The 60,948-nt window shown below is 44.9% G+C and overlaps 4 protein-coding genes across 9 annotated transcripts; 3 read left to right on the top strand and 1 right to left on the bottom strand.

Moving 5' to 3' along the window:
• The first annotated feature begins 6,368 nt into the window (after nucleotides 1–6,368).
• Nucleotides 6,369–11,825, top strand: srsf7a (serine and arginine rich splicing factor 7a). 3 transcript variants are annotated; one of them, XR_013779937.1, is made up of 8 exons: nucleotides 6,369–6,625; nucleotides 6,763–6,948; nucleotides 7,097–7,183; nucleotides 7,523–7,564; nucleotides 8,034–8,078; nucleotides 8,459–8,623; nucleotides 9,545–10,085; nucleotides 10,943–11,825. XR_013779937.1 is itself a non-coding variant. In XM_079353556.1 (7 exons), exons 1-7 carry the CDS (start codon nucleotides 6,396–6,398, stop codon nucleotides 10,992–10,994), a joined length of 807 nt encoding a protein of 268 aa, XP_079209682.1. In that variant the 5' UTR covers nucleotides 6,369–6,395; the 3' UTR covers nucleotides 10,995–11,825. The 3 variants fall into 3 exon arrangements, 2 of the variants coding, with proteins under 2 accessions (XP_079209682.1, XP_079209681.1); XM_079353556.1 differs by lacking the exon at nucleotides 9,545–10,085; XM_079353555.1 differs by having other exon boundaries at nucleotides 9,545–11,825.
• A 1,555-nt stretch (nucleotides 11,826–13,380) lies between these two features.
• Nucleotides 13,381–22,160, top strand: LOC306830511 (heterogeneous nuclear ribonucleoprotein L-like). Of its 3 annotated transcripts, none has more exons than XM_079354066.1 (14): nucleotides 13,381–13,551; nucleotides 14,929–15,044; nucleotides 15,153–15,390; nucleotides 15,819–15,904; nucleotides 16,248–16,344; nucleotides 16,490–16,562; nucleotides 19,536–19,568; nucleotides 20,050–20,121; nucleotides 20,276–20,523; nucleotides 20,614–20,735; nucleotides 20,850–21,051; nucleotides 21,129–21,186; nucleotides 21,269–21,493; nucleotides 21,577–22,160. In XM_079354066.1, the coding sequence occupies exons 1-14, from the start codon at nucleotides 13,474–13,476 to the stop codon at nucleotides 21,633–21,635; spliced, it is 1,707 nt and encodes a 568-aa protein (XP_079210192.1). In that variant the 5' UTR covers nucleotides 13,381–13,473; the 3' UTR covers nucleotides 21,636–22,160. The 3 variants fall into 3 exon arrangements, with proteins under 3 accessions (XP_079210192.1, XP_079210194.1, XP_079210193.1); XM_079354067.1 differs by having other exon boundaries at nucleotides 13,384–13,551; nucleotides 21,269–21,379; XM_079354068.1 differs by lacking the exon at nucleotides 19,536–19,568 and having other exon boundaries at nucleotides 13,383–13,551; nucleotides 21,269–21,379.
• A 4,660-nt stretch (nucleotides 22,161–26,820) lies between these two features.
• LOC306830708 (mRNA decay activator protein ZFP36L1) lies at nucleotides 26,821–30,919 on the bottom strand. The gene is made up of 2 exons (XM_079354330.1): nucleotides 30,365–30,919; nucleotides 26,821–29,900 (listed from the first exon to the last, which is right to left on the bottom strand). The coding sequence occupies exons 1-2, from the start codon at nucleotides 30,416–30,418 to the stop codon at nucleotides 28,656–28,658; spliced, it is 1,299 nt and encodes a 432-aa protein (XP_079210456.1). The 5' UTR covers nucleotides 30,419–30,919; the 3' UTR covers nucleotides 26,821–28,655.
• A 16,119-nt stretch (nucleotides 30,920–47,038) lies between these two features.
• LOC306830964 (ras-related protein ORAB-1-like) lies at nucleotides 47,039–49,886 on the top strand. 2 transcript variants are annotated; one of them, XM_079354764.1, is made up of 6 exons: nucleotides 47,039–47,196; nucleotides 47,773–47,845; nucleotides 47,967–48,062; nucleotides 48,171–48,266; nucleotides 48,353–48,484; nucleotides 49,281–49,886. In XM_079354764.1, exons 1-6 carry the CDS (start codon nucleotides 47,183–47,185, stop codon nucleotides 49,512–49,514), a joined length of 645 nt encoding a protein of 214 aa, XP_079210890.1. In that variant the 5' UTR covers nucleotides 47,039–47,182; the 3' UTR covers nucleotides 49,515–49,886. The 2 variants fall into 2 exon arrangements, with proteins under 2 accessions (XP_079210890.1, XP_079210889.1); XM_079354763.1 differs by having other exon boundaries at nucleotides 47,967–48,266.
• The last annotated feature ends 11,062 nt before the right edge of the window (nucleotides 49,887–60,948 follow it).

Genomic DNA, 60,948 nt, shown 5'->3' with positions numbered 1-60,948 from the left:
ATAGTCAAAACCAGTGTACATATATGGAGTGTAGTGTTTTCATCCAGCAGACAGACTCATGCGTACAGTTGGAAAAGTTGGACAGAATGCGTGGCGATATACGTTTCAGCTTCCTCTGTCACAAACGCTGCATTGTTTCAAAAGTTCCTGCTTCTCATTAGACGTGACCAGAACTCGAATGGTGATGCATTCAGCCAATGAAATGCAGACTTTACTGTAAGTCGATGTTTTTAAAGAGCCATAGCTCCCCGGCGTCCTGCGTCTCTGTCACATTTGTCTCTCGACTGAATAATCTCCGTGGAAACTTCCGGACGACGTTTTTGAATTTCAAACATGAAGATGATACTTTGCATGTAAAGTCAGATCAGGATCATCTTCGCATATATACAGTTCAGTGTAAAGGGAGACGCGTGTTTTTTTTTTTTTTGAATGTCTGCTCAGCTGCTCCTTGACGTGAAACCTTTCTCTGTGTGTCAGCTGACAGAACGTAGACTTAAGAGTTTGGGGAACCAGGAAGGATGTTTTTTCTTTCTTGTCAGAAGGACCACACGTGTGCTCTCACGCGCGCTGTGTGGAGGGTGTAATCACAACACGCGTGGCAGACGTGTTGCTCCATCCAGAGAAGTGAATGTGCAGACAGTCATGTCATCACTGTGTCATTGTGGGTAGTGACAGACTAATCCATTACTGTGGCATGTATCCTGACAGACTAATCCTGCACCTTTCTGTAGTGACAGCAGCATGATCGGACAAACATGCACGGATGGTCAAACGAGACTTTAACAGTGTTAGTGAACTGTCAGCAGTGACGCCTCTTACGCCACTTACTTGCAAAGTTTCCAGTCGTCAACTTTCACTCCACAGATTGAACAGAAGCTTAAGATAGCACCCATCCAATGCCTTAAGTCCAACTCTCCAGTAAAAATCTAGTGTTCAAGCTTTCAGCCGGGCTGCACTTTATTGGATGTAACTCAAGCGTAACGTGTTGCGTTCTTCTGTCTGCAACAAGCGATGAGTGTGCAATACACGTGAAAAGAGAGACACATCGATGAACTGTCTGCAATTTTAAAGTAACACAACGTTTTCCGCTTATCTGTGCTGAGAGCACAACATCAGTACCAGACATGCTAAAAAATCACTTCCCGTTTTGAGGGAAAGTCTTTGTACAAAAGAGCTAACAAAGGTCTATCATGTAATGTTCTCTAGACTATGTTTACAGTCTGCAGGTCGGCAGCAGACAGCGCTTGGCTCAAACGTCCGGTTTGGTCAGCTCCATTTTTTTATAATCATAGCATGCATGTTAAATGTGGACACGGGTGAAACAAGGCACGCTGTTTACAGACCTGCTCTGATCATGTCTGCAAACAGTCTGTGCATAAAACGAGGCCGAGCATGGTGCCACACATTAATGATGATTCAGTGGTTAACGAGTAGAGCATACGGAGAGGTCATCATCTGTCTCTGCACAATATCAGCCACGTCACACATCGTTTTACAGGTACTTTACAAACTCTCGCCCACCAACGATAAGTGCTATAAAAGTGGAATTTGTTACAAGTCATCGTCGTCCATGAAAGGAGAGAAAGATTTGATTGGTTTACCGTACACTCACCATACTTTGTAAACTTTCTAAAACCACTTTTCTATCTTTTCCTTGCAGATATAGCCAAGGTAGATTGTTTTGTACTTCTAAACAATGTTTGGAGTCGTGTCAATGTAAACCGCCGGTTGTGTAGATCGTCTTTGAATTTAGTGGATTAGATTTTGATATATTTTCCACAGTGATGAAGCCTCCCCCTCCCTCCCCCCGAACCGCTGAAACAGTGTAGTGTATCATAACTAAACATAATCCCATCTACTGTGCTCACGTAGTCTACTGACTGGTTCGTGTCTGTGTTACTCATGTATATTTCTTCTCATTAGAGGATTTATTTAGATATTTATTTATTTACAAGAAGATTATTTATCTATGGATGAGCTGCGCCGCAGGTTGTCGAGGCGACCAGTTTGGAAATCCTTTCAAGGAGGGTGGTTTTAATGTGCAATACAGGAAACAGTTTGAACACATCTTACTTACTCAGTAGCTCTGACGAGAGGTCAGTACACGTCTTTGTCTGCTTCAGTGTTTGTCGTAACCCTCGGCCAACATCTTCATCACTTCTCTTGCAGGAGAAGCTTTTGAGTGTACCTAACATGTTTACATGAAGAACCAGTGTTGAACATTTTCCAGTATAATTGTCAGTCTCGGGTTGTCATGAGCTGAGGAGGGTTGTTTTGTGGAGATGGCCGCTGTCAGTGGCGTGTGAGGATGTAACAGAAGCCTAGCTGTAGTCTACTTACTAAACGACGAGGTGGGACCAAGACTACGCACACACGCACACACAAACACAAACTTACATGTCAGCTGAACTCTTGTGTAATCTTTGCCTGGGTCAGAATGGATCAGCACCAGCGGGTACAGCGGGGGATCAGCTTGGATTGTGTACCCAGGGTTGTCCCAACAGATGTGACCCAGATGTTCTAACTGCACCGTCTTCAGTGCCGAGACAATGTTCCATGAACTTCTCTACTAACTGTCTGACTTCGGGCCTTTGCTGTCCTGTAGCTAAATGTGATGACCCCCCCCCCCCACCCCAAACCCCCGCCCGCCTGTGTGTGTCCGTGTTCGTTCCTCCTCCGTGTTCCTCTGCAGATGCATGATGAATCCCTGTGTACCTGTGTTAGCAGCATGTTCTATATGATGGACGCCGATCGGCAAATTTTTTATAGTGTGGGGTTTATTCCCCTCAGTTCAAATCCCAGACACCAGACGGGTCTTTGTGAAGCGAAATGAGCGGGTGGCACACACACAGACACATCCAGCTCCATGCAGATACAGAGAAGAGAAACTGTCGACTGCTTGTTTCTTATGTTGAAACCACTACAAGCTGTGAAAAGAGAGCTGCTCTGTTGTGTCAAGGATTTGTTTGCATCTTCCCAGGTCATCTCTTTGTTTGTCTTGTACGATATTTCTATGTCCGTGTAAGTGTCTCCCCTCTTCTTCTTCTTCTTCTGTTCCTCGTCCCCCGTTCACTCGCTCCCAGGTCTTGCTCTTCAATGTGTCCCTCTGTGAAGTTTTTTCCTGTGGTGATGAAAACGTTCTCTCTCTGCCTGAACCTTCGTAGGGAAGTAATGACTGAGTTACTACAATATCTTGTGATAGACATATACATTTATTCAGTACTGTAATAATAAATTATTCTGCTCATGATTATCTAAGTTTTTTTTTAATGAAATGCAGAAAAAAAAATTGTTAGAAAAAAGAAAATTACAGTTTTTTTTGAGAACATGGCATGAGGTGTAATGTGTTACTGAACGAACATGAAGGTCTTAAATCAAGTGATGTCGACCTTATTGGAATATAGTTTATTTATTTTCAAGGCTTCATGTGTCTGTGTCGTTATTGCTATCCTTCTGATCACACAGCAGTCGAGCACACTGAGCATGAAACGTTTGACAGGTTACCCACAACTCTCCCCATTTCCACCAAACCCTGCTCATGGTTGCAGGAAGTGGAGATTCCTTCGACCAGTCGACGGTCTGCCGAGTGTCTAGCTACAACCTTCAGGGTCGGGTAGGTACGATTGGATCCCCAACAGAAGGGAACCAAAATAATAGGACGGTGCGGATCAGTTGTATTAGCTGCCCGTTCACTCAAACCCTCTCTTACTATACACAACAACATATATTCACTACATAACAAATTCTGATGTTTTGAGAATTCATCTCAAACATTTTCTGTAAAATAAATAAACAATGAAAAAGTGAAGCTAAAACATATAACTTACACATTTATGATGTCAGGGGTAGATTTGTGTTATAGCTTTTTTTGCCCTTGTCAGCAGTGAATCCAAAACGCATGCTAGATAGATATATACTTTATTGATCCTGACGGAAATACAAACATGACTATTACTACTTTTTTAATGACAATATATGCATTTATTGAAAGTGTAACTAGTTAGACCTTTCTTTATTTGTTTAACTGAGAAATAAACGTTTATTCATTGTCAAAAATTATATGCTAAACATTAGTTGGTTTTATGTCTTTCACGGGAGACCCACTTATTTATTTTACATTCAACACATGTAAAGAAGTCGACACAAGATAAAATCACAGCAGAAACTCGCCAAAGTATCCACAGAGTCTTCTCTCTGATATCAGCACAGATACAGAGCAGCACTTCATCCCTCCTGCTCTCAGTCTGTCAAACATCAGCTTTTTTTTCTCCTTCCATCTCTTCTCAGATTAACATTTCCCTGAAGCTCGAGGAACAAAGTAATCAGTGAAGGCCGTAACCCTCTACCTGTCTTCAAACAGGGCAAAGCAAACATTGATGCAATAACAGTGATCATATTATGAACTCTTCAGAGCTTTATGATAATGAATGTTCATCCCTAGTGTGTGATTATTCAGATCAGATACAAGCAGCTACCTCTAATTACATTACATTACACCAGGGCTGCAAAGTAACATATAAACTCATTTTGCTGTAACTGAGGAGCTTTTTTGGTTCACCGGAATTTTTTTAAATCAGTAAATTTAAATTTTTTATGTATTTCACTACATTTGAAAGAGCAAACATTACCAAGTTAAAAATATAAAAAAGTAAAAAGGATAGTGTTAGAGGAGGAATCGGGGGCAGAATTTGGTCAGAACAGACCCAGATATACAGCAAAAATAAATACTGTGTACCTGAACAGAGTATTTATACGGATTTTTAAAAAACATTTATTTTTTTAAAGATTTTAAATTCAGAAAGATCAGCGTTAAATAAAATTGAGGGGACCACAGAATACCTGGACCAAACCTGAATCCAGAAAACGTGTATTTATTCCGGTATTTATTTCCGGTTGTACTCGAAGTCTCTTGAGCTGCACTGCGCAGATGCGGAAGTGAAGCACAGAGCTGCGGTTTCGTTGCTGGTGGTCGACCCGGTCAACCTCTCCGTAAGACATGTGGAAGCCTCGTCGATGTTCATGAGAGTGGCTGTTTAATACGAGAATTATACAAAAAAAGAGCGTTAAATATCACTCAAGAGGCACGCTGAGGAGGATTTAAATAAATAAAAACAGAAATCGTCAACGGAAGAAGGTAAGCTAGCCGTCTCGTGCAACCGCCATTGTTTATGAGGAGGCTCGGCGCGAGGCCTTCTACAATTTATGTTTAATAACCACCAAAAATCAAACATACCTAACATATATTAAGTGTGTTTGTTTAATAGTGTTATATGAAACGTCCTGCCTTCGTTATTTTTATATTTTTTTAAAGCTTTAAGCTTTGTAACGGTGATCTTTGTCGGCGACGTTAAGTCATGTGTCGTTTGTGCTCATCTTTTGTGCTCACTAAATAAATAATAATAAATTAAGTATCTACGTGTTATAATGATGGTTAGATTTAGAAAACCTGTGCAGGGAACAGCTGAGACATGAGAACATGCTGGATGTGGTTGTAATGGAAGCACTGGGAGCCATGTTTGGCGCGCTAATCAGCTGACCACTGCAGAGATGATTTCACCTCCTGCCTCTATTATTGTTATTGTTAATATTTATTTGTTTTAACACCCAGCCTTTAATGTATGTTTTTACTAAAGATTACATAGAGCATTACACTTTAGGTAAAAGTCTGTTTCCTGTAATGTATTAGTTCACATCTGAACCTCCTGCAAAGGTTTTTATTATTGTCAGAATAATAATAATATTAAAGAAGTAAGATTTTATTTGTCAGGATAAGGATGAACGTTATTGATCTCCCAAAGGGGGACATTTGGTTGTTATAGCACCTCCAAAAACAGGAAATATAAACCGTATCAGTATCAAAAAAAAAAAAAAGTAAAAAAAACCAAACACCTATGAGCAAGTTTACATTAATTAAATATAGGGAGAAAAAAATACCAAAAATATATATAATAAAGAATTTTTTAGCAAAATGGCAATTCAGCAAAATTTATTCCAAACATGTAAGATAAGACAAAAGTGAACTAAAAAACATAACGTAAAAAAATAAATAATTTCAAACAGGAAAGTATAATGCAGATAAATAATTAAAATGCATTTTGATAATAAGTTTTTATAAGTTAATGTCCTCAAAGGAGTGGGAAGAAGTTCTTTCTATCTATTTAGCATGCTTGTATTATATTTTTTAAAACATTAAGAGGACATTTAAAAAATTATTCAAACTAAACCTAGAAAGACTGAAAACGCTCAAACAGAAGCAAAATTATAGTACAAATTATGTATATTATTATTATTATGATTTTTTTTCAAAATAGATTAATCCTGGGGGGAATTTATGATTTTAACTCGACATTAAAAGATGAGGAATGCATTTATTACTCTTCCCCCTACAGGCAAGGATGTCGTCCTCCTACCATTCATCGTCCCGTAGTTCATCCCGGAACACTGACTGCAAAGTGTACGTGGGGGACCTTGGTAATGGCGCCGCCAAAGGGGAGCTGGAGCGAGCGTTCAGTTACTACGGGCCGCTGAGAAGTGTGTGGGTGGCGAGGAACCCGCCTGGTTTTGCTTTTGTGGAGTTTGAGGATCCAAGAGATGCAGAAGATGCTGTGAAAGGAATGGATGGAAAGTAAGTAGAGCTCCATCTACAAACGCTTTCAGCACTTTAAAGCTGAGTGTTTGACTTTCACACAATGGACCAACAACATATCAAATGAAATCCAGGATGAAGACCTCAATGCAATATTTTCGTCTTTCTCTGCTCAGGGTTCTTTGTGGTTCCCGTGTTCGAGTCGAGCTGTCAACGGGCCTCTCCAGGAAGGGCCGTGGGCGCCCAAGCCGACGCCAGTTTGATCCTAATGATCGGTGTTACCAGTGCGGGGACAGGGGCCACTACGCCTATGACTGCTACCGCTTCAGCAAGAGAGGAGGAGGAGGCCGTCGCAGCAGCAGGTGGGGGAATACAGTCCACGTTTGTTAGCATTTCAGTGCACGTTAGCTAGTGTCAATCATCCAGCTCGACATGAGTCAGCTGCAGACTGCATCCGGTATCCTGCACCGTCGTCAGTCTCCTCTAAACCTGTTTTTCTTTCCATTCCAGGTCTCACTCTCGTTCTAGATCTCGCTCCAGATCCAGGTCCCGTGGGCGTCGCTATCGTTCTCGCTCTAACAGCCGTAGCCACAGTCGGTATGTCAACACGGTATTAAAATGTAACAGGAAATTCTTGTTCGGGGTTTTTGGTCTCTAATGGAGGGATGAGAATTAGGAACTCTGTAACTAAATGTCCTTTAAAAGTTTACCTAATCGCTCTTTACAGCCCGAGTTGGTGCTTTTCTGTCAGAGTAGGATGAATCAGTTTTAGCTCAGAGTCTGTAATGACTGATGTGATGTCAGATCGAATTGAACCAGGTTAACATCTAAATTAATGACTGATATAAACGTACAGTATTTTTGGGCATAGTTGAATAAAGCCAGGTGAACAGGTGGCTCTTTTGTTTATCTGTGGATGTTTTTGTTTTCTCTCAGGAGCCGCCGCAGATCTCCATCCTACTCCAGGCGCAGGAGCAGGTAAGGATACAGCTGTGTGTGCTGTGATCAATACACTTTTTTTTTTTACATGTGATGTTACTAAGCCTTCTGGGTGATCAGCTCACCCGTGGCGTGCCTCAAGAGCAGCATGTCTGCATCTGCAGGACCGGCTTTGATCGGATGGTTTTTAAATGCAAATAAGGAGGAATGATGCTTTGTGTTTATTTGCACGTGAAGAGGGAATATGAAAGCCAATCAGGAGTGGAGGGTCCCGACCAGATGTGAACAGCTGTCGTTTGGCTGTTCACGTGTGATTGGATCAGACATTGCACATCTCTAAAACCAGATCCAAATTGACTGAATTGAATGAATGTCGTCCCTTTAGTGATCCATGAAGTGATGTGTAGGACGTGTAATGGTCTCAGCCTGGCTCCTGTTGTTTACGCCTCGAGTGCTCCTTCTTAGCTTTAATTATGCTTCATCTATTTTCTTTCCTTTCTCTCATTAGGTCTGGCTCCCAAGCCCGTTCAAAGTCCAGGAGTCCTGCGAGAAGGTGGGTTGTAAAAAGATAACGGCAGCTCGCAGCAGTCGTCATAAAAGCCTCTCTGTGCTGGTGACGTGATCGCAGACAGTGTCAGATAGTTTTTATTGTCACATTTTTACATGCTTTGAATGCTTACTTCAACTGTGTCTCTGTGTCGTCTTCTGCTCATAACATTTCTTCATGATCCCTTTTAGCTAAACCTAAAATTATGCTTTGTGTAAACACTGAAGAGGAAAAAAGAGACGAAGAAAAAATAGCTTCAACGGGCGAACTTAGTGTTAATGACAAGTCTGCTTTTAAGGTTTACAGATATTTATACATCTCCGAAGAAGAATACATCAGTGATGAAGAAGTGGATTATCCAAATGTATTTTCTTTCACTTTTTCAGTCGCTCCAGATCTAGGTCTAGGTCTCGATCTCGCTCTGGCTCTGCACCCAGGGGGCGCTCCTCACCACGGGGGCGCTCCTCACCTCGGGGGCGCTCCTCACCACGGGGGCGCTCTGCCTCTCGCTCCCGCTCTCGGACTCCATCAGCCAACCACAAGAGGAACAGGTAAACCCTGAAGTCTACATGTGTCTCATACAAAAGCTCTAGGCTGTTGCATAAATTTTTTGTGCTTAGTCATGCAAGCTGTCAGTGTTTTCAGATATCTTAGGAGTGTGTATCAGCTCAGTTGAACTAAGTTCATGATCTAGAATTTCTAGTTCCAGACTGACCAATTTAGATTTCAGATTTCAGTTTAGACCACATCTATCCTGCGTTTCCAGAGAGGGTCAGTTGTTCTCCATAAGCACAGCTAGCTGCTCCATGCTAGGCAGGGAGACTGTCAGATAGCCCCCCTCTGCCACTCGATGCGTCATGCTGCAGCCGGACGACGGCCACACGCTGCTGAGATGGACGACTGACACTCCTCGACGTCGTGGACACGGAGAGATCTGCAGCTTCTTCCACGTCCCTTGCCTCTGCTGAGGGCCTTTAGTGGAGTGCGAGGGGTAGACAGTGACTTGTTCCTCATGTCTGGTGTCAGGAAGTAGAGAGATTATTATTAGACGTCTTTTTTGTGCTCCCTTTACAGACATTTGAAAGCTCTGAACTATCAGTGCTGCTTATTCATACATAGAGCATGTTAAGCAGTCGCACTTTGTTTTGGAAAGCGAGCACAAGAAAGACCGTCTCCACTGAGCCTAGTGACTGTTCAGAATAATCAGTTTACACCAATTGGAGCATCCAGATAACTCTATTCTTAATGAAGGCTGAGACAAATATTTTCATTTGGTTGACATGTGTTAAGTTAATTTAGTCAGGCTAGTATTTTATCTGTGTTTTTTCTTCTTAATTTTTTACTCTGAATTTGGCTAGCTCAGCAGAAATCTCAGAATAAAATGTAGCAGAGGTCAGGCAAACGACACCGTTGGTGTGACTTAAAGCATCTTTGCAGCACAGTTTTGTTTATTTTTCATATTTTCTTTAAAGCGTGTGGTGGGAGCTGCGCACTGCACTGACACCACAGCTGATCCCAGGCCCAGGGTCTGCCAGCTGGCGGTGTGTACGTCCTGCGGGAGGGTGACATAGCGCTGACCTGAGATCAGCCTCCGTCTGCACCTGGTGTTAGACAGCGAGAAAGAGGTCGACCTACAGACCGAACCCTCCCCACAGTGAAAGGGTGACCGTCTGTTCAACCGACGCACACGCTCAGATGAGATCAGCCCGCGCACACATACAGTTGTTCTACTAGAGTCACCCAGACAGCCTTCAGATCTACCAGAGGGCCGACCCACACAGATCAGAGTTCGACCACTACCTTTTAAAATCCATAATCTACCTACCAGACCCGTATCTACCTACCAGAGTTCTTCAGCCTCTGTCTTAGCTTCTGAAAGTGAGAAAGAGCTGACGAGAGATCAGACTTCAAGAGGCTCCCTGCGCAGTGTCTCTCCAAGTTGTAGTCATCCGTCCTTCAGTCCTTTCATCCTTCGCTTCTCTGTACTTGTTGTTTCTGCCACTGTCTGCAAAGGTAACCAAAACATCCAACCCCCTGAAAAGCTTTTGTTCATGGTGACAGAATATGTTCAGGTTTGAAATAGTCTTGGGGAAAAGCTGGTGACTTTTTAAAGCTAAGGTTGAGACTTTGTGTGTGTGTGTGTGTGTGTGTGTCTGTCTGTCTGTGTGTCTGCTGTGGAGAGTGTGTGGATGAGAAGAACAGCATGAAATCTATAGATGTGTTGGGGGGGTTGGTGAGATTATTTTATTATAATGTGTCACAACATAATTTTAAATCTGTTTTACCATGAAAGTCTTAATGTTAGTGTTTAGTGCTGTTTGAACTAGAGCCCGGCCGATCAATCAGTGTCGGCTAATTTTCTCGCTGATATTACTCTATTAATATACCAGTCTTTAGTTATTCTGTTTATCTTTTCCGTGAGTGATAACTGCATTAGAGGGATGAACATGATTGTTTGTATCTATTTCTGTAGATTAAAATGGATACCGATATCTTTGTTAAAACCATATTAAATCAGATTTTTCTCCTCCCTGATATCGATCTGTCGGGCCCTAGTTCAGGCCTCATTTGAGTGTATATAGCTGTTAAAGGAATAACAATGTGTTCAAGCTAAGTCAGACTGGGTAAAGGACTTTTATTATTGTATGTGAAAGGATTAGATTACATATTTAGTTTTTGACACAGGACAGTTCTTTCTCACAAACTTAGATTAGTGTCTTTAGATTACAAACAGATTGAACTGATTAGTGGGGTTTTGTGTTGCCAATCCATGATAATTACTGAAGTGTTTATGATTTTTATGTATGTTTGTGTGAGTTTTCTTTCGCTCTCCCCTGCGGCACGTTAACTGGTCTCTGTTTCTATTTCAGTCGCTCCCGAACGGCAAGTCCAAACCGGAGCCCTACACCAGCAGACGACTGAGTGAGGAAGATTATAAGTCCCACCTAACGCTCCCCCCTTAACAGACAGACCCTCCCTCGCCCCTGCTTCATGTCTGCTTTAACAACCTAGCAGCAGCAGCAGCTTCTTTTTTCTTTTTTTCTTTTTTTTTACACCTGTCTGTCTCTCCCCACAGTTGAGTTTAAGTTAAGTAAGTTAACTGAGGATTTCTCCAACGGGCTGCGGAGCTATGGCCTCGGATTGCTGAAGATTTAGTCAGTGTGGTGAATAAACATCGGTCTCTATTTGCTTGTTTTAAATGTTATCTTCTTACAAGTCATGTTTGCAGTGTAAGAATCAGCACCTATGTTAAAGTAATACTGAACGTTGAAGACGACTTTTAACAGGGATTTGGATCATTACAGCGGCAGCTCGCCTTGTTTGTAAGGGACGTTGCATCTTTTATTCTCAGAGGTCACATCTGTGAACCTTTCCCCCCTCCCCGCAACATAACAAGGAGACATGGTGGATTTTTTTGTACGCCCTCCCTTTTTTTATATTTTTGGGTTAACTATGATTTCTGAAGACAGTTTACGGTCTGCATGCCTCTGAAGAATGGTCACATTCCTACTGCTGATTGTCTCCGTGCTGACCTGCCCTTTTTACAAACTTAATGAACTTCACTGTTAGCTGGAGGAAAAAAAGGTTTCCGTTTTGTGTCGATCCCTGACTTTTTCTGTGAATTTATGATTTTAACATTTATAGTGCTTCAGTTTTGATTTCTGTAATGGCGGCTTTAACAGTTTTGTTCTGTTTCCGGCTCATATGGTAAGACAGTGGCAGTTTTATTTTTGAATAAACCTCTTCAACAGACCTCTGTGGTGTTTCTTTGTGGTTTCCCATGCAACAATTTGTCTTTTAACTTGAACACTTTGTCTTGACTGATCTCAGATTTTTAACCTTAAAAAGTTGAAACGGGGGTTAAAGGTTTTGTTGGGCAGTAAAATAGATGAAAACAGCCTGCAGAAAATAATAATAAATACAGTAGGTTAGTAAACAGAAGCAGCAGGTAGCCATTTAGAAAGGTAATGTTATCAGGGACAAAGGAGTTTCTCATTCAGCAAATCTTTAGACACAGGATGACATTGATCTCCCAAGACAGACTGAGCCCTCAGTCCTGTGATTCTGCCACGCAAGATTTAATGATGCTCTGAATGTTGTTGTACTTTATGCTGAGTGACCCCCTACCGAAACTAGGTTGGTTAAAGCGCCTCTACTTCACTGCTTTGCTAAGAAATTAGCACAAAGTGATAAACTAAAAACTAGAAATTCTTGTTTTTTTTCACTAGTTATCAAAACATTTGGGATATTCATTCAAACTGTAAGTTCATAAGTGGAGGAAATGTAATGATAATGTATACGAAAAAGCGTGTTCAGCAGTGTAAGCCTATTAAGCTCATCAACGTCATTAAACAGTATAAACAAGCTACCTAAGGTCATCGTGCACTGCCACTAGCATGGTGCGTTCAGGTGAACGAGTTTCCGAGTTGTAAAAGGCACATCAACACCTGCTGAAGTCGTAACAGCAACTCTGTATAGAATTAGGTATCCGACTTGTCGTCTGACTCGTTATCACAAGTTGGGGAAATAGGGCTTTTTTTTTTTGTTAATTGTAACATATTTTTTATCCATTCACGTATTGTGACTGTTTAACGACTGTACTCACACCTCTGGCAATACCTCCAACACCTCTGTACATGCACATGGAACTAGTTTCTAAAGGTCAGCACCTTGTTTCTAAGGCTCTTTAACTGTTTACAGGTCTCTTTTAACCAACACATGTTTTTCTCTCCTCACAGGTTATGCACATTATGCTATATTAGTTTTAAGTCTAACTGCTAATGCTAACTGCACAGGTTTAACATATAATTATGTTTATTCTTAGTCACATAGGGGCTGCTAAATCTGTTTGGGGGATTTGTATACAGAGGGGAGGGGGGACAGCGGGTGTGTATTGTAACTAATGTCTTGTGTCCTGCCTGTCTGTATACTGCTACTGGATGCCTTGAATTTCCCTCGGGATCAATAAAGTATCTATCTATCTATCTATCTATTGAACATCAACGTTTTGCTCAAAAGTTAATCGTAACATTAGGCTACATTTCACAGATCTTCTGTCGAATCAACGCTTTTTATTATTTTACTACTACTTTTAATCTTGTAGCAACATTCCGACTCTGAAATGAAATCAGTTAATCAGACTGAACTCGTAAGGAACGACTTCCCAACTCTGAAATTTGGACCACCCGAGTCGCACGTGAACGCAGCATAAACCCCGACTACATATACTTACCTCTCATTGGCCACGACTCAAATCACAAAATTGATTGACAGCTGTCCGAGCCCATCACAGCCCGCGTTGCCGTGGTACGGGGCGTGGCTATACGAGCCTAGTTTCTCTTGACTTTTCCGTCCATCTCGGCTCGGCGTCACTACCACCATCCTTTTTAACCAGGACAACATGGCTACTGCAACGAGCCGTTACTACAGCGACGACGGCAGGGCAACGAAACGACAAAAAACCGACGGGATGGCCACGGTGAGTAAATTTGGCGTCGAGGATTCGCACCTGAGAAACGTTAACGTCGCCTGGCAACCGAGATTGTCGTGTTCTTTGGTCGAGTTTGATTCATTCTTCGCGCGGAGGGAAAAAAATGTCACGACGCCACAAATAAATCATTAGCTTACATCTATCAAGGGCTACTGAGGGAAACATGTTTTGAATTAGATTTAACCAATAAATGCTGTTTTAAATACTAACCGACTATCTCGGAACATAATCTGTACGTATACTGTGATGTGTGGTTTGAATGGGCTACTCTGAGGGCGGTTTCTCAGGCCAGGCCTAGTTTGAGTTGGTGTTACGTCGAATAATGCTACCCTTCGAAATCTGCTACCATGCTGGTCATTGCTGTAAATAACAAGGAACGTTATCATCTTTAATACTAATTGTATTATATTGTAAAAATGTGCTTTCTTACAGTGTAAATGTAACAAAAATAAGAGTGTTTCTGCACTGGGAGAATTATAGGTGGTGAGATTATTATATATCAAGATACGCCCCCCCCCCCAAATATTAAATAATCATCAACACCTGTGCCACATTGTCAACGCTCATATAGTGAGTAGTAAAGTATTATAATGTATTGTTTTTGTAGCATTGTTTGATGTGAGAGACCGACTCGTTTTGCGCTACGGTATCATTTTTTCGTCGAGGCAGCCAATCTCAACGTAACACCGGGCTTTGTTCTAGTACCGGTAACATTAGCAGCGTGCTAGCATTCAGCTACATCTTCAATGTGATCAAGTCCCCCGTCCCCTAACGGGAGCAGGTATTTTGGGGGGTTGTAGATTAATTGCATGCCAGTCTGATTGAATCTGCACGTGTTTCCATTTGCGGGTCAGATGATTAATTTAAAAAAAAAAAACTTCACCCCAGCAAATGACCTAACCAGCACCAACCCCCCCCCCCCCCCCCCCCCCCCCCCCACAGAGTGGAATCACATGGGTCTTAATTAAATTATTTTCTCAAAATACTCATCACACTTTATCCTTTTTTGTTATCATTATATTGCATTAAGAAGGTACTTAAAAAGAAAATTACTTGTAATAATTTGTGAAGGAAAATCCTGGTTTACTATCACACATGTCCACGACTCTCCAAGTCCCTATAGACTGAGCTACTGCATCCCCGTCAATATGTCCCTGGTTAGATATCTGATCGAGTCCACTCTAAAGAAGCGCTTCACACATCAGAAAGTTCATAAACATGAAATATAAATGCAGTAAAATGCACAGGAGAGACTTTGATGTATTTTAAGCCCCTCAGGTTCTGTAGACGATGTCTGACATCGATGATTAGATTACTTGGAGGTAATGCTGTGCTAATTAATCATTTCTATGTTGTCTTCTAAAGGGATACGAAGATCCTCACAAAACCCTCCCATCTGTAGTGGTGCACGTCAGGGGACTTGTGGACGGCGTTACCGAGGCGGACCTCGTAGAGGCCTTGCAAGAATTCGGGACAATCAGGTAGAAGAACTGAAAATATGATTTAAAATCAAGATGGAGGTCGTCGCTGTACATCTGGTTTCATTCACTGCATTTGCATCTAACCACCTCATTTGTTTGTTTTGTTAGTTATGTTGTGGTAATGCCCAAGAAGCGCCAGGCCCTGGTTGAATACGAGGACATGAACGGCTCATCCACAGCTGTAACTTACGCTGCAGACAACCAGGTTTACATCGCAGGCCACCCGGCGTTCATCAACTACTCCACGAGCCAGAAGATCTCCAGGCCGGGAGACTCGGACGACTCCAGGAGTGTCAACAATGTTCTCCTGCTCACCATCATGAACCCCATCTACCCCATAACCACGGTAAGGTCATTTATTTCAACTTCTCCTTGACTAGTGTGATGGCGTTTTAATATGACCACCTTTTAATTCACGTCGACTCGTAGTGACTCTGTGCTGCTTAGGAGTGAAGAGTCAGTAAGAGAGTCAGGGGATTTGAAAGAATCTGTTTTTGTAGACGGCTCGCTGCGTTTGTCGTGCGTTTGTGCAACATCAGTTGTCAGGAATGAGCCGCAGTGCAAGAAGCTCTTTCCTCATAATCTGTTAATCTGCCACCGTTATAGAGTATAAAATGCTTAAATAGGATTAGAGTGGTTTAGGTGCAGATTAGAAAACAGCTGTCAAAGTTCTTGATGATGAAATTAGAAAGTGCTCCTCTGGTCACTTCCTGTCAGCACCTGTGGCTCTGATCCGCTAAAATCTTTTTTAAACGCTTTTGTTTTTTTTAACAGGATGTTCTCTACACCATCTGCAACAACTGTGGGCCCGTTCAGAGAATCGTCATCTTCAGGAAGAACGGCGTCCAGGCCATGGTTGAATATCCTTTAATGTCAGCGGGACGTGGTTATCTGGCTACACGTGTGTGCCCGTCACATGCACGGCGGCGTTGTGTTACAGTGTGAACACAGCAGTGATTGATGTCGTTTGATTACGGAAACATGTTTGGTATGTCGGCTTTTTAAAACTCCTTCAACCAGAATCAAACAAACTGATTCGACAGTAAAGTCTCTCATCACGCAGGTGGATTTCATCTTGTATAAAAACACACACACACACACACACACACACACACACACACTGCTTGAGCTCACAGTAGAGTCCACTCCTTTTATTTGAAGTAAGCAGGCAGTGCGCCGTGTTCTCCTTAATTCTGTCGTCACGTTTGACTCCGTGCAAAGCGCCCAGCGAGCGAAAGCATCACTCAACGGAGCCGACATCTACTCTGGCTGCTGCACGCTGAAGATCGAGTATGCCAAGGTATGATTACAGAGACGTGATGAATGAACACCTGCACACTCTAAGTACACTCAGGTCATCCACCTACCGTTAGCTAAGCCTCGTTTGAGTTTTTGAGGTCCTCCTGTTTCAGTTTGATGTATTCATATAACGTGTGTTTCTTCAGCCCACTCGCCTGAATGTGTTCAAGAACGACCAGGACACCTGGGACTACACCAACCCCAATCTGGGAGGCCCAGGTAAAACCTCAAACACACACAAAGCCGTTCCCAAAGCTGCAGCCACACACGCTTTGTAGCTGCTAAATCCTGAGACTGTTAAACACGCCGCCTGTTTCACTGTCACCGCGGTTTATCTGAACAAAGGAGACGACACCCTTCTTTCAAAATGCCACAGAAGAAAGCCTTGAAGGAACTTTCCTGAAACAGGTCGTGTGGCATTATGACCGAAGGCTTTCCTCTGACATGATGTAAACAATAATCAGCTAAAAGTAGTTTGTGACAAGCCAACGGTGGAAAAGCTGCGTGTGGTAGGAAGGGCTGGAACACACGAGCAGACCGACGAGGTGACGTGTTCGTAGGATCAACGATTTGTCACGGTGGAAGAGTCTGTTTACACCTCGAGGCTCGCATTCTTTGTCCATCGTGGCATGTCGTCGTTCTAGTTTACATGGAGGTGTGAAGAGACGACGTGCTGCCTCGAACCTGCAGCATCGTGATGAATTAGCCGCTCGGCTACGTGTTGAGCTCAAACAACTCGACTGATTTATTAACTGAACGAAACGGCAAATTCCTGCAGTAATGAAATCCTCAAAAATGTGAGAGAGCTTTCAGATTCTACGGGTCTTTCACACCCTGATGTGAGAGCGCAGCAGGATGTAGTCCAGAGAATTCACCTCCGGCCAATAGGAGGCGGGTGTGGCGTTTATAACCTGTGACTGCTGCACGCGACCTCGACCATCTCTGTGCACCTAATCGTGATCCTTGACCTGTCGCGTCGACTGCTGTTCCCGCCTTCCCGACCACACCGTAGAGAGTTTTTCTGAACTGAGCGATTTAGCTTCCACTTGTATTTCTGTACATGATGAACTTTAAAGACAGTAAGATGTGAAAAAAACAAACTCCTTGCCATGCAACTGATCCTGGTCTCTCCCGATCCTAAAGCATTTCAGACGCTCAGCCTGCTGTAGTCTCACTCAGCGCTGCCACATTGATCTGAGTTTGTCAAAGACCGATTGGTGCACACACATCTGACTCTCATCTTCAGAGTGATGTGTGAAGTGGGCACAGACCAGCATCAGTACAAAGTTGATCTGCACTTTAATTCTCATCTTCTCCTTTATAAATGGGTGATCTCTGCAGAGTCCCCCCCCCCCCCCAAAAAAAAAAAAAACATTCAAAGGTTAAACTAGGAGGGGAAGGCAGATAACAACATGCTGACAACACCTCCACTCAGCAACCACCATCTCAACTATCCACTTCTTCAGAGAGGACACAACCACTTTCATACAGAGGGCCAAATGTCCCCCGACAAACAGAGGGGACAAACTACAAGACACCCACTCCACATCTCCACATGAAGATGTAGGACTGATAATACAGCGCACGCCGTCCAAGCACGAGAGCCACGGAGACAACGCACACTTCTAGAGGGTGGGGAGAATGGGGCACTGAGCTACACTTGGTCCCTCCCACCTTCTTCCTTTAACCCTTTTGAGACACATTGCGGTAGAGCAAAGCGTGCATCTCCAACCAACAACCACTGCCGACACCAAATGGAGACTGATACCCAAGAAGACACAGCATCCACCCAAAAACAGTACACGAGACGACGCACACCCAGGTCACACCTCTTTTTAACCCGCCGTGGCCCCTCCCTGCACCGTTAAAGGGCTGCAATGCTCCTCGTGCAAAAACAAAAACAAGCGGCACACTCGGCCACACTTGCTGACGCCCGTCCCGACTGATCCAATAGACGAGTTACACCGCAGAATCGAGCAGTAGCCAATCACTTTGGAGTCGACACAAGACAACTGATGAAGACGAGACACTGCTGACAACACTTTCAAGCAGCACACTCAGGCCCACGTCTTGGTTTTTTTTATCCCTCTGTTTCCTCCCCACATGGAATCAGCTTTTCTCTCTCGCTCTCTCTCCTCATCTCATCTTCTCCTCCTCCTCCTGATTTTCTTCTTCCTCCATGCATCCCTGTAAAGCTATCCCTTTTTTTTTTTTTTTTTTTATGAGTGTAGTTTTCTCAGTATTTCAGAGTCTCTAGAACCTGTGTAACGCCTTCCATGTGATGCAGGTTTGGCAATATACGGCTAAGAGGAGCCAGCTTCCCAACTGAAATGTGCTCTGGCAGCCTCAAGGTCTACCAGTGGGTGTTAAGCGGACTTTTTCAAAACGGACGGAAACAGCTGCCAAGCCAACCAACTTGATAAACCCAGAAATCGACCCTGACGTGGAGAGTTGTAACCCCTCCCCCCCCCAAAAGAGGAAACCGATAAAGAGTATGCAATGAAATGAGTGGAGAGTGGTGGGACTGCTGCAGCAAATATCTTCCTCCTACTGTTTGTAAGCTTGCAGTAAGTAAATCGAGACCCTCCTCAAGGAACATCACTGCACAGCACCACATAACCTTCAACAAGCCCAACATCCAACAACACAAGACTGACTACCCCATTTTATGTTTCTATCTTTTTTTTTTCTTTCTGGTTGGAGGGTGGTGGTCGTGGTTCAGTCTGAACCTGCCTTTCTAACGTCACTAAAAACTGACTGTGTGTTTGCTCCTCATGTTCTGCTCCCTCAGCCTTCAGGAACCTCCTCCATGTGGTTCCCTGGATGTGTGTGGTTAGTTTCTCTTAGGAGTGCAGCTGTTTTTTGATTTGAAGACGAGGCATGACATTTATTTTATTTTTTTACATTTTAATCATGTAAGTGTTTGTGACTCTTTTCCAACCCGGTTTATAATCTCAAAGAAATCCGTTTATTTTAATCCTGAAGCCACAAACGCTGCTGGAGACGCTGCCTCATGTCTTTAGGACTTGTGCACGAGTCCCCGGGCCGTCCTCGTGTCTTTCACTTAGTCCTGAAATACTTCCTGACGTGTAGCGGAGGTTATTCCACACATGCCGAGGGAGAGCTGAATGTACCTTTCTGATTAACCTGGCTTCCATTCTGATTGTGTATGATTATTGTGTACCTGTACAGATGGTGATGCAGATGGCAATGGGAGCAATTCAGGTGTGTGTGAGCGTACTGACTTTACTTTTAAAAAATCTAGACTTCTGTGATGCTTAACCCCGAGTGAATTCTTTGATAGCATTACTCTGTTCACCTTTTAGATCATCAGAACCCACCCCATGTTTTCCATCCCCCTCCCCCCCCCCCCCCTTTATGCTAAAGGCTAACCAGGATGTGTGTAGATAAAATGACCTGTCAGTCTATCTGCTCTGTGGCGATGTCCCTGCACTAATTGAAATCCTGACTAAACTGGTGTGTTTCATACAGGGAGGATGAATCTCTATGTTGAAATGCATGCGACTGCCACCAGCTCTAATTGATTGACTTTAATTTAAAAAGCCAGTTTAAACCATAACACTGCTCAAAGCTCAGCCATCCCATCGTCATGTGACTGTCAGTCTGCCTTGTTGTCACACTCACGCTCTCTTTTTTTCTTTTTTTTACCTTCCTCCTTTGTCGTCTTCTTCTTTTGCTCTCCTAGACGACGTGAACGCCAACCCGAACAAGCGCCAGAGACAGCCCGCTCTGCTCGGCGACCATCCTCCAGAGTACGGTGAGTGGCGTCTTCTTCTTCACGCGTGCTTGACGTGTAAACGGCTCGTCCGCGTCGTGGGGCGTGTTCGTTGAGACGACCAACGCGTGATCACGTACAGACCAAACGTTTGCTTCATTCGTTTCCCTGCTGTTTTCTGCCCCTTGGTCTTCAGGAGGCGGTTACCATGGCTACGACGAGAGCTACGGCTCCCCGCCCTACGAGGGTCGCCGCATGGGGCCACCAATGAGAGGGCGAGGGGGTAGAAGTTACGGGCCGGGCTACGGGCCTCCCCCTCCTCCTCCTGGCGAGTACGGCGGCCACGCCGAGTCCCCGGTGGTCATGCTGTACGGACTGGACCCGGCGAAGATGAACGCCGACCGTGTCTTCAACATCTTTTGTCTCTATGGAAACGTCGAGCGGGTCAGTATCCGATCATCACACCGTTTTCAGATCTGCAAACAGCGGCGCGTCCTGCCTCCAGATCTGTTCACTCCTGTCCTCTCACTGTAGGTGAAGTTCATGAAGACGAAGCCCGGGGCCGCCATGGTGGAAATGGGCGACTGTTATGCGGTGGACCGCGCCATCAACAACCTGAACAACAACTTTCTCTTCGGACAGAGAATGAACGTGTGGTGAGTAGAACCAGGGCAGAAAAATGGCTGCTATGCTGCGAGTTTAAAAGCATTCTGATTGGTCGAAAAGTCGAAGCTGCAGCCTCCTGAAGTTTCTCTCCTCCCTCCCTGCAGCGTGTCCAAGCAGCAGGCCATCGTGCCCGGGCAGTGCTACGAGCTGGAAGATGGAACCAGCAGCTTCAAGGACTTCCACGGCTCCAGGAACAACCGCTTCACGTCACCGGAGCAGGCCGCCAAAAACCGCATCCAGCACCCCAGCAACGTGCTGCACTTCTTCAACGCCCAGCCAGACGTCACTCCAGAGATTTTCTCTCAGGTCTGCGTGAGGAGGAAATGTTGTTTCCCCTTAATGACTGCTTGTGCATGTCGTCTCTAATTCTTGTTTTATTCCAGATCTGTGAAGAGATTGGAGTCAAGAATCCCGTCAATGTCAAGATGTTCACAGGAAAGAGTAAGCTGCTTTAAATCTGCCTCTCTGTGCAAAGTTAGCATCAAACATGGCTGCTGTTACTAAAGGCCCGTCTGATCCTCAGGTGGTGCTGCGCCCAGTGACCGCAGTGCGTCAGGCCTGCTGGAGTGGGAGTCCATCAATGATGCCATGGAGGCCCTGGCCTTGATGAACCACTACCAGATGAAAAACGCATGTATGTATACCAGCCAGGAATGTACTGCATCTGAAGTGCAGGAAACCCCAACGATAGCTGAGGAGGAAGTCAACCTTGTGACCTCTGAAACAGTGAAAAAAGCTGTGCCTAGATGTAAATATGAGTCATGTGAAAATACACAGTTGGTATGCGTACTTTATAAACGGTCTAACCTTGAGTCTCCTCTGTCTTTGCAGCCGGCCCGTACCCCTACACCCTCAAACTGTGCTTCTCCACCGTTCAGCACGCCAACTGAGCTCGCCAACCCTCAAGCCAGGAAGACGAAGAAGATCGGTCCGTCATTCCCAAGTTCTCGTGTACTTAGACAACGACTGCTTGCAACACACCCGGGGGAGATTAATTTCAAACACGCCTCAAAATATATCAAATGTATCTCCTTTTGTGTTTTGAGTTCTCCACAAACTAAAACAAAGCCGACCAGTCATTGGACTCGTTTGGATATTTATGCCCCAGGTGTGCTTTAAAGTGCGAGTACCTGTGTGTCTCCAACATTCAGATTTTATTTCTTTACTATTATTATGCTTCTACAGTAACCAGACGTGAGAGCCAGTTTGAAAGAGTGGATTTTATGCTCGGGTGGTTCAGTGGCCGCGCACGTCGTGGTTTATAAAAGATTTGTCTTTTTGGAACTTTTAATGGCTCTCATTATTATTTTTGCTGTTGTGTTATTTTTTTAATTGCTTCATTTTAAGTTCTTTGTCTTCGTGTCTGATACGCAGTTGGATCGTTTTGTTCTAAGAAAATAAAGAAATGAATTTCACCTCGGCTTTGTTGTTGTTTTCCAGATGTGTTGTCGTTCGGTCTAACTGAACTCTGGTCAGACCTTAGTCTTGGGGGTGGGGGGGGGGGGGGGGCATTTAATTTAATTTATCTGATAAAATGTATTTAATATAAATGCGTCAGTGATTTTGTGGCAATTATTTAAGTAACTTTCAAACAAAAGTTTAAGCTGGTATCTGATTATTTTGGTTGCATTAAAAATCTTCATGTAATTCTAAATTAAATATTTTTAAAGAATTGTTGCACTGGTAAGAAAACAATATCTTTGAAGATGTATTTTTAAATTTAAAATCAATTTTTGCATAGTTAAAACCCACAATTAAAGTGTATTTAAGTCTTTGTTAAAAAGTTTAAAATATTACTACAAATACAGTCTAAAACATTCTTTCAATCTGCTGTTTATTCTGTATTTTGAAAACCATTCCAAAGGTAAGTTTAGACTTGCATTTTATTTGACCTGTTTCAGTTCAACAGTTTAGATGCCCAGTTGGAAAAGTGTTCACAAACACAAGTGAATACACACTTTTCCAACTGGGCATAATATCTAAACTGAACTGAAACAGGTAAAATAAAATGACTCTATGCATAGGGGTTTTTTTCCCCAAAATGTTCCTCTAAAGTGGAAGTCAGGAGAGCCCGCGCAAAAAAATTTGTATGCATAGAAATATGAATATTTAATTTTTTGCACAAAAACATGTATATATATATTTTTTAAATGTATCAAACAAGCGTCCCTCTTACACATCTGTTTTAGTGTCACAATAGCAGCACAGGACAACGTGTGTATACTTTATTAAGATATTATTCCGCCTCGCATCATCCCTCCTGCTCTCCAGCGTTGGGAGTGGGAGGCAGACGGGCCCCGCGTGGGGTCGTGTAAAAAATGTATGTATACATAACTCTTCCTCTAACATGTCTGCATTAATAACTAGTGGAACAGGAGAATGTGTACAAATACACTATTTAAAGTTTAACTATGTTTTGCCAGATTGCTGTTGGACTTTTATAAAAGCTCATCATCCTTGTCAAAGGGTAGTTAGACCACTTTGACTGTTGTATCTGAACTAACATGTCTGATTGATTTGGTTCAAAGGTTTGACAGAGAAGAAGACAGATGTTATCGTCTCCTGCAGTCAACATGTCTCCATGCTACTGAAGACACTGACTCTGAATGGGACTTCATACAGGTCAGTCTGTTCTGTTTCATTTCTCTCTCCATGTGTTTCGATTGTTTGACTTTGCTACATTAAGTCACAGGAGAATTGGTGTTATTAAAAAGTCTAATGAAGCTCAGCAGTGACGAAAGCTTGAGACGCATTTGGAGTTATTATTTGGACAATAATTGTTCTTGTCCTTGAATGAAGAGAAACCAGTTTGGACCCGACTGGTTTCTAAACCCTGGTGCTGATAAATCTACCGGCTGTCTCGATGTGATCAAATGAGCCTCAGTCACTTTAGTTCAATGGCTTCATGTGTTCTCCCTGATGAATCCACTGATAATACAACCTGTGAGGAAGTGAAAGCATGTGAGACTCACTGTAGGATGGAAACATGCAGCACGTTGAGAGAGGACACATTTAAAACCAGAGGCAGAGAATTTAAGCGTGTTTCATGAAAGTGTCCACTAGATGGCGTCACGTCACTTCATCACCTCTCAGCCGACCGTCGGCCAACGACACTTTGAACACCTTCTTCTGTTGTGATGAGTGGACTGAAAACTCCTGAGCTTCATGTTTAATGAACATTTGTCATTTTGAACACTTGACATCACATTAAACAACAAGCAGGGAAAAGTGGAGATCAACCTTTTCACTAACAGTCCTTCAGGAGCTTTGTGTCATGCATGGATCCACTGTCCTCTTTGATTCACACAGACTCTGCTGGACAATCAGGACCCCTCTAATCTGGGAATCTACGAAGAACCTCTCCCGATGAGTCTTTTAGGTTTGGTGTGTTTTGTGTTGCAGAATGCTTCCTCTGAGAAATGATTTTTTCTGGTTGACACTTGAGTGATAATCAGTGGCAGCAGAAGATACAGGATTCCTTTCTGCATATTTCCAACTTCAGCGTCCAACAGAACCACACGACAGACGTTCATGTTTCTGTTCATGCAGACAAACTTCCTGAAGCACAGCTGAGCAGAACACCACGCCAAGCTCCAACACAAAGACTTAAAGATAAACTGTGATCATCTATGAACTACACGTGGCATTAATATGGCGGCAACAACTGTCACTGTGGGGGGGTCGGGGGAGGGGGGGGGGGTCGGTCTCCCTTTCTGCATCATTCTTTTTACGTCACGTCCTGCCTCCTGAGACGTCCTCCTGCCGACAGCCTCAGTCTCCCACTGTGAGCTGCAGCTCCTCTCATTCTTTTCTCAGGAGTTTCATAGGTCATCCGATCTTCAGAGGGAGCTCTCCACACACACACACACACACACACACACACACACACACACACATACGTGCAGCAAATCGTACCAACCTTTAAACTTCAGCATTCAAACCCCCCACCCCACCTTAATCAATGATTCTTGCTCGCTCTTCTCTCTCTCTCTTTAAGCCTGGCACAAATCCTTTACTGCTGCTGAATTCTCCCAACTCACACCTCATTCAACTCTCCACACACACACACACACACACACACACACACACACACACACACACACACACACACACACACACACACACACACGCAGGGAAGCCGCCCCTCACCCTCTCTCCCAGGATGATTCCAGTCCATTCCCATTGAGCAGCATTAGCATACAGATGTTAGCCTGAAAAGGGAAAACAGGGCGCACAAAGGGCCTGCATGAGCAGGAGGGGAGGGAGGGGTCGAGGGGGGCTGCACGGGGATGGCCCTTGGCCTTTTTAAGGTCTTACACACAAACACACATCCATGCGCACACACTGACACACAACCCCGGGTATTGAATGGTAATGGTAAGTAGCCATGGGGGTTGTGTGGGTCTGCTTCACTCTACTGTTATTCATTCACTAGAGGGAAATCCTCAGCCTGCATGCAGCTGAATGCCAACACACACACACACACACACACACACACACACACACACACACACACACACACTGTCTTTCTTCCTTTGACTCAACTTTTTTAGTCTTTTATGAGAACACAAAGAAGTGAAGATATTTCAGCACATTCACCAATAGATTGCACTTTTAATGCTCCATACTTAAATTAATAATGAGCTCTTTTTTTATCACATTGTATTTTATTTAAGTACCTGTTAAATCTAAATTTTGATTTCTCACAAACAAGACTGATAAATTGTGTATGCTTGTGTTGAATGCCTTTAGTTGATCAGATTCACAGAGAAAAAGAGAGAGAGAGAGTTAAAGGGTTAAACAGACGTCAGGATGAGATTGTTTGTGAGAAAAGAGAAAAGATGTAGCGCTTTGTCTGCAGGATCACTGCTGGTTACTTTACTTATGAGGTCCAAAACAATGTGAATTTAGATGATCTATTCTTAGAGCTGCTACAACACACACACACGCGCACACACACACACACACACACACACACACACACACAGAGGGGAGGACGTCAACTTCTGCTCCACTTTGTGTGAATAGATGGAAATCAGTCACAAGTATCTCTGTGGCCCATTGTTTGCGGGGAAGTCTTTGTTCGAGCATCTGTTGCCCAAACATTCTCCTCAGTGTCACTCACTTTAAATTGGTCCGTTCAGACGAGTCGCAACAAAACTCACTCCCCTTCCCACACAACACACACACACATAAACACATAAACACACATGCAGAGGGGAGGGCGAGGAAGAGAAAGAGTTAATCTTTCTTTCTTTTGTGAGTGGATGAGACAGATGATCGTAAAGAGCCAACAAGCAGAGTTTGAGAGTGATGCTCGTGGGAACACTCAGCTCAACATGAGACCTTTCCTTAGACCCTAAAAACTGACCACCAATCCCTTCATGCTTTCATGTGAGAAGTTGACGTAAACAGAGAAACGTGGATTATCAAATGTGTACGCAGACGTGTTGGTTTGTCTCCTCAGTGAAACTCAGGACTGATTTTGAAACCAGCCAGGGTCAGATTTCAGATCACTTCCTGAGACACAATGAGAGGGGGGGAGGATGTGACCAGGCTGCTGCTTCATCCTGAACACAGGCAGGAGAGCGAGATGATTATGGGTGTGAAAGAAATCGAGTCTTATTTTTTTTATGTTGTAGAAGTGAGAACAGGTGAAGTCATGAGCATGAACAGAGTGTGAAACTTCAATACGACAAAACATATCGACACACACGGCAGTAGAACTCATGGTCATCCAACGTGCGCACATCTCTTGCTTTTATTTACCGACATTTGCAGGACGTGGGGCATGTTGTGAGATCTGCACATTTAACCCACGATGATCCAGTCTGGACTCATAAACGCTGCTCTGTCTTTGTGTAAGACACTTTGAGACAACTTGTACGTCTTTCTGAGAAGCGTGAAAGACTGTCAGTGATGTCAGTAGTTCAGTGTTTGCAGGACTGAGCAGCTTCAGGTTAATGACACAATACAAGGTCAGTTTTTGTTCTTTACTATCGATCTGATATTTGATCATTTGAAGACATTTTGACAACCTTTTGTGCAGCGATGAATCATTTCAATGTATTTCTCACTTCACCTAAATCTTCTGATCTACGACTGATTACGTATCTTAAAGAGAGTCGAGCCATCGGAGGTTTCAATGTTCAGAGACTTTTATTTCAAATCATGATGGACAAATATATTAAGATAAAGAGCTCGGATATCAAGATAACCCCTGGAATGTAAACAATAAATGCACTTAAATTATGTCAAACAAAAAAACACAATATAGGTTTCACTTTGAGAAAAACAAAATAAATAAGACTTTAATTTAACAAAAGTATCAAAAACGGCTCGCTGTCGAGTCAAGCTAACGAGACGCTAAAACAACAGTTTGTGTGGACTCGTCAGGGCCGGCGGAGTCCACCTCGCCGGACTTCTTATGAGCCCACTTTGATTTCTCCTGCCGCTCAGAGAGTAAGCTAGCTGGCTAGCGTGCAACAGAGTGTGGCCTACAAACATCAGGGCAACTCTGATTGGAAAAAAAAAAATCAACTATTTAACAAAAACGGTCACCATGTTTCCAGAAGAGAGCGCACGCTGGATCAAAGATGTAAACATTAACATTCTTTTCTTACATTAAAACTCATCTCGTTTGAATTCATGGTGGAGCGAGTGTTCAGTACACACACCTTGTTCAACCCCTGTGTGGAAGTCATTACAGTGAGAGGCCGAATGAAGAGGAGAGTGGGCTCGCCGCACGCTCACTCCTCGTGGCGTTGAGCGTGCGGCGAGTCCTGATTTCTGCCAGGCCTTTCAGCCAATAAGGCAACTTAAATATAGAATGCCAAAAAAAAAAGTTTTCCTCCCTCCTCGTCTCTCCTCTCCACTCGCCCTTCTTTTAAAGCTACAGAGCAAATCGCAGATGTTACGTAAAGCATAGATGATCTGGTATTATATTAAAAAAAAATGCATAAACACAACCACAAAGCAAACTCAGACATAATCATATTTAACAAAAAAAAGATGCAATAAATAAGTCAAGTAAAGTGTTAAGCTATACCAACATAATGTAACACTGGTTTACCTGGCATGGCTAAAGGCTAGGCTAGGTGTTAGCAGAAAGGTTTCTAGGAGGTTAGGGGAAGTCTAACATCAACTTTGGTAACTAGAGAGCGTCAGTATGTCGCCTACATTTGTGCTATTCTTCTTTTTGTTGCTAAGGCAGGTCAGCTGAGTCGTTGCCAGGCAGTAAAAAAAAAAAAAAAAAAAGGCAGACAAATACAATCAATCGACCAAAGATCAAAAAAATCAATCAGTGACAGCATACAGTTATTTTAAGCCTCTTACTCATGGACAAGAGGCGGAGCGATACAGTCATAGAGTCGTCGATGACTGAAGTGCTGCAGGTCACTCAAACAGTTTGTGTGGAGATCAATAGACTGGATCATACAGCACTTCAAGTCCGGCTTCCATCAGGATTCAGGAAGTTCTCACACAGAACTTCCCACTGAGCAGGAAGAGCACGAGAGCCGAGCCCCAGTGAAGCATCCTCCAAGTAGTCTCTACAAACGGGTATACAACAGTATACAGCAGTAACAATGGCATATAAAAACAATCTTATTTTAAACAAAAAAGAAAAAAGGGAGGAGTCAGCTAAAACTGGACAAACACTGAGCAGCGCTACAACTGCTTGGATGAGAAATGCAATATGCACAAAGTTCGGTATGTTTACACGGCTGCATTCAGGAAGGGACCGAAAACCTAACGTTCAAACTCTCTGTGATTCTTCAAATGTTTCTGCTGTCCATCGACTGTTTCCAGGAGGATTACATGCAGCGTAACATGCAAATCAGTAGTCACGTGGAGTGAAACAATTAGAAAGTCTATCCCTGGTTGAATTCAGCACTCCGGTAAAACTGTCCCTACTCGTCTGACACAGACAGGCGGCTAAAGATGGGCAGGCGGCGGCCCTCGAAGCTGGGTGATTCTGTGCCGCTGGAGGAAGAGCTGAGGGAGCAGGAGGAGGTGTAGCCTTCCTCGGAGAGGGAGTCAGCTGAGGAGCAGCGCTGCAGGCCAGGAGGTGCGTTCAGGACCGCTCGCTGCTGGGGGAGTTGGAAAGGGAGGTTGGGGGTTTTGGAGGTGAAAGTGGAGGCGGGACACCTGGTGCTGACTGAATCAGACACGGCGTAGAAGCGCAGCGCTGAGTCACTGTTGTCTCCTGCCAGGTCTGTGATGCCAGAGAAGGGATACTGGCAATGCTTCAGCGCCCCCGACTCCAGAAAGAGGGGGGAGAGGAGCTCTGGGCTTTCTGTGGAGGACGGGGGAGGAGACACGGAGGCGGCTCTGCTGAAGAGCAGGGATGAATGCTGCAGATCCTCCACGGGTTGGAAAGTCTGCGGCAAGGAGGAGAAGCCCGCGAAGCTGAGGCTGTGACGCAGAACAGGAGGCCTCAGCTTCTGTTTCTGATGAGTCGCCGCCGCGCCGCCATTCTGGATCTCATCGGCGTTGTGGATGAAGTGGCAGCGGGCGCCATATGGGCAGAAGCCTATGGTGTGGAAAGTGCGGCAGGGCTCCGTCTTGTACTTGGGGTGCCTGCTAAGACCTCTCATCTCGTCCATACCGTGGGCGAACTGGCACTTGGCGCCATACTTGCAGGTACCGCTTTCCTCGAAGGTGCGGCAAAGTTCAGTCTTGTAGCGGGTGGAGATGTGAGGAGCCGGGGTCGCCGAGGGTCGAAGGGAAGAGGGCGAAGCAGCAGAGGAGAGAGAGTTGTTGCTGAGGCAGAGCCCGGGCGGAGGGAGCAGCAGCGTCGGGGATCCGTTAGACATTTTGTCCTCTCTCGCTGCGACGCCGCCGACGTTCCCCTCGATCATGCTGACCGAGCGGTCCACTCTGAAGGGGATGTGGCTGAGCGAGCAGCGGGGAAGCTGGCTCTCTCTGCTCCACTGCGAGGCAGGGGACATGTTGAGCCCCCAGCAGGCCGGGTCGCTCACCTCAGAGCCGCTGCCGCCGCCACTGCCGCCGCTGCTGTTGAACTTTGAGTTAGGGAGGGTCACAGGGCAGAGAGAATGACGCCGCTGGAAGCCGAGCACTCTGAGACTGTGCTGCTGCCGTTGCTGCTCCGAGACGGAAGGAGAGCCATCTGTCGCCTCCAGGCCGCGGAAATTCTGTCACACAAAAGGAGAGAGGAGAATAGGAGTGAGCTCTCTGCATTCCTGGAGTGCTGGAGCGAGGCTGGCAGTGTGGAGATCCAGATCCACGAGGTCATGGAGGCCATGGTTCATTTCAGCATTTAAATATTACACTTTACTCAGCAGTCACAGCTTAGGATTGTTCACAACTATTAGTGTCTTTAAATCCAGGAAACACACAAAGAGAGTAAAACATTTCACAGTTCAATTCATCTTTTTGAAACAAACTTCCTGCCAAGGTTTTAAGTTTTTTTTTAATCAATTTTTTTTCCAGACAAAACATATTTTAAAGCTAAAAAAATCCCAACAGGCAAAGATATGAAAAGTCTTATTTTCTCTTTTGTTGTCCTCTAAACCTCTAAGTTTTCATTTTAAATCAGTCAGTGGAGTTTTGCATGCGATGTGAAGTTTCAAAAGTTGTTGTTTGCTTGTTTCCTCACCTTGCAGAATTCCTCATCCAGTTCCAGGAAAGGTGATAGGAAGTCGGATGGCATGATGAGCTCCACCGTCCTCGCCGAGAGAAGGAGCTGGACGTACGATCCAACAGAGCAGGAGGAGGAGGACAGCTAAACGGGGTTCTGGATCCACAGAGAGGAGAAGCGAAGTGAAGTGGAGGAGTAGTCAGGTCCGCTGTGAGGGAGACGGGGAGTTGGGAGAAAGAGCAACGAGACCCTGAGAGGAAAGTTCCCCGACCATCTGTTGGAATCTGCTTAAATAGTTGGGGAAACCCACCCATAACCCCCCCCCCCCCCTGCCTGTGTTCCTCAGGGGGCAGGGCAGAGAGAGTGTGTGTGTGTGTGTGTGTTAATGTGTGTGTTGGGGGAAGGGGTCCTGCATTGTAATGGTGTGCTGGGGGGCAGGGTGGGCACAGAAAGGAGAGGAGGGGATCTGAATGGAGCTACTCTTCCACCCATTCATTACTGAATCCTTAAAGATGCATTCTTCTTCTCTTAACTGGGCGTCTTCTCGCTCGGCGTGATCGATACAGCCGAGGAGACGATGACAAGTGTCGCAAACACATTCAGCACCATCAGTGCTGTTAGAGTGTGTGTGTTCCCATGAAACCAGCCCTCTCACATCTGTGCCGTGTTCAGGTCCTGTTGCACCAGGGGATTTCTTTTAGTGTTCTGGATACTAAGAAAGTTAGTCTCTCTGTTTGGAGGACAAAAAAGACAGGAGGACTCTTTGTGGGTTTGAGTCCTCCAGCACGGTGCAGCATCACCTCCAGGGTTTAAACCAGGTGTTCACCCTCTAACTGCTGTGATATCTGTCTGCATGCATGTGTAGAAGCTCCAGCTTGTTTGTTTGGAGGAAAAGGGAAGCCACATACATTTTTTAAAAGCAGAAGTCAAAGTGTGTGTGTGTGTGTGTGCGTGTCTAATAAATGAAGGACTCTCTACGTCCCATTTCCACCGAGCGGTTTGGTTCTGTTCAGCACAGTTTGATAAACCCTGATCTCGCTTGCGTTTCCACAGCCAACCGTGCGCTCGTTTAGAAAGCTGCGTCAGCGATGTGTAAGTCAGCCCAGCACGGTGTAGCCTGCTGCTAATTCAGCTCAACCAAGAAGAAGAAGAAGTGGACTCGGTAAACTAAGGGTCGGATATGTCCCCTTTGCAACCCAACAGAACAGGAAGCATAAAAGTTCAATATTATAGAGTGAAAACTGTGAATTTAGTCCAGAGGAACAAATAGCCCCCTCCCTATAACTTGACCCCCCCCTCCCTCCTCTTTTGAGTTTAAACTCGAGCTGAAAAGGCCTCAGGTGAAAAAGGAGTGTGAAGTGTCAGACCAGGTGTGCCCCGCCTAGTTTTGAGTTTTTAGAAGCCCTGCAGGCCGAGTGATGTCACAGGTTAGAGTAAACATAATGCAAGGCAGTAACAGAGCTGCTATCTGTTACAGCCTGCTGTCTTTACTGTCACATGACTTTACAGGTTTTATTTACAGAGCTGGACGGGACTGCTCCGACTGCTGGATGAATTCAAGTTGTTGTGTTATCTCGTTGGATTTCATGTAGCCATGAATACACATTCAAGGAGCGATAAGACCAAGCCCTGACATGTGGGTCAGTGTTGATCTGACCACTCCTTCAGCCGTCGTTGGCGTGTTGAAATGCTAATTCACACGAGTGTGCGTCGATCGGAGCGGGCTGTTTGTTTCACACCGTCCGAGAACTGAAAACGTTCCAGACTGAAAACGTTGAATAAACAAGTCACCAAGAAGGACGTTCATGTGTCTCTGTCAAGTACTGAGTGAAGACGACAAACGCTTTACTTTGGATTTTATTGAAGAAAAAAAACAGAAATATGTAATGCATTATTTTCAAACCTTAATTTTTTCAGATGAACTGTTAATGCTGACAGTGAAAGACACGTCTCTGAAGCTGAACTTTAATAAGTCGGGTCAACAAGTTCATATCTTGTTTGCCTTGAAAACAGTCAGGACCCCCCCCCCCCACCCCCCTCTCTTCTTGCTCTTTGTGCGTGTGACGAAGCAGCTTCTCACTGTTCAGTGGATCCGTCTGATTTCACAAAGCAAAGGAAAACATTCACTTCACTCCAACGTCTCAGATATGTTGTCCCTAACACGTGTCTGGAAGTTTTCACACGCGTGTTTGTAAAAGCAGCTTTAGAGTGACGGTGATCAGACTCTGGCTGAAACCTGCCGCCCGCTGTTTGTTTGAACCTGCTGCTGTGTGTTGTACGTCCGACACCGTTTACACAGAGAGAGAGAGAGAGAGAGAGAGCAACCCAAACAACAGTGCTGCTCTGTTTGTTTGGGTTCTTGCTCTGTGTCTGTGTATGGACGCTGCAGGAAGTGTAAACACTAGCATGTTTACTGGGGACAGGACTGAAGTGCTGATACAGAGGGGAAATGATAGGAACGTGTTTGTTTGGGAACAAAAAGCCACTCAAACATAACTCTAAGAAAACACATCAGTGATGTCACACTCGCCTCGTGTCGCCTCAGAGGAAGTGTGCGGACACGCAGACCTTCGATTCGATGCTGTGAACACTGAGTGACAGTTCATGTACTGTAAAACACACAGCAGACGTGTCTTATCGTAAAGCCTCATGGATACGTTAGAGTGTGTGTGTGTGTGTGTGTGTGTGTGTGTGTGAATAACTGTAATCCACTGTGGTTTCCTCCCTGTGGTCGGTTGGTTTAGTAACACAATGACGGTTGTTTATGTCGCTCTTTCATTTCTTCACCAACTCTGCAAGGTTTTTGTGTCAATCCAGTGATTCACTCTTTTACTCTCTCTCTGATGTTAAACAATGATGAAGCTGGGATGTGTGTGTGTGTGTGTGTGTGTGTCATCACTGAGTTTTTGTTTGTTTGTTTTGGTGTGTCAAATCAATTCACGGTTTCTTGATTGGTTCCTGGAAAGGTACGTTTGTTGTGCAGACCGGAGATTCATCGCTCCAGCAGAAGAGACAGAACAGGCGTGGATGGTCCCGTCCCGTCCCGTCCCGTCACGTCACGTCCCGTCCCGTCCCGTCACGTCACGTCTCGTCACGTCCCGTCACGTCTCGTCTCGTCACGTCACGTCCTCACACAGCGTGCTTAAAGTACATCTATCTGTGTTCAGCTCCTGCTGCAGGTATAAAAGTCTTCCTGTGCTCTTTTGTTCTCCCGTCAGGAGGTGCTCGCCGCCTGTGAAGATCTCACAGGTTGGATTGAAACTCACCTGAAAGTTTGAGAAAAGGAACGGTTCAGTGAAAGCTCTATAAATCATCAGAGTGTGAGGGAGTTAACGCCTCACCCTCCTTTCTAAAAGGTCGATTTGGAACCATTGATGGTCATTAATCTCAGACTCACGGTCTGGAGCGTGACAACAGAAAGATTTAAATATGACACATGACCCACTCTTCACGACAGAAGGTTTTTAATCAGATTGTTGGGAGTAATGTTACCATGTCAAATAAAACCTGAAAGTCCCATCCTGGTGTTTCTTTCACTTTCTGTGTCGGTTGGTGGCGGCGGCGGTGGTTTGGGTGGAGACGAGGGAGGAGCCGCTTTAACTCGCCAACACAGAGCAGAGTGCGAGCACGACGAAGTGAAGACAATCAGACCAGCACAGCTCCAATGTTGTGATGTGTCATAATGAGACATCCTTAAACAAACAGCAGACATCTGTCCACTTTTACACGGGGAGACGAGGGCTGTCTCAGAGCCAGGATGTAAACACACGGGTACAAATCAAACAGAAGAGAAGTCCTCGGTGCCCAATCATGTCTTTCTCTCTTTTTTGAAAAAGTCTATTTTGGTCAGAGATCATGGAGAGAGTGGGGACGGAGCTCAAACCCAGGTCGTCCACTATATGAGGTCTCTGCACACGAATACGTTACCGCTGCTCTGAATATCAGCTTCATTCCTTTTTTAGTCAATGACCAAAAACTTTGCAAGCAAATTCCTGCATCACACGTTCAGTGTTATCAGTCATGATCCAGTGTTTGAGCAGCGCTCACTGTGCTTTGTGTTTCCACTGTAAACTTTTATTTTATTTATTTTACAGATCTTCAGTCAAACGTTAAAATGATGGAGATTCAGTTTGTTGTAAAACACAGAATGGAAAAGTATGGAAGTATGAACAACCTTATATGAAGCACACAAACGCTCTTTCTCTCTCTCTCTCTCTCACACACACACACACACACACACACACACACACACACACACTCTCACACGGCCCAGCATGCGGCCCCCTGTCTGAGCCTGTCTTGGCCTCTTTGTTGAGGCCAGCATGACAAGAGCTCCATTGTCCAGAGGCTCCTCCATATGTTCCCATACACAGTCCAGTGAAGCTTACTGGACAAAACCAGCACACAGGATCGGATCCAACTGTCCGCCGAGGATCATCAAAGAGGCCCGCATGGCCGTGATGTGATACGCTGTGATTGGTCAATTATTTTCAAACTACATCCCTCCGCATTAGGACAGTTGATTGACTGTTGATAACTGATGTCCAGCGTTTGACGACCTTCCAGAGACTCCTTGAGATGAAGAAGACGATTTAAGATGGAAAGATTGAGCTCATGACTTCACGATGACGCAGTTTAATCTACGACTAAAATAACAAGCAGATATTTTCTAACATAAAGGTTGAAGACGATTCAGCTCATTAATCATAGACGTTAAAAACGATCAGCCGTTTTCACACATGCACCCCGACAAACTTCCAGCAGGCTAACGTTGAAATCTTCCAGAGTTGGTTTTTCCGCACATTCACATCAGAGCAGGAGGAAGTGTTCCTGTCGGATTGTGTGTGTGTGTGTGTGTGTGTGTGTGTGTGATGAACAACATGGAAATACTTAGCAACGGAGTCTGACGCCGCCACGTTTGAATACAACGTGTAGCTCTCCGTATTCAAGGCCATCAAGAAAAAGAGTGGAGAACAAAGTGGAAAGAAGCAGATTTTATTGGAGGACTCCTGAGCGGCGTGCAGACAGGCGTCTGTAAACATCATCAACCCGTTAAAACCCGCCTCTTCAAATCCAAACAGGATGATCCACAGACACAGCTGCTGTTTGGATCAGATGGTCAACGTGTTAATATACACAACAGTTACAGCTTAAACGCTTCTGTCAGTGTTGGACTCAGAGTGCGCTCCTGATGACGTACCACACGGGTTGTCTCAGGTCAAATGTGAGGCAGCATCAGGTTGATGTTTGACTCTGTGTATCCTCTCACGTGTGGTGGCGCTTCCCCGGCTGCCCATTGTCATGGACGCTGGCTTTTTAAGGTCATTTCCATCTCAGTGTGGATCTAAATGGTCGTTTGCAAAGCCACGGTTTATTGTTGTAACCTGCTGTGATTGTTTGTCACGGCGGTACTTTGCACCCACTCTCCTTCCTCCATTGATGAGAGTCAGAGCCATCAGTTAGTCCTCCGCCCAAACGTGCCATCTGTGCACATCAGGACTCCTCCGAGCTGTTTACAAGGATTTGCACATTCTTGGAGAAATGTTTGTCAAGTTTGTCATGATCAAACGAATCGTTGACTTACAGCTGCAGTCTGCAAAGAAACAAAGAAAAGCATGGCTGCTTTTTTTAAATCATACATGCACCTCTGAAAATGCTGCACACTGTGTTTTTAAACTGATCTGTCTTTCCACAACTCAAAGTTTACATTATGCCTCGTATTTTTTAATTCTATTGTATTTTTCTTCCTTTATTTAATTGATGCAAACTTGCTCATCGCTTATTTTTTTTGTGCTATTGACGCTGTTTATATTTCCTGTTTTTAAGCTGCTGTAACACCCACATTTCCCACATTAGCAGATCAATAATCCATATCCTTATTCATGTATCCCTCATGTTAAATAATAAGAGAAATCAGTGCAGCCTGTGAACACACCTGAACCCATAGGTTTCCTGTAAGTTGAGTTTTGTACGCCGTGAGAGGAGGGACGTGGAGTCCGCTGTGTGGCGGTATTGATGATTATATTTGCCATTAATATGAGTGCTGCGTGTGGTTCAGCAGAATGATGGATTTTTTGGGGATTGGGGGGGTCAGATACTCGAGTGCTGGAAAGAGAAACATTCAGCTTAGTGTTGAAATCTTCAGGATTTGTGAGCAGGTCTGAGACCTTTGGTAGCATCACCCCCCCGAGCTGCAGCAGCTAAATGACAGTTTTCTGCTCTTTTTTTAATCCGGGGGAATAAAACCTTCAGAAGTGTGTTAGTGCTAACAAAGCCCTCAGGACCTCAGCCACTCTTATCTGCTTTAAGCTGGTGATTTATGGCTCTCTTTTCTTTCGGTGCCAGAAAATGTTTCCAGTCCTGATAGGAACGAAAGCGCTCTAAACGTCTGATTAAAGTGAAACGTTATACAGAGATTAATGGCGACTCCAGTTGAGAAACGAACATGTGGTTGGAGCTGAGAGATGAATGGCGTCCCCGGGCTTGTGGCTTGTGACTGTTACACAGAACGGGATAAATCACTGTGTTGAGGACCTGACTCCGGTGAGGCTGCACAAACAAACCGTGTCACGTCAAGCTGCCAAAGAGGGAATATTTCACTTCGTCTTTGACCTCGTGTCACCGCGCCGAGCAGGCTTCCTTCCCGCCAACCCGCCAAAAAAAAAGTCTCCTCATTTGACTTTAAAACATAAAACCTGCTGTCCTGTGTGGTAAACTGAAGTTATTATGACACGATAAGGGTGATGATTAGAAAATATCAAGAATGGGTCAAATGTTTGTTGCATACCTTTTGTTTTTTCGTTCAACTTTTCCATTTCCAGAGATCTGCTCCTTTCAGTGTGTTTCAACATTTCACTTTGAGCAGAAGCCAAATGAGCTGTGAATGCTGCAGCTGGTAATAATGCAGCATTGTCTTTCACATAGTTCTTGTTACCTGTAACTTTCTACAATACAAAGATTTCACGAGTTCGCCTTCTCCAAACAAGTTTCCCTTCTTGCAAACTTCGTAGTTCTGATCAACGCTGAGTTTGTGTTTCAGGGAAAAACATCAAAACAAACCAAAGGAGTCCTCCCTCCTCCTTCACATGTCAACCTGTCCCAGCGACTTCATTCGATTCTGTCTGACTTTTGGACGACCTTCACCAGAAGCAGCATCGAAGGAGGGTTTAGCAGTGAAGCTGCTTTGAGCACAACAAGCTGACAAATAGAAGTCTTTAACTTTAAACGTTGTCAGATGTTTGCTGAAAACAATAAAACGTGGACTTAGGGATAAACGTAGATCATGTTTGGCAAGTTTTTCTAAACTATTTTACATGGTCTTGAGTTTCCTGGTTTTGTGTTTGTGCATGTAAACTTCACGTCATGATAGAAGCCGGGATAAACCCATATCCTGATTTTGACGTGCAGCAAAGAGCTGAGGTCAGATTTGAACCCACGGCTTCTGCCCTGAAGACTACAGCCACACGGGGCGAGCGCCATCGCAGCTACGCTAGCAGCTACGCTAGCAGCGCCCCAAGAGCGTCTTAATTCTTTATTTCTTGAAAATGAGATGGATGCAACTCTTCTGTAACACAATGTGGCCTTTGAAAAGTCTGCACTCAGGTTTCTAAACTTTGTGTTGTAAAAAATAATCATCACAAGAGCCTGCACGAACAGGACACAGTGAACCAGGAGGATTCTGTGTGTGTGTGTGCACGTCGTGTGATGACCGGGATACTGACATCCATGTAAAAACACTGATTAATACTAATGTTGTTTTCTGTCTTCATGCACTCATCATGAGTCCTTTTCTCTCCCCCTCTGATCCTCCGTCCTTTCATCTTTTCAACTGACCAACTGGACTCGACCCCCCCCCCCCCCCCATGCAGACTGGGGTGTTTCTTCCTCCTACTCTCTCTTTTCTCCAACAACAAGGAATCCCTCACTTCCCCTCTTCACTTCACTCTTGAGGAGGGAAACAGCAGCTGGCTCTCCTTCCTGGAGAAACAGCACATCCAAAGAAAGAAAGCGTTTGTGTGTGTGCGTGTGTGTGTGTGTGTGTGTGTGTGTGTGTGTGTGTGTGTGTGTGTGTGTGTGTGTGTGTGTGTGTGTGTGTGTGTGTGTGTGTGTGTGTGTGTGTGTGTGTGTTTGAGAGGACGGGGAGGGTGTGGGGTGAGCAGAGTGTTAAGAGCGTCCACTGGATTACGTTTTGACAAAAGACTGGACCCCCCGCTGCTGTAATTTTCCCGCCAGTCAGTTTCCTGTTTCCTGGAATCTGGCAACGTGTCACACACACACACACACACACACACACACACACACACTGAGGCCATTTATTGCCAGCTGCTCACCATGATGCAACAGCACAGTGACCAGCAGTCCCTCAGGGCATCTGGTTAATAAAGACTTCCTTTCATCTAATCCCTGGGAACATAATCCATACATTATTTCATTACATCCCGGAGAAATCGCCTTAAAAAACGCGGGAAGGGGAATCTGCAGAATCCGATTTATTCCTTGACAATAGATAATTCTCCACATAAAAGATGACTGCGGTGTTTTTGACGCTCAGCATATTGAACAACATGGTTTGTCATGTGGATCAGAGGGTGGGGCTTTAAACACACACGGACACTTCTTTCTTTTAGTTACAATTAACAAAAAGTTATTTTAGGCCTTAAGGTGTAAAATCCAAACTATTTCAGTCAAGTTAAAAACGTGCAAATGCAACGACGAGTTCATGTTGAGCTGCGTGATCTGGGTGAACGGGAGGATTAGAGTGCACAAACTTTCAGTGCGTCTTCAAAGCACAAACGTTTGATTCTGTGCAGAACACGCTGAGGATGCTGAGCAGACAGTCAAATGTTACCCACAAATGTTTGTTGGGTCAAATGTCAACCTTCCACACACACACACACACACACACACACACACACACACACACCAGACACACACACACACACACCAGACACACACCCAATGCCAAACTGTCAACTGCCACAACTGGTGCTTGCAGAGGTGTGTGTGTGTGTGTGTGTGTGTGTGTGTGTGTGTGTGTGTGTGTGTGTGTGTGTGTGTGTGTGTGTGTGTGTGTGTGTGTGTGTGTGTGTGTGTGTGTGTGTGTGTGTGTGTGTGTGTGTGTGTGTGTGTGTGTGTGTGTTAGACAGACTGGACCTTGTTCACTCCAGACAGCCTCAGTCCTCTGATACAGTGGGTGAGGTGACACACACACACACACACACACACACACACACACACACACACACACTTGGTCAGAGAGGTGTTTTAGGGTGCTAAATGAGAGCAGTCTCCACAGCAGCTGCCGCCATGTTGTTTTAACAGGAGCTGTCGTGTGTGTGTGTGTGTGTGTGTGTGTGTGTGGATGTAATTGTGTGTGTGTGTGTGTGTGGATGTAATTGTGTGTGTCTACCTCTTTAGCCTTCAGCTGTTATTTGCTCCCACTCTTTTGTTTTTCAAATGACATCACATAGTCGGGGACAGCCTGACAGCGTGGGGGGGGGGGGTTATCAGATAGGTGAGGTCATCAATAGCACCCAGAGGTTTCTGTGTCTGCAGCACTGACACACTGAGGACTGAAGTCACATGACAGGTGTGTATGTCTTTAAACATTCATTCAGTGATGGCAGTGAACAGAAAGCAGAATAAAGTCCGATCACTCTCAATGACATGTTGTGTTTGTTACCAGACTGTTGGAAGTCCCCAGCGATGTACTTTCCCTCCAGCTCGGGAGAGGACATTTGATTTGATATAATGGGACTTAAACCTAATAAAACGCATTCCATATGTTTTTACACCAGCCGAGAACATGTCGATCATGGAGGTCAAGGAACTGCGCTTTTAATGTCTTTTACAGGAAACCCCTCTGAAGCGGAACGTAACACAAATAGAGTTAAAAAAACCAACACAAGAGTCATTGTCTGTTTGCTCTCAACGTGGCCGATCTTCTTCAAGATGTTCACCAAAACAAAATGAGCCTTGAGTTTTGGATGCCCTTCTGTGATGTGCATTATGCAGAACGTGCACTGGCATTTGAGGAATTTTTGTTCATTGACCGGTATAATATGAGGTCACAGGGGTTAGAAGTCATCATCCCTTTATATTTCTGAACATAGCCTCATTGTCCCTCTCAGGCTCCTATTCAGCCGCTGTGATTTATTCCAAACTGAGAAGATGTGGCTTCAGCGAGTCTGAAGGAACTTTGGGCAGCATCTGTTCTCCGCTCCACGTACATTTGTATAAACTGCTGATGATTCTCATCGGCTCTGACTGAGTCAGTTGCCTTTAGCTCCAGTGTGATTTGACGGCATCATTAGAAGGGTCCTCATCTGATCTCTGTTGTGCACTCATGTGGCCCTGAGCAGGACAAAGTAATAACACTGTCCCTCTACTGCAACGTTTCACACAAAGCACACACGCAGCAGCCACTTCATTCAAATTAAAAAACACACAATGCAACTCTGCCCCTTTGCAGACGAGCAGCAACAGGGGCACAAATATCGATGGCTACATGTCCTGATCGTTGGCCATCGTCCTACTTGATCGTCGCCGTAGTTTCTCCGTCGGCTTCCTCCGGCCTTTTTTAGGTACGTTAAAACAAATCTCTCAGATTAGCTGATCGGAGGTTTTATTAACCCCAGCGTCTGTGCTTTCACCCTTTAATGCTGTTTCTCCGTCTTTTTCCACTAAAAGACTTATTTTACTTTTTATCAGACATTCTTGATTTGTACCTACAACATCTAACACAGTGGTGAAAACGGTAACCACCACCACCTGTTGGCACGCAGGGTTACTTCCTCTCATGCACGTGCAGAACATACGTGGTGGTCGGCTGTCGGCTGTAGTCTCTGCGGTGTGTTCAAGTGCAACTTTTTGGCCAGGACAAAAGGCGACATGAGACAACCTTCCACCTCTATCCATGTTTCTATGTCTCCAAGGGAGGGACAGTAAAAGAGTCAATTTAACCTGAAGAACACAGACTAGGAGCTTTGTTGAGTTTCCTTTTACGCAGCCTGTTTTTACGGAAGGAGCCAATGTCTTTGTTGGAGGCTGTTGAATCATTTAGTTTGTCTCATGTTTTTTTTTTTTTTTTTTTTTACACGTGTCACAAGGAGTGATGTCTAGCTTACTACCGTCATGGCTTTCTTATGAACAGCATCCTCCACACCACGTCTGAGAGACCCGTGTGTTTACGGCCACATCCATCCAGCCATATCTAACAGAGTCATTACCATAACAAACATTAATTCCCTTTGGAATTCCTGCCCTCTTTTCCTCCAATAAACACCAGCAGAGTCCACTGAACTGTTCCCTTCACGCTGCTATTGTTCCCGGGGTTGTTTTCCACGCCGCGCCTCCACGACCCCATTAATCCACAATAAGTACAGTCAGTCACTCTCTGCGCTGTGAGCTTGGTTTGGACCAAGAGGAGACGTCTCAGGTGTCAAAAGAGAAGCGTCATCGATCCAAATCATTTTCTTTGAAGGCTGTGTAGAGTTAACACACACTCACACACACACACACACACACACACACACACACAGCTGTCTTTCTCTTCTACAAACAGGGTAAAAAGAACGAGACACGAACACGGTGCGTTTATGTGTGATACTGTGTTCACGTCAACACGTGTGTTCTGTCAGCAGGTCTGCAGACCAAACACGCACTGACTTCAGGAGGAGAAACAGAGGTGTGTGTGTGTGTGTGTGTGTGTTTGTTTCGGGGGTGGTCTGGTACACTTTTAAACCCTGATGGCAGACATTAAAACAAACACAACGTGGTACACTGTGTCGTTATTCCCAGTGCAAGTGTGTTTTCATGTGTCTACCATTGACATGAACCAGTGTGTGTGTGTGTGTGTGTGTGTGTGTGTGTGTGTGTGTGTGTGTGTGTGTGTGTGTGTGTGTGTGTGTGTGTGTGTGTGTGTGTGTGTGTGTGTGTGTGTGTGTGTGTGTGCGCAGTTTTTATCGTGTTGATAAGCCAGTGAGCCACTTTGACCACATCCATTGCTTCACATTGATAATATGAGCAGTTAACGAGACACAACGGGTGTTACAAGGCTTCCTCTGCATGAGTCGTGTGTGTGTGTGTGTGTGTGTGTGTGTGTGTGTGTGTGTGTGTGTGTGTGTGTGTGTGTGTGTGTGGTTAGCCATGTTGTAATGTGTCAGCGGCGAGGGGTTAACGAACACAGCTGTCGTCAGTTGGTGTGTACAGCCAGAACTGTGGATGTGGTTTACTGTTGACTGTTTCTGTGTGTGTGTGTGTGTGTGTGTGCGTGCATACTGTATGTGAGTGTGTGCATACTGTATGTGAGTGTGTGCATACTGTATGTGAGTGTGTGCATACTGTATGTGAGTGTGTGCATACTGTATGTGAGTGTGTGCATACTGTATGTGAATGTGTGTGTGCGTATTTTGTGTGTGCATCTGCATACCTTGTGTGTGTGTGTGTGTGTGTGTTCCTGCAAGCGTGTGACAGAATCTCCAAATGAGCTTTACAAAGACGTTTCTAAGAAGTTCTGTAACTTGACATAAACGGCGTAAATTGAAATGAAGTATTAGAGTTGTGTAACGTTTCCTCTTATTGTTTCTGCACACAAAACAATGAACATGTTTAATCCAAAAGCCTCATTATTATAATCCTGGTTTATGAGACTGAGCTCCTCAATGAATATTTAAAAATAGCTTTTTCGGGGGGGGGGGGGGGGGGGGGGGGGCTGGTCTTTTACAGAGGACGTGACCAAAGCCTCATGGTCAGCAGCGTGGTCATGGAGGCCTCACAGGACGGAAGGATCTGTGACATGATGAGCAGGAACCTGACGTGGAAGAACAAGACAGAAACGTTTCCCTTAAATATCACTGCTGTGTGTGTGTGTGTGTGTGTGTGTGTGTGTGTGTGTGTGTGTGTGTGTGTGTGTGTGTGTGTGTGTGTGTGTGTGTGTGTGTGTGTGTGTGTGTGTGTGCGTGCGTGTGTGTGTGTGTGTGTGTTTTCCTTCTTTCAGCAGAAGAAGAAAGTCTCTCCCAGTATGAGTGTCTTGCTGCTTCCTGTCTGTGAAGTGAGTTTTTTGTGTTTGTGAGTGTGTGACAGAGAGGCCCTGCCTGCTCTGTAAAACACACACACACACACACACACACACACACACGCTTTTCAAATACCTCGACTTAGCATGGACAGCTGCTCTGTTGGCGGGAAAGCAGAGGCCAGCTGTCACTGTCGAGAAAGAGCGAGAGAGAGAGAGAGAGAGCGCGGGAGAGCGAGGGAGGAGTTACGAACACTGGAAGATGTAAAGTGAGCAAGAACTTAAAAACAAAGGTTCAACACCTGGAGCATAAAGAATATCTACACGTGTGACGAAGGAAGCCTGTCCATGCTGTGTGTGTGTGTGTGTGTGTGTGTGTGTGTGTGTGTGTGTGTGTGTGTGTGTGTGTGTGTGTGTGTGTGTGTGTGTGTGTGTGTGTGTGTGTGTGTGTGTGTGTGTGTGTGTGTGTGGGTGTGTGAGAGTGAGCTCATGCACCTCTTCCATAACGCCAGGCTCAAGGAAGTGCACCTTGCTTGAGCAGGACTCACACTTTAGAGGTGAAGTGAACGTTCGGGGTGAAGCGTGCACGGGGACGGTACAGAGGGTGAAGTGTGAGCACGCGCCCGTAACCACCAATTATTATGGGATGGGATTGGTGTGCAGCTCACGCAGCAGCAGGGAGAGAACATACAAATCACATGTTACAGTTAGACAGGATGAATAGCTGCCTTTGTCCGCCGTGCGATCGTTTCTATTTTAAGTCTAAACATTTTGCAATTAAAAAGATAAGTTAGTTAAAAAGATGGACTCATTATGTTGTTAAAATAAGACTGCATGCCGTTTTTCTTCATATTTATAATGTGCTCATTCGAAGCATGAAATAAATGTCATTTGTTGGCGTGACGACGTGAACACGCTGGATATATTTAGCTGTTTTCCTCGTGTGTGTGTCTCTCTACAATAAGGCCTTCATTCAACCTCCACTTTCAATGAGGTTAATTATCTGTCCCCTGATTGGCCTCAGGGACGTCCTTGGGTTGCCACACACACACACACACACACACACGCACACACGCTCTGGGAAAAGAGCAAAGTGATGAAGTGACTCCACATAAATCTTAAACAGCAACAACAGTCTGCACACACACACACACACACACACAGATTCAAGCTCATACATTCAATTTAAAGACTCATCAACTTAAACATTCATGTCGTGCTGATTTCTGAAAGAAGAAAACTGTAAAAAAATAATTTTATTTCAGCTGTCGAGTAAAAAACAAATCAATAAATCTTTCTGGGAAAATCCACTTGATCACGACTGCTCGTAAACACAGCACAACATGTTTTCAAAGTCACAAAGACACACACATACAGACCCAGACTGACAAACAAACACACACACACACATGCAGGAGCCAGGGAGCGTGGTAAAATAAGGGTGAATAGTGAAAAGCACCTATTTATTCCCGCTCCCTCAGGTCCCCAGGGACACGCCAACAATGACCGGGTTTAACTCCGTCCACTGACCCACACACACACACACACACACACACACACTCTGGTGTTTATGTAGAACCTGACACACACTCTTCAGTCTGAGTCACACACATCTGCTCCTCAGCACACACACACACACACACACACACACACACACACTGTGTAAGTCAGCCATGAACAAACGTTGTGTGTGATGTATACACTCCAGTCTTTATTTGGACCATGGATTGTTGTTCCACATTAATTCACATTGGTGGCCAAGTGGCATCGGACAAGAATAATTCTTGAGCACATTAGTGAGCCGGTTTTTTTTTTCAGCAGGAAGTCAAAGTGAGCTGATGTAAGAACGCAGCAGGATATAATCAGGAGAACTCACCTGGAGACGTTTACCCCCCGTGAGTGTCTGCACACAACTGCTGCGATCTCCGTGCTTTAATGAACCTGCTGGATTGTGTTTCCTCTCCGCTCTTCAGTTCAGATTGTGATTCTGTCCATGTTGATAGAAAGACAAACACATTCTGATTACAGCATGGTACAGCGGACTCTGTTGATGCCACGTCCTGTCTTGTCTTGCAGACGTGAGGTGCGTGTGTGTGAACAAGGTCAGCAGGACGTCAGCGTCAGTCCTCCTGAAAGCCTCTCGACATGTTCAGCAGTGTGCTGTGTGAAAACAGCTCAGGTGACGTTTGCATCTGCTGACGTGGTGTGAAGGATTCGAACACTCAGTCAAATCAAATCAACACACCAACACAGCCTCGACCGTTACCTGGATCTGATTACCTGGAGCCTCGGCTTTCTGCACAGCGTAAACAAAGACTCCACCTAGTGTCCAGTGTTGACATTACACACACAAAAAAGATCTCACACAGGTTTGCTTCTCACTTGAGGTTCCTCCAAACTTCTTAACGATTTGAATCTGAAATCAGATTGAATTCATAAAGACAGTAATTCAAAAACACACAGCAGACTGAGGTGAAGGATTCGATGGAGTCTATAACCTCCGTCCAACCTTAATGGGACAAAACCCTAACCCTGTAGAATCATGCTTTTATTGTGAAAGTCAAAGAACGACAACATTGAGCTCAGCCTTCTTCTGCCATGAATCCTCAGTTCATAAAATCAAGCAGCGGTACTTTCTTCACGCCGCTCCATTCAGGACTCTCAGGTATCTGATTAGTCACCACTTGTGTGCCCTCCTCTCTGTACTTTCAGGGTGAAGCTTCATTTTCCTTTCTTCGTATTCTCGCTCTTTCCTCCCCCTCTCATTTTCCCACCCTTCCCCTTGCTTTTTAACCCCTCGCTCTTTGTTCATTTCTTTCTCTCCTTCGCTCTTTATGTCCTCTCCTTCCCTCGCCGTCCCTTCCCCCAGTTTTCCCACCTCCATGCTCCACCGGGGGCTCCACAAAGACTGCCACTGCCCTGGCAACCACCGCGCCACCGCCTCTGCCCCGGCAACAGGCCGTCGTCAGGGCTTCTGACCCCCTGACCCCATCACAGCTGCTCCGCCATCACGTATCCCACAATCCCCTGCTCTCTCGCTCGCTCCCGTGACCAGGGGGGTCAAACACGGGAATCAGGCAGTGAATAAGACTGCATCACTTTCGCTTTGTGTGGCGTCCATTTCTTTAAAAGGAGACGAGACGAGGAAAGGAAAGGAAAGGAGAGGAGAGGAGGAGGTATGGTAGGAAAGGAAAGACGAGTAAACCTGTCGACGTCATAAAATGAGATATTCAAGTTGTGTGTTCACATCTTCCTCCACTGCTCCCGACTGGTGCTCGTCTGGAGTTTGTTGTTTTGTAGTGCACCTACTTCCTGTTAGAAGAGCTGCGGCGTGTCCGATGACGTAAGACGCACGCTGTCAGTTTAAAGAGACGTCAATCACCCTCCGACACAGTGACGCACCCGAACCCACAAAGACTGATCAGAGCACGAACAGTAGACCGTCGAGCACAAGGAGATCAGAGTGATGTTTTTCACAGTGGATTCAGAAACACAGAGCCTGTTTGTGTGTGTGTGTGTGTGTGTGTGTGTGTGTGTGTGTGTGTGTGTCCACGTTCCAGGTGCTGTCCCCAGTGTAACCTGAGCTGGACTTTATTAATAAATAATGCATCTGAACCAGTCAGCTCGAGGTAGCTCCAGCTTCTCCTGCCGTTTGCCCTCCAAACAGCAGACCTTACCACACACACACACACACACAGACACACACACTCACACAGAGAGACTGCACACACTCGTACATCGCAGACTCTGATATATAATTGGACTGTTTCTTCAGGATCACATCTTGTTTGGCAGCGACACCTGGAGCGACGTCATCCATCATGAATCCTGAGTAGTAAGTGTTTCCTCTCTCCGTGTGCTGCCTTCATGGTGTCGTGTGCTCGTCATTAGAAAGTCACACAGCCTCAAACCTGCTCTCTAACAGACCTCAAAAGTTAGGGGACAGTTCGGCGCCCTGTAACGACATCCCTGTGACTTGTGTTTGACCTGGATAAATGGCGTGCAGGACGTTATATCTGCTGCTCTGTGCTCTGCTGCTTTTAGTTGACTTATCGCTGCACTGTTGTTATCAGAAGAAATCGACCGGTCTGTCCCGCTTTGCAGCAGAAAAGAGAACAGGTAATGCTAAAGAAATACACCAGACTAAGGAAGTTAGGGTTGGATCACAGGGCCCCAGTGGCTGATGGGTATTGTAGTCCTTAGAGACATGCCAGTCGTCACATAAAGCTTTGAAAGAAGACAACCTGACTGCTCTCAGTCAACTTGAATATTTGACTGATGGAAGGTAATCCAAGGATACTTGATTATTGGATAGCTCATTGTGTGTGTGTGTGTGTGTGTGTGTGTGTGTGTGTGTGTGTGTGTGTGTGTGTGTGTGTGTGTGTGTGTGTGTGTGTGTGTGATCCTCCAGTGACTACCTGTTCAAACTTCTTCTGATCGGTGACTCCGGTGTAGGGAAGTCGTGTCTGCTGCTTCGCTTCGCCGTAAGCTTTTTCAAGTTCAATAAAATAAAACTCCAGTCTTTGTTCCTTAACTTGAAGCTACAAACTTATCCTCTCTGTTTTGTTATTGTTCATATGTCCCCCCCCCCCCCCCCCCCCCCAGGACGACACATACACTGAGAGTTACATCTCCACTATCGGAGTGGACTTTAAGATCAGGACCATCGACATGGACGGGAAGACGGTGAAGCTACAGATTGTAAGAGAGAGACAATGGAGGACATTTTGTTGTTTCCTGCAGAGTCGGAGCTCGTTGGCCTTATTCTGCGTGTGTGTGTGTGTGTGTGTGTGTGTGCGTGTCCATCAGTGGGACACAGCAGGTCAGGAGAGGTTTCGAACCATCACCTCCAGCTACTACAGAGGAGCTCACGGCATAATCATCGTCTACGACGTCACAGAGCAGGTCAGTGTGTGTCTCTGTCACAGCGTCGTCACAGGGAGGCTTAAACATTAACTTGTCTCCTCCTCGTCCTCTTGTTCGCTCTGCAGGAGTCCTTCAACAACGTCAAGCAGTGGTTGGATGAGATAGATCGTTACGCCTGTGAAAATGTCTCCAGGCTGCTCGTGGGAAACAAGGCCGACCTCGTCAGTAAGAAAGTGGTGGACGCTGCCACCGGGCAGGTAACGGACGCCACTCGGCAGAATGAACAGCTTCACCTCCAAATAATACTGACCAATCACTCAACACGCTCATCAAACAGCAGAAAACAAGAGCGAGCGAATGCTGCTCAGAAGCGACCATATATGGGCGAGAAGGTGGAGCTTGAGAGGAGAGCGGGGTTAGCGATTAAGAAATGCTAAGTCATTAGCTTAAACAAGCATAGACATGGCTAGCATGGTGCGTCCAAGCTGCCACCCGCAGTCCCTCCTGCTAACTGTGGATGTTTTTGTTATTTTGAAACGCCAACAGCGAGGGCACCGTGCGGCTCAGACCGTGAAGCGTCAAGCGTTTTTTTTGGGAGTGTCAGGAATGACGCCATATAGCGGTCCAATCGTGCCTGAGTTTGCTTGAAGTACGCTTGTGTTCACGATTATCAAATGAACCGGACTTTGGGGTGAAGCGTCCTCGGATCCCGGCCTGGTTCACTTGAGCCAAACGCTGAAAGTTTGTTGGATCACTAAATACTGAACAGAGCAACAATCTGTAACTTCTCCAACTGAAAGTATCCCGAGTGTACATCCCTGCAGATATTATTCAGATTAAGACGTAAAGTTAGGCTGAACTGTTTAATGTTTCATGTTTAGCAGCTTTATGTCTCTGTCTGGAAATAAATAAATAAATTCATCTCATATTTGAGCAAATCTGGTAATATAACTGAACATCGCTAGTCCAGGTCGAACCACAGTAAACAAGCAGCCAGTATGCTGCTAATTAGCATGCTAACAAGTGTGCTGGCCTGTGTGTGTTCCTCTGCAGGACCTGGCCTCGTCCCTCAAGATCCCCTTCCTGGAGACGAGCGCTAAGAGCTCTGATAACGTGGAGAAGGCCTTCCTCACCATGGCGTCTGAGATACACAAGCGTGTGGCCACCGAGGGAGGGGGGATGCAGGGTGAAGCTAAAGATGCCAGATCCCAGGGCGCCAACATCAACAGCGCCCCCCTGTGGCTGGGAGGAGAAAAACAGACAAAGGAGTCCAGTGACTGCTGCTGAGTGGGCGATCACAGTGTGCTGACATTTAAAGTATGTGTTCATTTTTTTTAAAGTGGGGGTTCAGTCGTTTGAAGCACACACACATGCATCCTCTCAGGACTACGGGAAAGTGTTTTGGAAAAACTTGCATGTTTATATATTTGCTATTGAACAAAAACGTAAATGTAAAATATGACTTTTCTGGATGAAACACATGATATTAGGCTGGTTAGAGAATATTCTGAGCTTCATATTTTTGAATCCATCACATGATGATGTTCCTGTTTCGTTAAAGAGCAGAGAGAAACAGAAGGAGGACTGAACTCTTTGAAACAACGAAGTGAATTGGACTTTGAAGTGGTCGTATGAAACAATAAAAGATGAATAAAAAAGTTGTTCAAATATTATTTTTTGTTTCTTTGGATGCAGCCTGTCTCATTAACTGCATTATTTCCCTCAGAGATGATTTGTTGATTTCAATAAAGATAAAGGTTTCTGAAGTGATAGTTGAAACTATTTAAGGAGCATATGTAACTCTGACACCTAGTGTTTAAAATGGGCACTGCAGTCCAATTTTAAAACGCTGTGAATTTTTAAAGGTGTGAAATCAAATCTATAAAAACACGAGAAATTTCTATTTTCCAGGCGTGCTTTGAGGAGTGTGTAAAGTAAAGCAGTCTTTAACTAACAGATGAGTTCAATGTGTGCTCTGCCCACAGCACACACTACTGCCTGACCTTGACTGACCTCCAGACATGTTAAGGATCTCATCTATACGTTTATCAGCTGTGATTGGATATTTTCTATCAAAGCTCTCATGTAGGATCTCATGTTAGCACAACTGGAACAAGGTGACATATTAAACAGGAGGAGTGAGGGGGAATAAAATACAGCTAAGCTGCTGTTAGTCTTCCTGCCAGTAGATGTCAGTGTTGCTCTGTGTTTCAGCTCTGCTCTGATTTCCAGAGGGACAGACATTTTCATCAGGACCTCTCATTCTCACTCTCTACTTCTTCTAACCTCCTATTTATTCCTCCTCCCTCCTCTCCTCCTCCTCCCTCTAACCTCACCCATGAGATGTTTGCATTCATCTGATCTCTTTTGGTTTTCCTCATCTCTTCATCACCCCGAAGCTTTCTCCTGCATCCTCTTTCCCTGAGTCTTCTTCCTCTCTCTCTCTCTCTCTCTCTCTCTCTCTCTCTCTCTCTCTCTCTCTCTCTCTCTCTCTCTCTCCTCTCTCTCTCTCTCTCTCTCTCTCTCTCTCTCTCTCTCTCTCTCTCTCTCTCGCTCTCTGGCTGTGTTTCTCATTGCTGCTTTGGTAATTTGGCTGCTGGTGTGTATTCCAGGACATTGTAGAGAAAGGAGAGTATATGAAGTGATGCACTAGTTTCTGAAGCCTCATCAACAAAGAAGAACACGAGTGAATACTTAAAAATCCCAGCAAAACAAATAAACATCCTGAAAATATGAAGAAAAAGTATCTTAAACATGGAGCATTTAAAATATCCGATAAGTAAGATAATACTGCCACCTGCTGGACACCGTAGGGGTTACAAGTCAAAAAGTATGACACGCTGACTCAGCAGAAATGAGATTCAGTTAGTCAGATTGAGCATCATCAAACATCATCAACATGTGCATGAACACAGACCTCAGTACGCAGAGCGAGTGTCACACCTTATTTCTAAAGGTGTACTGTTGAATCAGGGAAGCTGAGCTGAGGTTATTTATTGAGCACTGAGAAAGAAATGTTGGATCGTAGTTTGATTGTTTGCCAGGATAAGAGCTGAAAAATAAAAATAAAATAAGGATCCAGAAGGACAATCCATGTCTCAGAAACCGTCCAGGATGGGAGTTAATGCACAGGTTTCTATACGGTGCAGTGACATGGGTTAATGTGGAGCAGGTGAGATGAGATTTGTACGACAGCAAAAGCTCTTTTTTGCAGAAATCACATCAAGCTGGAGACATTTGCCACGAATAATGTGGATTTACAACCGATGTGGACTGTAAATGTAAACATCAAACATTATGGGGACAGCTGAGTGCTCCTGCTCGTGGAGCCGACGGTGTTAACGTAGATTTATAGAGAGCGAGCAGCTGCTAATGTGTCTTCATCAGTGACCCCTCCCCTACATTTTTCAACGTTTCTTTCAGAGCTATAAATGAAATAGGAGCGAGAGAGGCGAGCACAACACATGCAGGCGAAACCGCCTTCAAGACTTCAGGGCCCAAAAAGCAGGCTGCTGAAGAAACGACAGTCTTTACAGGTTCGCCCTGAACACACAGAACAACAGCAGGACTTGTTTTATCGACACATAAACCTTAAAAGTGAGCAGTGCACGAGTTTATCACAACTCACGACGAGAAGCTGGGCTTGTTTTTTAGATAGATGTGATTCTACATTTCTTCAGGCTGAATGTCTGTGGGGTTTTTTTGTGGGTTTTGGTCGACGTTGCCTTGAGGAGGCGAGACCTGGAACATGTTTCAACAAAACAAAATCAATCCTGCCACTATTTATTTATTCAAGAGCATGGTTACTGACTCTGGGTCTCAGCACTGCCCCAAAATCATAGTGATCAGTGGAAGGAAGACCTCGAGCGTGTTTTGTCTTTTCACCCGAGTGCAGAACAACGACGGGTTCAACATGATGAAGCCGAATGTGGACGACTCTGCCGTCATCAAGCACAGAGCCCTTCCAACATCAGCTCTGAGAGGAGCATGTAAAGATCCAGGCCGCTCTCTGTGACGGTGTTCCCTCAGTGTGAGTATTTATCGTCATAGTGAACATTTTCTTCGGGCCCTGAAGTCACATGCAACAGATGCAACTATTAAACTGCTTGAGAGGCAGGTTTCCCTCCACCAGCAGTTAGAGATTATTTGTCCTTGAGGAGGCACACAGCGGTCAGGATAATGAGGCTGATTGATGCTGGTGGTGAAGGGTGAGTGAATCCGTCTTCACGGGAGCTTGTCCTGCACGGGGAAAACATTAAAGAAGCTTTTTTGTTCAAACGCTGACACCTCTTCAGACGGCTCATTGAGATGACTGCGGTATTTAACTGTTTTCACATCTGCACTCCTGAAAATATGGAGATAACTTCAGGAGGACCGCTCCGGAGATTCCCCTGAATCTTCACGTATACGCTCCTCAGAGCTGGAGGGGGGCGGGGGGGGGAGTCCTCTATGCGACGCTATAATGAGAATATTTGATGTTACGTGCAGAGACCAGCATGCTGACCAGCAGAAAACATAATGCAGCCGTTTAATGACGCGCTGTGACAGCGTAGCGCTCGCGTACAGCGTGCTGCAGAAACACAGACTTGGTTTGGAATAAATGCCAGAGGTGTGGCAGCATTTGTCAGGATTGCTTTTATGTTGCTTTGTCATGCGCATGCACAGATCATGCATCGAAAGCTGAACAAACTTTACTTTTAATGACCCTGCCATTCTTTCTTTAGCAACGAATCAACACTGACTGTCCGGCTGTTTGCGTTCACAGAAACAGCTCCTCTGGCTTATCTCTGGAGTGTGAAAGTCCAATATGAGAGTGCAGAGAGATGTACCTGCTCTGATTTAAAGACAACAACAATCTGCAGACACAGGTAGAGTGTGAACCATGACGTGTATGAATACTCGTATGGAAGCCCAAAAGGCATCAGGTGCTGTTCCTTCACCTTCCCTGCACTGACCTGATTGGACCCGGGGCTCACCTGGTGGACTTTCACACCTGCTGATGAGGGAAGCGGAGCCTTCACAGCTGTGCAGTCACACAGGACTTTGTCTTGTATTTCAGGTCAAAAGCAGCCTGAACAGGAACAAAAAAAATGGCCATCACAACCCTTTTTCATCGCATTCGATTTACTCGTGCAGTTTGAGTCTGAGATTTTCAAAGTGATCTAAAACATCACACAGTGTCTGCCTGCCTTGAGTGGTTTACATGTGTGTTGTTCGTCCACACCAGTGATGAATGTCCAGATTATTAAAGCAGCTTTACCAACGTGGGAACCAACGAGGAGAAAAGGCTGTCTTCATCTCTCTCCTGAAGATAATAAACTTTTTCTTTCACTTTTATTTTGTTCCCAATCACTCATAGACACACACACACACACACGCACACACACACACACACACACACACACACATCTCAATGATGATGGCACTTCATCACTTGCTTTTAAGCCGGTTCTCTTTTTTTGTTTTCCTGTGAATGTTTCATGCAGAGTGCCTTTTTGTCTGTCTTATATATGCATTCTGTCTTAATGTGCCTGCTCAAGTACAACCCGCTTTAATAAAGTGCTTTTTAAAATTCAACCCCCCCCCCCCCCCCCACACACACACACACCCTACCCTTCCTACCTCTCAACTTTTCTCTCACGCTTCTTTTATACAAAAGACGATAAAAGCCCCAAACTTCCTGTTCTGCCTCGTCGTTTGTTGTGACTTCTCTAAACTCTCCGATGCAGCGCTGTCGTTCCGAGGGATGAAAAAAAAACAACGTTTATCTTTGAATTTGAGAGAAACGAAACTGCCTCTTGAATTCGTCCCTGACTGACCTGTTTTGAATCATACGCTGTGTGTGTTTCTTTATCTTCCTCCAGCCTCCACTCACTCCTCATTGTCTTCACTTTCTCCTCAGAGCGAACGCCGTGCAGCACAAAGACAAAACAGTCCGGGGGGAGGAGATACTTTTCTCCATCATTTGACACCTTCTGTAACAACTTCTGATAATGCTAAGTGAAAGTAAATTAAAGCGCTCGTGTGCTCTGCTCCATCGTGTGCTGCTGATGAGTAATAAATAATTCTATGTATCTTAGAGGATATTCAATTAGACACCTCAGTGTCTCCTTGGGAACTGAACTCTGGAACCGAGTCTCAAGTCACTCGGCTCAGCTTGTGAATGCATTTTTTTTTTTTTTGCACAAACAAGCCTTTTGTCAACTTTTTCCTGACACAGTCGCCAGATTATAAAGTCAGAGCAGAGATGATGGATGACTTCAGAGGACAATAACTCTCAGAGAACATCAAGAATATGAGCGTGTTAGGGAGCCTGGAGAGCCTTCAGAATGGCTTATTTAAAGTCAGTGGATTGAAGCACAGACGCTTGCTAAGGCATGCTGGGGGGAAAAAAGAAAGTGGGTCACTTATAGCTGCCCTTGCACACACACACACACACACACACACACACACACACAGAAACACACACACACAGAAACACCTACACGTACACATTATCCTCCCACCTGAGAGGATGATTATGAAAATTAAAGATTGCTATTCTGTTCGTATCGGCTGCATATTTGTACGACATGCGTGTGTGTGTGTGTGTGTGTGTGTGCGCATGTATATCTGTGTGTCAGTGTGTGTGTGCGTGCATAGGCAGGATTATCATTGAACGTAGCAACAAGCTGCGAGCACATTGTTGCCTGGAGGCGGCTCGTTGTAAAGTCGATAACCGTGAAATTGATCGTCATCATTTCGCCGCTGAAGTATTTTATCTCCATTGGCTGAAAGAGAAACAAAATGCCCGACTAATGTGTGCTCAAGGACTGCTCTCCGAGACAACACACACACACACACACACACACACACACGTGGACATGCTTTTTTCAGTTTCAGTCAGCTCACAGAGCGATGATCAAGAGACGGGACCGCTCTGTGAGAGGTGGCCTATCTGTGTGCCTTTCAAGTTACCATGGCGATGTACCCCGGTAACATGTGAGTTAACCCTGAAGTTCCCCCGAAGTAAACACTAATCATGCCTCGTTATTTCAGGCCTTAGGCTGCCGCATCATCCGTGCACACCTGATTTCTTTAATCAAGCATGTGCAAGGTGGGCACGACTTCCAGACTTCTCCGCTGATACATTCACATACACCTCAGCATGAACTGTCTTTACTCTAAACTTCCTCACAGATTCTCAGCTGTGCAACTATAGAGTTTTATTTTTCATGCATTTGGGCCTGGAGAAGAAAGAGACGGGGGAAGCAAAAAAAAAAAAAGTGAGAAACAGAAAGTGACAGAAAAAGATGTGAGAAGTCTGAGTGGCACGCAGCGAAAAGAGAGAGACCTCAATCTGTAAGCAGACACCGTACAAATCACAGTTTGAAGCTGTGACTGTGCTGCTTTCCTTCCACATAATTGGCTTGTTAACCAAAGAGAGGTCTGGGGGTCACACAAAACTTCATTATCATCAAAGCAGAGATGTAGCCCCCCCTCTAACGTTCACTCAGAGTGGTATTCATGGCATCAGAGAGCAGACAGGCTGAGCCTCGGTCTCTCTGCAGGATTACCGTTGTCTTTTTGGGTGTGTTGTTGTCTTTCAGGGGGGCAGAGTGGTTGGATGCATTATGCAGGAGGCGGGTGATGAACCCTCACAGCAGGGCGCCTGAGTTGAGATGAGACACTCCATGACCTGTTTTATGGGAGTTTGCATTATACAGCAGCGCTCCTCGGAGTCATCTTGCTGCCGGAGCCACTGCAGGGTTTATAGAGCCGAGCACATCTGAAAGACAGTTTCCACAGGGGAATCAGTCCAACTCTCATCTGTGCTGCGGCGACTCCCCCAACTCGTGTCCCAAAATACTTGCCTCAGTCACAACAACTCATCCAGAAAGCTGCATCCCGCCTCATCTCCTGCCTCCCCAGATTCTCCCTCATCACCCAGTTGTCTTAAATCCCACTCTGCTGGATGACTGGAGCGCTTCGTGTCATATTCGAAAAAAGTTCATGTCGGCCCAGGCTCTGTCCCACGCAGGCCTGCTGATGCTCTGCAGATCAGACTCCTTTTTAAAAGGATATTTAACAGTGCACTGCAATAGAACACATTTTGCTTTAGGGGGAATACTGCATTGTTTTGCAACAACAATATTTATTGAAGCACTTAAAATTTACAACTTTCAGTCAGAGCTCAATATGCAGAGGGTTAGGGTTAGGTTTGGGTAAAAGCGCAGCGTCCTCTGGGGGACGCTATGGAGGGCACGGGCTCTTGGGGGGAAGGGTTAGGATTAGGGTAGGGTTAGGTTAGGGTTAGGTTAGGGTTGGGGTTGGGGTTATGGTTGGGGTTAGGGTTAGGTTAGGGTTTGGGTTAGGGTTAGGGTTAGAGTTAGAGTTGTGGTTGGTTTAACAACATTTGCTGTGAAGCTAACGAGAGGCCGACTGCAGAAGTAAAAAAATAAATAAAAAAATTCTGGAACCTTAGAGAAGAGCCCCTGAGTTTAAGGATGTGTGACACAGAGGGCAAAGTAAAGACAGACTTGATCAGTAAATATAACCCAGGCAGCTTTTGAAGACGCCGTTCACACTCGTGGATAAACAGACTTTGGAGGTGACACCTTTTCAAGTATAAATGGCACCCATTTTGTTTTCTCTGCAGGAAGAATGAGCGCTGATGTTTTTCACCGAGCTGACAGAAGTCAAAGAGAGAGAAGCAACACACATGATTGATGGCAAATTTAAAAATATATACACACACACACACACACACACACACACGTATAATCCTTGAAGAAATCCCTTCCACCCGTCTCCTCGGCTCTTTATACCTTTATTTATCTTTTTGCTCTGTAGCGTGTTCGTCTTCTTTTCAAGTTCATTCAGGGGTGACACTCTGCGTCTGCACCACTCACAGTTCACTGATTCTTGCTGTAGATGATCAGAGTGTAAAATATTGAACGACAGCGATCACGTCAGAGGAGACGCTGACATAGGGTCAAGAAGTACTCTCGCCATGACGTTTACATAAATCTCTGCTTTACTTAAGTATACAGTATGCTCTGTACCTTCATCTGATTGACGGGCTAATGGCGTCCATATTCATCAAAACAGATGCTTGTTATATCTTTGAAACGCCTCCAAAGCAAGCTTATACACTCAGGATGACTGGATACTCCACTAGCTCTGAACAGTCCGTCTCCAAGGAAACCAAGTAAGATAACATCCTCCAATCCTCTGTGACCTCAAGACAAGCAGCTCCACTCACGGATGAATAGGCGAGCATAGTCTCTTGTTTACAGTCTGATAACCAAAAGTATCTTTGGAAGGTGACGTGCATCCTTGGTGCGCGCTTAAACACTCAATCCGTGTGGGGAGCAACATCAACAAAACAGCATGTCGAGTCAGACTGGAAAATCAGTCAAAATCTCATGTTGTCAAACGTGACTCAACAAACATGGCTGACAACCAGCAGGAAGTGTTGGAGATGTGTTATTGGACTTTTTAACACGGGCTATACGTGTGGTGGAGGAGCTGGAGGCGAGTAAATTAAAAGTGTAATTGTCCTAAAGAGGTCAAGGTCATGTCTTTAAAAGCAGGTTTTATACTTCGTAAGCCATGTGCAACTTTTCTCAGTGTGACACTAAACACTTGGATACAACATTTGACAGTGGCATAAATATGAATCTGTAAATGTATTAAAACATTTAACCCTGGAAAAACAAGCCATTGGTAGAGGAAACGACTCTCTCTCTTTCTCCACTTATTTCCCACCTTCCTGTTCGGCTCCTCTGAGAACGTCTCCCCTCAGAGAAGGTGAGAGACTGTCTACTTTCTTTAAAATGCTCATTATCCTGCTGACATTTCCACTGAGGTTCAGCATGTTAAAGAGTAGAACTGCAGGATCGCTTCATCTGATTTACGACACTTGTCTCCCCTGCTGTCAGAGAAAAATGTCAGCCTGTGTCTCTCTGATACATGCACTACAGTTTGGAGATTCAGAACCTACAGTTTGAGGAAGAGAGAGGTCATATGTTATGAATGTTCTTTGTCCCTCCGAGGAACATTTCAAAATCCTTTTCATCTGCGCAGGGTTTGATTCCTCGCCTTATTTTCACCCTCGCTCAGAGCCAAACACTCGAATATCTGCAGTCGATGAATTACACAGCAGCTCAGCTGTATTAAGAACAACTGTGGTCTGATTTGAATTTTAAACAGAAATCTTGACGATTCCCAAATTTTACCCCCTGCGTTTACACTCGTCGACTCACCCCGATGAGGATTTGGGAATGGAAGGAAAAAGTTGTGGATAAAGTTGGAGTGAAAAATCCGGCCATTCATGCAGCTTCCTTTTGAAAGTTTGCAGCTCATCCTGTCTTTTTTACGTCAACATGACATCCTCTGTGTTTCTCAGCAGGTGTTTAATTCACCGGTTTGACCAGGTTGATGTCAAACTGGCTAAAATGTGTCTGATTATCAGTCTTGCTCCCTTCTCTTCTCCTCTGTCTTCTTTCTGTTTGCCACCAGTTATCACCTAATGGGGCCTAGAATGAGGTCTTCACAGTTTGGGAGACAGGATGCACACACACACACACACACACACACACACACACATTCACATAGAATTCTAATAGATTTAGAGAGAAACCATCCCTTCCTCTAACCAAGCTAACTTCCTCCATTTATCTCTGTCTGGCCAGCCGCCCAAATTAATGGCGCAGGACGTGTCCTAACGAGGTGCTCTAATGAGCTGACCTAACGAGAAGCTCGTCCCTGCGGTGTGATGGCCTCCGCTCTGCCTCACCGCTCAGACGTCTTTCTCGTCTTTGCACCGGATAGCAGCGTAACAGGCAGTCCGTTCCCCTCTCGTCTCCGTGGACAGTGCTGGGCTAACGTCTGACGACTTTTTGCCTCACTGACCAGGACAGCGATGTTCCAGCTTCTCAGTGCGATGACCTCGGAGATCGGAGGAGCGTATATGTGACTGAGCAGTCTCTGATTTCCCCAAAACAGACCGGATAAATCTGATCAGCGTTAATGTCTGTGTGCTGTCTCGGTATAAAAGTGCTGAACTGCCTGTGAGCGAGTCCAATTACACTGATTTGTCATGGGCATCTCAAACGACATGTAGGTTTAAACTTTGTTTGAAATGTCACATTTTTACATTTAGATGAACTTTTTACATTAACCAATGTGACCATTAATTATGACCTACATTTGTAGAAAATAACTGCATTAGTGCAAATCAAATGCTGAACTACATTGTTGACCATCTGTTTGTTTTCCAATTGATGAAGTAAATGTGTCTGTATTAAAAATTCAACCCCATGCAGCACGGAGCTGATGGGGCAAACAGATCTCCAAGGATAATTCTTTCTCTATATTTCATGTATTTGGCACTTAATGATTTCCTTCCCCTTCTGGGGCCCTTTTTGAAATAAACACAAGATGCTTGTGCCCTAATGAAAGGATAAGCATTCAGAGAAGCGACCCCATTTTCTAATTATTCCCCGAAGCCCTGCTGATAAGCTTCATAAACAACCACACGGCCCACAGTTGGCACTGCAACAAGAACAGTTTTTCCACCGTCAACAGACCCAGTCTCTGTATATGCAAGCTAGCCAGGTAGTGACAAAGCCAATACTACCCTCGACACATGGCTCCTATTGGCCACACAAATCGAACCATAGGGATGGGCAACAAGAGCCAGGACATCACCAAAGTTGCCAAGTTGGAAGTTCCCATCTGACAACTTCTTCCAGTTATTCCCGGGACACCTTTGGGGAGACTTAGCAGTTAGCTCTGGTGTTAAATGCAGAACTTCTTTATCTTATCTACCCTATCACATGGCCATCAAAGGCTTAACTGACCCCGCCGCTGTTTACGTTAAAAGGTACAGACAACGCCATTACTATCCACCTCACCACATGGCCTCTTACGGCCCCCCCCCCAAACAAAATGAAACTAACCAAACATTTGCCTTGTGGGCAAAAAAATGACACTTATCTAGCCATCATTTCTGGAAGAGTGAGCGATGTGACAAATTGTAGTCAAGAAAGTTGAACTTTAACCTTTTGATTAAACATGCTGTAAGTGACTTTTGTTGGACAAATATTTTACAGTAGATTTGCTAATTGGTCAAGTTTGAATTCAGCCAAAGGACTGAGTCAAATGAGGTGTGTAAGTGAGACCGTTCTGGGCTATGAGGAATTATTCATGGGTAAAATCTGTAAGCAGGGTAAGAGAATGATGTGTGATTGAGTTAATGGATCATTTACAGGACATATGTTTGCTCAATGAAGGCTAACAGTGAGCTGGAAACAGTCAAGGTGACATATGGCTTTAGATAGCTAGCTAGTCTGTTCACCAGCAAGGTTGTATTGTGGCAGATGGTTTGGTTCAAAGTCAGTAGCTCAGCAGCTAGTTGGCTAAAGAAAACGTGTCCAATGGACAGTAATGCTAAAATCAAATGTGGAGAAATTCTTTACTCTCTCTCCCCTTTTTCACACACAGTGAGTTTGACCTCAGACTTTTATAAATGTATTCTGGTGATCTAAATATATCTAGAATTAATAAACACCTTTTGTTTTTGTGTCAGTCATTCTCAAAAGTTAAGTTAACTAGGAAGAAGTTGCTAAATGCTAACATTAGAGGTAGCTAACAGGATTATAAAACGTGTTTTTTATACTCATATGGCACCTTGTGACTCAGGATTTTGGTCTCCATTATCTTTGTACTAAAGTTC

This window comes from Symphodus melops (genome assembly GCF_947650265.1).
Source record: "Symphodus melops genome assembly, chromosome: 10".
Lineage (NCBI taxonomy): Eukaryota > Metazoa > Chordata > Actinopteri > Labriformes > Labridae > Symphodus > Symphodus melops.
This window is presented reverse-complemented; position numbering and strand designations above follow the sequence as displayed.

Bases quoted from the DNA above. Each gene is read 5' to 3' on its own strand.
- LOC306830511 (XM_079354066.1), top strand. From the start codon at position 13,474: ATGGCTACTGCAACGAGCCGTTACTACAGCGACGACGGCAGGGCAACG. The intron at 20,524-20,613 runs GTCAGTATCCGA...CTCTCACTGTAG, and splicing joins TCTATGGAAACGTCGAGCGG to GTGAAGTTCATGAAGACGAA. The intron at 21,494-21,576 runs GTAAATATGAGT...CTGTCTTTGCAG, and splicing joins GAAAAAAGCTGTGCCTAGAT to CCGGCCCGTACCCCTACACC.
- LOC306830964 (XM_079354763.1), top strand. The intron at 47,846-47,966 runs GTAAGCTTTTTC...CCCCCCCCCCAG, and splicing joins GTCTGCTGCTTCGCTTCGCC to GACGACACATACACTGAGAG. The intron at 48,267-48,352 runs GTCAGTGTGTGT...TTCGCTCTGCAG, and splicing joins TCTACGACGTCACAGAGCAG to GAGTCCTTCAACAACGTCAA.
- LOC306830708 (XM_079354330.1), bottom strand. From the start codon at position 30,418: ATGCCATCCGACTTCCTATCACCTTTCCTGGAACTGGATGAGGAATTC. The intron at 29,901-30,364 runs GTGAGGAAACAA...TTTGTGTGACAG, and splicing joins TGGATGAGGAATTCTGCAAG to AATTTCCGCGGCCTGGAGGC.
- srsf7a (XM_079353555.1), top strand. From the start codon at position 6,396: ATGTCGTCCTCCTACCATTCATCGTCCCGTAGTTCATCCCGGAACACT. The intron at 6,626-6,762 runs GTAAGTAGAGCT...TTCTCTGCTCAG, and splicing joins GTGAAAGGAATGGATGGAAA to GGTTCTTTGTGGTTCCCGTG. The intron at 7,565-8,033 runs GTAAGGATACAG...TTCTCTCATTAG, and splicing joins TACTCCAGGCGCAGGAGCAG to GTCTGGCTCCCAAGCCCGTT.